Raw genomic sequence first — 71,238 nt, 5'->3', positions numbered from 1 at the left:
ATGGCAATAGTTTGCAGTTGCAGACAAAATTCATTAGAGGGATGGAATGAAGGAACTTCAGATGATTAACAGGCTTTTTGTGTTCAGAGACATGGAGTTCAATCAAGCTTCAAGGAAGCAGAGATATGGGAACAATGAGGCTCCGCAAAATGAATGGGGGACGGACTACCAAGTAATATAACAGAACTTCAGAGCCATGAGGTACATGAAGGTGCCATAAATTGTGTTTTTGAATTTTAGAGACTCCAAGGCGACACCAGTTCTGGGATGTGAGAGTGATCTGCAACCCATTACCGTAATGGAAAGAGCAATCTCTGGCGCTGAATGCAGCGAATCACTGTAGTTGATCAATTATACTTTATGTTTTTCATGTTAAAGCTGAAATTTTCTTTGTAGAATCAGAACAACGAACAACTAGTGTGTTTTTTCCTTTCCCTTTATCAATAAAATTTAGAAATCAGAGTTGTCAGTAACTTATTAATGCATTCCTTGGTGATAATACTGATTAATATATGTATAGCATTTACACCATGAAACGAAGTGAACATATTTGGTCATAAATCTGAGCTAGCTTTTCTTGTATAGCTTCTCGTTCAGATGAAATATTCGCTTCCGCATTCTTTATCTGAGCCTTCACCTCTGCAGTTTCTTTGTCAAGCTCTACTCTTCTTGCCCACAGACTAACATACTTCAGTTGTTCTGAATCCAATTCTTGTTCATGTCTCTCAATGTCTTTATCTAACCTCCAATATTTTTTAACTTTGTTAAATTTCTGACGAAGCCATTTTGTATTAAATTGCAAGGTTTCAGAAACTTTAATGTCTCCTTCCCAACTGTCCAGAAATAGTTCACTCAGTTCTGCAACTGGCATACTTTCTACTGCAGAGATGTTCTTCAATAGTCTAACCACAAGCATAAGCAGTATAGCATCGTTACACTTGATGACATTTCTAGTTGCCATATGCCCATACTTGTTGGAGATACTCTTATATAAATTTTCATACTCTTTTGGGATCTCGAAGTTCTCCACAAATTCAAATCCTTCAGTTTGGTACATAGTGGACGACGACGTGGCTTCAACAGATTCCTCGACAGGCTCAACAAACTCAAGGGATTCAACTGTCTCAGTTTGCACTTCAGAACAATATAACAATGTTTGTTTGTTGACAAATTTGTCTTGCGAGCACTTCATACTAGTCATGGGTATGGCATTCTCATTATCTTTTGTGGCGGGTTCCTGCACCGGGAAGACAGTGCAAGCAGGCATCACATTAGATCTACCTCCAGAAGACTTTACTGATAGAGGCTCAGACTTATAACGTTGAACTGCCTTTGCTTCCGAAGGAACAGATTCTCTAGGAATCATCTTCCTCTTTTTGGTTGGAGAGACAGGAGCCTGTAAAGTCTGGAAGGATTAAATAGAAAATACGAGAAGATATCTGATAATGTGTGTCTGTATGTGAGCGAGAGAGGGGAAGAGAATGTGAACTAAACAAGTTTCTGCAGTATTGTACAGAGAAAGCAACAGGTCTTATGCAATTATGTTATTTTGTAGAAAAGGGTCTATAAACTGAAACAAAATCGAACGAGACGAACACACCATCAAATCCTGAGAACCTGCCACGTTACCACCCATTCTGAACTTCAACTCCTCAAGCTCACAGTAGTAACGGTTTGCATCCTTCCAAAAGCGAGCTGCATCTTGTTGGTATTGAGCTAATTCTCCAACTATGTCCTTAATGACATCTTTCATACCCTGCACCATACCCAGCAACCCTTCATAATGGCCAGCTATCACCTGAACAAAGGCAAGGAAGGTTTAAAGAAATCACGCACCTGAGAAATTACAAACAGAAAAGAAGAAGCAACGAACAAGTTGTTACCTCAGGAACATGCAAACCAAGAGGAAGACCAATCACACGGTTACCCTCCGGATTTGGGATGTTGAAACTACGAGTCTGCCCACCAGCAACATTAACAGTAATCTGCCAGGGAGGAAAATCGCCTAGATCTAAAGGGCGGAAACTGTTGTTCACAAATCCATGATTCATTTTCTGAGAAGGAGGAAAGTAAGGCCAGATATCCTGGATTAAAAAAAAGCAAAAACGTTCAAAGGTCATAGTAAATTAGGATTGCAGTTAGGGTGTGAGCGTTGGCATGCTCATCACGTATCCTCAACAGTCATGGAATATGAAACAAGAGACCAAGACTCAGCCTAACGGAAGTACTAAAATGTTCAATAAATGATAAGAATAGCGGCATTGTTCCCTGTTCCAAGTGAGAATTAGCACCAATTGGCGGCTGCATCCGGAAACACACATGAATCATATACACCAAAAGATTCAATTACATTAACAAGGTGTAAGTACTAGAGATTGGTTACCTACTTGATATGTTGGTGGTGGTGGAAGTGGTGGTCTCATGGCTAACGGCATCATTTCCTGTTCAAATTGTGAAGTAGCAGCACCACCAGTTGGCGGCTGCATCTGACAACACGGTTCTACTTGATTTGGCTCCTTCATCATCATCTCATTATTCTGAATCAAAAACAACGAAATAAAATGATGAAAATTGAATTGAAATGGAAACCAAGAGAGTAAAAAGTTCTCACCTGAAAAGGGTCTACAGTAGAAATCTGCTTTGTCCCAGGGTACGGACCAAGTATACTAGGAAGCTGAGGGCTAAATGAAGAAAAACGGCGGTGAGACTGAAGTGGTGGAGGTGGTGGTCGTGGTGGAACCATGGTTGGACTTCCTTCTCTCTGCATTTGAAGGGAATTATAAAGGTTTATAAAAGAATTTGGGTTTTGAGGTGGTGGAGATGGTGAAGAAGGTGGAGTTTCAGGTGGTGGTATCGGTGGAACCCTGATTGAACTTCTCTCTTCTTTTCAAAGGAATTATAAAGGTTTATAAAAGAATTAGGGTTTTGAGGTGGTGGAGAGGTTGGAGTTTCAGGTGGTGGTGGTGGTGGAACCCTGATTGAACCTCTATCTCTCTTCATCTGAAAGGAACAACAGAGGTTTATAAAAGAATATGGGTTTTCAGTTGGCTGAGATGGTGCATAAGGTGAAGATTCAGGTGGTGAAGGCGACGGTGGTGAAGGAGGTGGGGGAATTCCAAATGATGGTGGTGGTTGTGCTAGTCTTCTTTGGCATCAATTTGGTAAAGTTGGCGGGCTGGTGAAGATCCCGTTGCCCTTTTTAGGTGTTTATACCGATATGGATCGACTGGAATGAACGGCATTTTTTTTGGGGCCTAATATTAAGAGAATCGTTAAGCCGGTGTGAACCATCTCTAGCCAAATGGTTTCGCTTTCACGGCTTGATCGGTTTATGTGCGGCTAGTTCGTCTGAATCCGATAACGGACGAGAATAATTGAGAAGTCACCGGACTCACCACCATTTTTTTTTCCCTGAAGTGGGAACCCTCTTTGTTGGAATGGGAACCTTATATTAGAATAAGAAAACTAGTGTCCCGCAAATGGAATGAAAGGAAGAATTCAGACTAATAGCCTTAGGAAATACTATTTACAAAGTTATTTCTAAATTTATGGCAAATAGAATAAAAGGAATGTTGTGTAAGATTCTTTCTCCGTTTCAATCGGCATTCATTCCAGGAAGATAAATTTCAGATAATATAATAATGGTGCATGAACTTATTCACACCATGAGAAGAAAAGAAGGGGAAAATGGTCTTATGGGTCTAAAAGTTGATATGTCGAAAGTCTTTCATAGAGTAGAATGGAAATTCCTCATTGCCATTATGAAAAAAATGGGTTTTTCTGAATTTTGGTGCAATTTAGTGTTTCAATGTATTTCTTCTACTACCCTGTAAGTTTTGCTTAAACCTTCTAGAGGTCTGCGGCAGGGAGATCTTGTATAGAAGCCTTATCAAGAACCATTATCCATGCTGAATCGATTGGTCTTCTAAAAGGAATAAAAATTTGTAGAAATGCTACGTCAGTTAGCCACCTTCTGTTTTTTGACGATTGTTCAATCTTTTGTGAGGCAAATAAAACTACGAGTACTAACTTAGTTAAAATGTTCTCCGATTTTGGTGAGGTTTCGAGGAAACTAATAAATCTTAGTAAGTTTGGTGTTTTCTTTAGTCCTACAACTGACCCTTCTTTGAAGTTAGAGATACAACAAATCTTAAGAGTGCAATCTATCCCCTTGCATGATATATATCTAGGAGCACCTTTATTTACGAATAAATCTAAGATAAAAAGTTTTGAACCATTTGTAGAAATAATGCTTAATAGACTGGTTGGGTGGAATGGTAAAGACCTTAACACAACAGGAAAATCTTTCATGATAAAAATGGTTACCTCTTCGGTAACTGTTTCCCAGATGAATTGTTTTAAAATTCCTAAGGAAATCTGTATAAAATTAAGCAATATCCAGAGAGATTTTTGGTGGGTAAAGAACGAAAAAGGAAAAAATGACAAGGAAAAAAATAGGTGTATTAAAAAGCTTTGGAGGCTATTTTCAAATCTCGAACTGAGAGAGGAATGGGGTTTGAAAATCTAGAAAATTTTAACCTGGCCATGTTAGCAAAGACGGGGTGGAGGTTGAAGGAAAATCCATATTTTCTTTGTGCTAAAGTATTAAAGGCTAATTACTACCCTGATACTCATATTCTCCGTATGAAAACTAAACCAAAACAGAGAGGCATCTGAGTTCGGAAAGGTATCTTAGATGGTGTGGAACAAATTCAAAAGTATTGCTTCTTGAAAGCAGGTAGAGGAACTAGGATTAATGCCTGAAATGATTACTGGATTCCAGAAATAAATCCTCCAATACAAAAGCCAAGTACGGGAGATGAAGATATAACTATAGTGAGCTAACTGATTACTGATAGGAAAACTTGGGACATGAACATTTTGAAAAAAATGTTTTTGATCAAAAAACTATAAACTGTATTCTCAAAATTAACCTTACTCTTCAAGATGAAGATACTTTTGAATGGGCTCTAAATTTTAAAGGTAAAATTACAATGAAATATTTGTAAAACAAAATTAATTTTATGGGTGATAATAGCAAGGATTGGAGTCAAATTTGGAATCTGAAAGTCCCCGTCTCTGTTAAACGTTTGTCTGGAAAGCAGCAAATGCTATTATACCAAATAGTGTGAGGGTAGTTGTAGTCATTCCTCCTCATATAAATACTACCTGTACTCTTTGCAATAGTAGTGAGGAATCTCTAACTCAACTTTTTCTGACCTGCAACTTTTCAAAACAGGTTTGGATGCACTTAAATTTTAGTATGGATTAGGTGGTTGAAAATAGTATTATTTTTCATGATTGCTAAATACTTGGTTCTCAACTACTAATAGAAATGGTTTTGTGTTGAGCTGGCCTGAATTTTGCAGCATCATTACCTAGCACATCTGGAAATCAAGATGTGATTGGAATTTTAGAAAGAAAAAACAAAATAGTGCGTCTACAGCGAATAAGCTAGTAAAATTCATAAATAGAATTTCTAGTATAGTTGCTCCAAATTACAACATAACTCAAGCTTTGTACTACAATCCTATGAAAGACGACTGTCTTAACATTTGTACTCCTGATACTAGAACGAATGAAACAAAACTGGTTTACAAATTCAATATTGCCTTGACAATGATGAATCTTACTTCCTCTTCTGGTATTGGCATAACACGTATTGATTTTGCAGGTTTCACCATTGAAGTCAGGGGATCTACCTTCAAATACAGTACTAGAGAGGAGTTAGAAAAGAGGAGCAGAAACAACTTTCCACCGGGCAACATAATGGAGTGTTCATGAAGTATCTTTCCATAGTGATTCCTTGCTTACTTTGATGCTGCTCAAAGGAATGTATGTTGAAGCTAGGAATCTTAGATATTCCACTAGTAACGACTTCCAAAGAAACAACTTAGATCTTATTAACTAAAATTTCAGAACTTATGTGAACTTCTAGATTTGGTGTAATGTGGGCAGCTAACACGGCAGCCTATTGTAATATTTACATGTTCCCAGTAACTTATGTGAACTTCATGATAGTGATGCCTTGATCGCCCTGAGTCATCGCCTGATTGTTCGGCATACGATACAATCTTAGAACGAGTTGACCTTGAGGTATCCCCTCGTTTGGGGTTTGGGACTGCGAGGTTCTCGGCTTCACAGTTGGTTTTAACTTCTTGGATCTGGTCTTTATCTCGCCGATGTTTGGGATCAATATCCGACGATCCCTCGGATGAGCTATCCTCGCGGTCGAGTACACCTCTGCTTCCCTTGGGGAGGCAATCCGATGTTTCCTTGTTGGAGGTGTCAGGGATGTTAATTCGTTCGTCATCTTGTAAATGTTCAAAGGGGTTTTCCTCCTCTGGGACCTCCTTGACAGCAGCGAGTAGAGCCTTCTTTTTTGCTTTTCTCTTAATTTTGCGGTTTCTCCGCTCAAGCCTTCTGTTTCGCCTTTCTAGTTTCTCCATTCTCTCACCCTGATCTTCTTGATCTTTCAGGATGGCCGCGATGGTAGCGTTGGCATCGCCGAGGTCTGAAGGGTTTCCCTTCTTGGCCTCATTATTCGTTGTTTGCCTTGGCAAACGATTCAACCCTCCCGGTTGAGTCATATGGACATCATCATGCATCTCCAAGGGGCTTCCCTCGCCTTCGGAGCTAGAATTATCAGTTAGTCCTTCCCGATACTGGTCATCGGGTTGTCCCTCTCCCGGGACTTCGCCATTCTTCAGGGCCTTTCCTGGCTCCATATCGTCGAGTCCTTCTGATTGGACTCCGCCGTTTTCTCCTTGGATCCTGCAAGTAGATCATCGCGTCACCATTACCTTCCCTGCAATATATGCAATAACACTTAATTTGCCTTTTCTTCAGAAAAGTGGGACCCTAGGTTTGCAGGTCACGTGCAATTACTAAGTCATAGTTCAGACTGGTCAGTTTAGTACAGGAAGACTTTGCAGTATACTTTGGAGACATGTGAAAACGTCAAAACATTCCCTCTTTGCACGAGATGTTAATAATGAAGAAAAGGTGTTTTATCAGTTCTCTCTTTTCGAGAGAGATACCTCTTTCAACACGTTATACCTCTTTAGGGAAAAATCAAATTATGACGATTAAGCATATTTTCCCATTCTAGGAATTATTTCTCATCATCTTTTAGCTTTTGATTTTGAACAAACTTTGGGTTTGATGAATGATTATGTACTCGTTAATCCTTACCCTTGGCTTAGATTTAGGTTCTTAAGAAGGAGATATTGGACTTTGTTGAGTTTGATGAAAAACATCATGAAATTTGTCTTTTCAACTCTCATAAGGTGATATCTTCCTTATATAGTTTACTGACTAGTATTTCTTCCCGGCTCTCTCATGGAGGAGATCGTATGAACACCGAAGTCTTTGAAACTTCATTTTTACTCCGATCTACAACTCTCCTGAGCTCCTTGAGGAAGGTATAAAAAATATTTGAAATAACAAGAAATCTTAAAGAAAATCAGTAAAAAACGCAGATCTGTTAATCTTGAGGTTCTTCTGGACTTCTCAGATCGTGAAGATCATGTTTGAGTCCGATCTCTACTCATTCATCTCAAAAGAAATCTACTTTGTAGTGTGAAAAACACTTTTGTCATGGATATTATGAAAACAATATAGGGTTGTTATTAGGGAGGTAGATCAGATCTTCATACCTCCCTGTTTCTAGCGCCAAAATGTAGTTGAATCTTTTCTGATGACTACATCCAAGTGAAATGAAATACTCAAAACTACTAAAACATACAAGATTCAACTATGAACAATATGTAAATAGCATGAAATGTAAAGATTGACACAAGCATATAACGTGGTTCGGCCATGAAGACCTACGTCCACGGGAAAGAAAATGTTTTCTTATTAATTATAAGGTCTTACCCTTGAAAGAGTTACAAATCTCTTCTAGATTTCTCACTTTCTCTCTATCTAGATCTCTCTCAGGAATTCTCTGTAGAAAGACCATCTAAGATTACATAAGTTGTCCATCTCCTTCTACATGGACTGGTATTTATAGGTAAAATAAACTCGTGGTGGTCTGATCGTCCGAGTTCGATGAGCTGTCTTCCATCGTCCTGGCTGCCTCGGACGGGCTCTATACTATCCTTCGTGATGGCTAGTCTGGTTCTTCCTCCGAGTAGTCTCACTCTCCTTCACCTCGTGTTGCTCTTATAAGGAGAACCTCACGCTCTGTCACCTCTGGGTAGTAGTATAGATCGTCCGAGTCTTCCGTCACGATGCAGGTCTTTCCATGTCTTGTTCTTATCCTTCATTAAATGCGGTCCTGCTTTTTAGACTTGACCGTCTGAGAAGATTATACCTTTCCTTACACGCGTCGTTCATGCGGCGCTGGTGCAGTTGTCTCGATTCAGACAAACCCTCCTTTTTAGAGGATGATTCGATGCTCTCATCTCATCGTATTATCATGTAATCATCCATTGAGATGCTGACACGTGGCCGTCGAGTATTTTACCCACACAATCAAATTTCATGGCTACCAAAGGTTGCTGCAGTCATGTCATTTACTTATTTTGGGATCGGAATGGGTCTCGGAATCGCTAAAGTGGCAGGTTAGCCAATATATAGTTCCTTTTTGTGATTCTTTTTCTTTTTCTAGTTATTGGTTTCATATTTATATTAAAATTGCTGAAATCTGCATACTTTATTCTTTTGTTTAGAAAACGGGAAATTCAAAGGAAGTCTGAACGGAATTAACATTGGTACGGCAACTCAAGCCCAAAAGATATGGAGGAAATCCCAAGCACTTGGAAATATTGCTTTTGCTTACTCGTATTCGACGATCCTAATCGAAATTCAGGTACAAATTATTTTTTTACTTATGCTAACTGCACCTCTTTAGTCTTTATTACTAGGAAAAATAAATCACTGCTTTATTTTGTATGTTGTCCATCTAAAAAATACCTTCCAACTGTGTTTATTTGGCACAAACAGGACACATTAAAAGCACCACCATCAGAAGCTAAAACTATGAAGAAAGCAAGTTTATTCAGTGTTTCAACTACAACGATCTTCTACATGCTTTGTGGATGTATGGGCTATGCGGCATTCGGTGACATGGCACCAGGAAACCTTCTAACCGGGTGTGGGTTCTACAATCCATATTGGTTGGTCGATATTGCCAACGTTGCAATTGTAATTCACCTTGTTGGAGGTTACCAAGTCTATTGCCAGCCCTTATTTGCCTTCATCGAGAAATGTGCAGCAACTAAATGGCCAAAGAGTGATTTCGTCAACGAAAACTTTCAAGTACCTATCCCAGGATGCCGCCCTTACAATCTCAACCTATTCAGAGTTGTTTGGAGAACATTATTTGTAGTGCTAACTACACTTATATCGATGCTTCTTCCGTTCTTCAATGATGTTATTGGGATTATTGACGCATTTTCGTTCTGGCCGTTAACTGTTTATTTCCCGGTGGAGATGTACATATCACAGAAAAAGATACCCAAGTGGAGACCCAAATGGCTTTTCCTTCAACAACTTAGCGCCATTTGTTTAGTAATCCCAATTGCAGCTACAGCCGGCGCAGTGGCAGGTGTCGTCGCTGATCTTAAGGTTTATCATCCCTTCAAATCTAACTATTGATGATCGGCGTTCATCATTGGCTCAAGAAAAGGAACCGTCCGCTGACTGAGAGAAATCGGCCACCGAGTCTAGGCACTCACCAAGTTGTAGTTCCCTGTTCATAACAATATTAAAAGTTCCTACGGTTGGTATTTCGCATCAAATGTTGCATTTTACTCTTTTTGTTGCAGTAGTCCGTGTGTATTAATTAATTTGTGTAGGTATTTATGTGGAAATCAAGTACTATATGGTTCTCTTAACCAATCTGTTCCCTTGTTCAATATTAACACAGGACTTGCACCATAAAATCCCTTCAAATCTAATTATTAAACCACACTCTTTCTTGAGGAAGAAAGCTGATAGGGTGAGGAGATTTTGAACGAAGCCAATGGTAACAGTCTTTAACAGTGAAAGAACCTGAAGAAGAAGCACCCAACCACACTCTATAATCAGCTTCAGAAACGTCAGAAACTGGGCATTCCTCAAGGAGAAGCAATAAGTCGGGTAATTCGAGAATGACGTGGTCTTGAATTCGACGGGTAATTCCCAAATTCCAGACCACGCCACTATCGTCCACAATTCTAACATCAGCTACCGTTGCATCTTGATTTCCGACCACTTCAAACACTGTTGGGAACCTGATCTTTAGAGGAATTTGGAGCACCCAATTGTCATGCCAAAAACTCGTATGAGTCCCGTCTCCCACCTGCAGTTTGTAGTTAGTTTTGTAAAGATCAAGAAATTTGATTATCCCTTTCCAGACGCAACATCCATAAGGATCTTTGACATTCTTTGAGCACCAACCAAGAGGATCCTCTCCATACTTCTCGGAAATGATGATACGCCAAAGAGCCGTTTTTTCGCTACCAAATCTCCACAACCATTTCATAATTAGAGAAGTATTTAGAGTTTGTAGATCTTTCACACCGAGACCACCATACTCCTCCTCACAAATCACAACCTCTCATAAAACCAAATGAGTTTTGTGGTTGTCCTCCTTATCATTCCAAAGGAAGTTCCTGAAGAGTCTTTTCAACTTCTTAATGACAGACATAGGAGAAACAAACAGAGACATCATATACACTGCTAAGGCTTGAAGACCGCATGAATAAGAATCAGTTTTCCTCTCCTCGAAAGAAAACAAGCTGATCAAGAGGCTAATCTGTACTGAACTCTTTCAATCACTAAATCCCACTTAGCTTTCGTTAAGTATTTGTCTCCCAAAGGCAAGCCAAGGTAAGTTATCGGAAATTTATCTACTTTACAACCAAAGGTCAGAGCCAACGTATCAAGTTGCGACACCTCCCCTACTGGTATGATTGAAGTCTTTTTAATGTTTACCTTCAAGCCAGATATAATCTCAAACCACAAAAGTAAAATTCATAAGTGTTTTACTTGCACAATATTAGCTTGAGTAAAAACGAGTGTGTCGTCTGACTTACAGGCGTCCCTCCATGAACGACTTCAAATCCCTGTAAGCAACCAATGTCAGTGGCTCTATTAAACAGCAAATTCAGAGATTACGCCACTAACAGGAATAAAAAAAAGAGATAAAGGGTCTCCTTGGCGTAATCCCTTCGAACTCGCGAATCTACCATTTGAGGAGCCATTTATCAATATTGAAAAATTGACGTAACGGGTGTAAGCTTTAATCCATTTCCTCCACTGGCTGCCAAATCCCATCCACATTAGAGTGTAGTCAAGAAAATCCCACGACACATTATCATAAGCCTTTTGGAAATCTATTTTGCAGAGGATCCCATTTTTCTTCCTTTTCTGATAAAAATCAATCAGTTCATTAGCTATTAAAGAACTATCCAAAATTTGCCTTCCGCTTATAAAAGCACTTTGGTGATTGCTAACCAGACAATCCATAACACACTTGAGTCTCGAGGCTAAAATTTTGGCAATAATCTTGTTCACACTTCCCATCAAGCTGATTTTAAAATCCGTGACTTCTACCACTGCCTCATGTTAAGGGATCAAGAAGAGAAAGGTTGATTTTAATCTCCAATCTATGTGCGAATTGAGAAATAAATCATGGGGATTTTAATAAAGTGCCACACTTCCAATTTCATGTTTAAGAAAATGCCACTGTTTTTTTCAATATTTATAAAGTGCCACAGTTTTGATCTTTTCCATCCCGTTTTTTTGAGAAAACGGTTAACTGCCGTTAGTGCCTTCGTGGCAGTAAATCAGCCCTAGTAAAAGACATTTAAGCCCCCAAAACATCTAACTAGGACTGATTCAAGTCGACTTAATAGTGTGAGTCATTGGGAGTTTGGTTGCGAGTAAGTGCCCAGTGAACCATAACTCAACCTCTGTTTGTCTTCTACCCCAAACCAGTGGAGACCCAGCTGTTGCAGACACTCCCAAGCACAGTAAGAACACCACTGTTCTTCCCTAAAAGCAAATGGCACTGACTAAGCACTTTGATGTAGTAAGCAAGTATATCCTTCTATGTGTATTCCTTCTATTGTACAATGAGTTTGTAGGAAGTATAGTACTGCAACAACACTTCTAGCAATAAAAATATATAAGACAACATGTACGAACTGTTTTAATTCAATATTCAGTTGTACTCTGCCTACACCAAGTAGTGCACCATCAACAACAACCAATGAAGTATAACAATAATAAGACTGCAATTAGCACCAACAATAGGATCTTACCTCTGAACTTGTGCATCAAAACTAATGTAGCTAGGGTGCAGTCAGCTTCACTTCAACAATTAGTTGTGTAAACTGAAAACTGAACAAGGAATGGTGGTGACGATATGCAGTTGAAGACGACTCAGGCATTCTGTCGAGCACTAAATGTGTGTCTAGCAAACTAACAATCGCTGTGTCCTAATTGCATATTGGAGCCAACAAAAATCAATTCCTTCCCTGCAAATTCGAAGTCAATAAGAACGCAACAATTCAAATGTCATTCAGAACTCTAACTCACTATAAACCTTAACCAATTACTTCCCAAAGATCAGTGGAGACAAACAAGATTCTTCTCCCCTGTATTTCCATCCTTAAGCTCAAGCTCTTCTCTGCATTTTCGAATCTGAATGAAACCCAACTCTCCTTGATTATCTTCACTTCTCAATGAAAACCCATCTTTTCTCTTCCTGACACTGCCTCCAATCGTCTCCATTAGTCCTTGAAACCAACGGCAATAAGCCAGTACCAAGTTCATGTGCATGTGAAATTGAAATCAGAGGACCCTAAATAAGCAAAAAGAGTTCAAATCTAAGACATCCAAATTTGAGAAATTGAACCCTAAAAGAGAAAAACTAGTGACAGGCCTGAAGACCGATTTTCGATCAAGATTAAAGATAGAAAAATTTCAAGATTTTGATCTCAAAAGTAAGACTGAGATGATATTTTACAGATCTAAGCTCTGATCATAATTTGATTGAGAACTTTTATATGAAATCGATGATTTTAGTTTTCAAAACCCCAAAGATTTATTTTTCTGGTGTAGTTGCAAATCAGAAAAATGGTGTGGTGAAGAATCACTTGTTTAGTGGTGATGGTGGTAGTGATGCACGAGAATAAGAAGCAGATGTAGATACATTGATTCGATTAAAGAAGAATAAAATTAGAAAAAAGTTGAAGCTCTTCTCTGTTTGTGCAGTTTCGATTTAGTTGGAGGAGAAAGAAGAAAACCTATTTGAGAAGACTACGAGGACAAATAAGTAATTGCATAATGAAAAATGGACCAGGTCAGCTATACATGACCAATCATGTGGGCCTTGACGGAATAGATAACATCAGTGGTATTTTATAAATTTTGAAAAAAACAGTGGCACTTTGTTAAACCAGAAAACCAAAGTATGGCATTTTGTTAAAATTCCCATAAATCATTAACGACCCCCATAATGTCGTCCATCATGAATTCCCATCATTTCTCGAAAAACATGATAGGAAATGTTGGAAATTTGGGCTAAAAACAGAGGATGAAGAAAACAGAGAACGGAAAAGAATGTTGTATCGCTGGAACTTGAAGGCTTTGCGATTCTTTTCAGCAATTATTTCGACCATTCCCAAATAATTGACGAGTACAACCGGTCAGTGAAATATTGCTTTCAGGATACAATGAAGCCCTAACAACGTAATTGGATTTAAGAGTTGTACTTCCCTTGACCCAACCAAAAACACACAGTATTTAGATTCTGATGATGCTTAGAAAGAAAAGAAATCAAATTCAGAGATTACGCCACTAACAGGAATAAAAAAAAAGAGATAAAGGGTCTCCTTGGCGTAATCCCTTCGAAATCGCGAATCTACCATTTGAGGAGCCATTTATCAATACTGAAAAATTGACGTAACGGGCGCAAGCTTCAATCCATTTCCTCCACTGGCTGTCAAATCCCATCCACATTAGAGTGTGGTCAAGAAAATCCCATGACACATTATCATAAGCCTTTTGGAAATCTATTTGGCAGAGGGTCCCATTTTTCTTCCTTTTCTGATAAGAATCAATCAGTTCATTAGCTATTAAAGAACTATCCAAAATTTGCCTTCCGCTTATAAAGCACTTTGGTAATTGCTGACAGACAATCCATAACACACTTGAGTCTCGAGGCTAAAATTTTGGCAATAATCTTGTTGACACTTCCCATCAAGATGATTTTAAAATCCGTGACGTCTACCACTGCCTCATGTTAAGGGATCAAGACGAGAAAGGTTGATTTTAATCTCCATCTATGTGCAAATTGAGAAATAAATCATTAACGACCCCCATAATGTCGTCCTTCATGAATTCCCATCATTTCTCGAAAAACATGATAGGAAATGTTGGAAATTTTGGCTAAAAACAGAGGATGAAGAAAACAGAGAGCGGAAAAGAATATTGTATCACTGGAACTTCAAGGCCTTGCGATTCTTTTCAGCAATTATTTCGACCATTCCCAAATAATTGGCGAGTACAACCGGTCAGCGAAATATTGCTTTCAGGATACAACGAAGCCCTAACAACGTAATTGGATTCAAGAGTTGTACTTCCCTTGACCCAACCAAGAACACACAGTATTTAAATTCTGATGATGCTTAGAGAGAAAAGAAATCAGATGTTTTAGATATATTTTTCCATTGTGTGAATGAAAACAAACCATCACTACTTATAGGGAACTCATGCCTATTGGATATGCCTCTTCACTTCCAAAAGACACATAAGGTGTCTATTGGGAATGGTTGTGTCTTTTATGAACCATCACACCTATTAGAGGTGTCTCTTCATACCCAACTAACATTCATTGTGTTTATTCAACACAGGACACTCCCCAGTCGTAGCGGCAAACCAAAAAACCGCTTTATCTTCTATGTTATTCAAAATATCCAACAGGAAAGTCGTCGGGGCCTGGGGCACTCTCACTCTCCAAGTCTTGAAGAGCACTAACAACTTCATCCAAATTGCAACACCTTTCAAGACACTCTGCTCTATCCCGACCAATATTCGGAAATTCTAACCCATCTAATTTAGTTCTAGAAGTCGGCTTATCCGCAGTTAAACTACCATTGACATTAAGCTGAGAGAACGAATTACCTCTCTGTCTCGAGGAAGCTTTCTTATGGAAGAATTTAGTGTTTCTTTCATTACCCTCCAACTAGTCGATTCTAATGTTAGAATACGGGCAACCAAGTCAAAACCAATTGGCAATGAGTGGAGAGACCCTTAGAATTATAAACCGCAGGATCTTAGATAACCCAACAATGTGGGACTAATAATCTCAACATCTAGCCCTTTGTTTCCAGAATATGTGTTTCATCTTTGATAACTTGTGAAATTCTTCTTTAGCTCTCAATTTTTGTCTTGTAGGATCTTCAGAAACACCATTAGTTTGCTCCATTATGTCTTAGTTTTTAATTTGAACTAGATTTTCCTCGACATTTCGATCCAAATTACCAAAGACCATTTTATTCCATTCTTTCAGTTTGCGCTTTAACAGTTGAAGTTTCTTCGCCATCACAAAACCCGGGTTTCCCTGAAAATTGCAAGACTCCCACCAAGTCTTCATCATCCCTATGATTTGAGGATCTTCAAACCAAATCGCTTCAAGACGAAAAGGAGTAGCTCCCCACCCCTCCCCCTCGGAGAGGAAGGTCAATAAGAGCCAACCAAAGGAAGGTCAATAAGAGCAAAATCATCTATGAACTTGTTGAACTTCGCCATTGTAGTAGTCACATGAGCCTCCCCTGTACGCTCATGACTGTACCTGATGACGTTAAAGTCATCACATAAACACCAAGGCAAGCCCCAAAACAATCCCACATCAATCAGCTCCAACCAGAATTGTTGTCTAAATACGTCGAGAGTAGGACCATACACAGAAGTCAAGACCCACTAGAAATCTTCATCTTTCAGTCTACATCGAATTGATATAGAATAGAAAAAGCACCAATTAAAGAGTCGTCAACCTCAAGTTTTCTGGAATACCACACAATCAGAATTCCACCGGACCTTCCGATTGATTGGGGTCCCCCACAATTCTTGAACTTTCCTTGGATCCCAATTTTGAATTTTAGTTTACTGAAAACAAGCAATATCTGGTTTCCAAATTCTAAGTAAAGTTTTAAGTTCAGCTCTTCTATCCGACTGAGACAGACCGTTAACATTCCAAGAAATAAGTTTTATCTTCATTGATCACTAATGGGGATTCTCTCTTAAAACAACAATCAAACACTTATAGGTCATCAAGACCTACAAACTGCCTATCACGGGTAGCATTATCCATCAATCTCTGCAACTCCATCTCAGTTTGCTTGAATGTTACTCCTACATTAGGACCGGCACTCTTAAAATCATCGACCAACACCTGTAACCTTCTCACACCCTCTTCTTAAGAGATACCACCACTATCCCCACACTGAAAATTAGGATGTTGAGATGAAGCATCGCTTACCTCATTTAGCCCTTCCTTATCATAAGTATCTGAGACATGAGATGGAATCTCAACCTCGTCATCATCTTCATCAATTTCTCTGTTCACTTCGTCATTTCCAATCCCATGAACAGGACAGGCGTTCTCAGCTTCCTTTCTTGCTGATTCCTTGTAACTCGACGATTTTCTTTGAATGATTTTTTCGAGACCGTGATTTTTTTTTTTTTTTGAGGGGACCATGATTTTATTAAGCCACCTTCCCTATAATGATAAGGGGTGTCCTAAAACGTTGAAATGACTAACATATCCTTAACCTAATTTAATTTAAAACCAACCTAATAACCACCTATATATATAACCACCACCTCGTCCCACCATCACCGCCACCTTCGATTACCACCACCACCAACTTCCGATTACCACCGGTCCACCACCACCAACCTCCGATTACAACCACCAAAAAATCGTTCTCTCATAAACTCTCCTGTTGTCTTCCAACATAAAATTGGTTTATCAGTCTCACAAATTAAAGCCCTATTTCATCTGTTTGATTCTTTGTCTGAATTAAGGCAAGGAAATTCTCTGGCATTGATCATTACCTCCACTTGAGTTTTCCCAGGAACCTCAACTGTAACATCAGACCCTAAAAGAGAGATCGAAGAGATTGAGCTATCTTAACCCAACCGCCCCTATTATTCCCCGCGGGAAAGAAGCATACCCTAGCTGGATTTACTCCACTTCCCACAAAGGAAAATTTCATGACCTCTCCGTTTTTGTTACAGAACCGATCCACGCATACCCAATCAACTTCATTACGGTATCTCCAAAGACTCCTTTTTGACCCCTGCCATGAAGCTTCTCTTTCTAAGCTCTTGATCACCCACTCAAGTGTTTTTCTACGGATAGAGATCTCCATAAAACTTGGATTTCTCTCTTTCATTCGAAACTCTCCCACTCCGTTGAAAATAAGTTTAGAGAACTCAAAACCTATACCTCCCACAAACACCACCTTATCATTCTTGTTACGATTTCCTCTTTGGCTTCTTCGAACCTCTGTCCAATTCTGAGACGGTTGCCTTGCAGCTCCGAGATAATTCATCCTCCGGTAAATTTCTGATTTCGGAAAAACTCTTTTCCTTTTTTTCTCTCTCCTCACCAGTTTGATTTGGGTAATACTTAGTTCTTCATTAAACCTCTGAAGAAGCCATTTAATGTTGAACTCCAATGTCTCAGCCATGGTTCTAGTAACGATGCAGTCAGTTCTGCGACTGGCATAGTTTCCATTGCAGAATAGATCTTCAGCAGTTTAATCACATTGTGTATGACGTAGGTCTGTAATCAATTAGGACGTAATTCAATTATTCAAACCGTCCACATTCGAATCAAATTAGGTGACTCTGTCAAACAACCAACCCTTGGGAAACAAAGAGCAATACGCGTTTGGGGACAAATTATCATAGCTCAATTTGAGTATTGGCAGGACTCCACTATTCTGGTTTGGTTGGTGTTTCTGAGCTATCGTTTGTCTCTAATTGACAACCAATCGTTTTTATTGCTTTTTTCGCTTGTAGATACTACTTGGACTCTAGGAAGGATTGAATGCGTAAAATTTAAAAATGATGAGTCCATGTTTATCGCATGTTTATCTACAAGTTCCAAATCTTTCAGGGTTTACCCCTTCAAGAATTCCTCCAACGTTATTTTTCAGGGTTTTTCACATAATTACCATTATGTAAGTAAGAAGAGTTCTAATGAGAAGAGAGCCTAATGACACAACCCTGTCAGGCTCTTGGTAAACTTGGTATCTCTACCATTAGCTCCTTTTCACTTCTCGCATTTACAAAGACACCATAAGAATCTTTATAGTATTTGATAGTCATTGTTTGCAAGTGTTTTGTGTCCCTCAATATCAATCTCACCCACTTCATTTCCCTTGGATTTCCCATCGCCCTCAGTGTTGTCACCGTCATCTTCATCACTGTAATTCTCATCAGTCTCGTGATGTGAGACTATTTGTACCTTCCCTCACGTGTAAGGCCAGTCACTCGGCCTAACACGTGGACCTACGCACGTGTGGGTCTTGGGTATGCATGTGACATCGGTCACGGTCCACCCCACGTACAAGTCATACGAGTGACCAGTCATTCGGTCACGGGTGTACATGTGCCCATTCGGATCACGACGGCTACTAATTCGGCCTACACCCCGTGAATGGGACCTAGCTCTGATATCATGTTAGAATACGGACATCCAATATCATGTTAGAATACGGACATCCAACTCAATTGGCAATGAGTGGAGCGGTCCTTTCTTCCATATTATATTTTAAGTTCATTACGCAGAAATTAGGGATGTGGGACTATTTGTCCTTTCGCATACTGGAATTGAAATTGAAACAATAGAAAGATGTCAAAGTGATAATAAATATATACATGCATTTTAATGGCGACATGGAGAATCATTAGGTCTAAGCACTTGCCATCTGAAATACGAGCGACTCCAGATTAGGTAGCGCTTTTAGCAAAGCAATTAGTTCTTGATCAGTGGCAAATAAGTTGTCATATATTTTCAGCATTTTGACACCACGAAGTTTCAGCGAATTGTTGGACAGATCGTCTGCTGAGTAGATAGACTATTTATCACAAGGCAATGAGTCAGTTTCAACGAGTTGGATAGAACCATAAAATTAGAAAGAAACCAAGTACTCTGAAGATAGATGCAAGCAACAATACCTGTACAGCTCGATCATAAACTGTTAGACATTTTACATGTGCAAGGGCTTGAAGTAAAAGACTTAAATCTGCACAACCTATTTTAATGAATAAGCAAAGGACTGCTTCCTCCGGTGTTGGGAAGCTAGACAAAATATATTCTTTTTCCTTGTAGGTAAACTTAACAAGACTTGGTGCATGAATTTTGAGAGCACATTGTCCTAAACCAGTTGCCTCCATTGCCCAAGTATTAATTTCCAAGAGTTTCAGTGTAGGAATTGAGATAGAAAAATATTTCATACGAATGGTGCAGTAGTTCAGAATCAATTCTTCAAGGACAGGGGAATTTGAAAAGAGTTCCTGATTCCAGCATTCATCGGTGAATTTAAAAGAATGGAGTTTAAGGCACTTGAGTTTTGGAAAACAGATATACTTAGGAAATTTGAAATCACAGTGTAGACTTAGCTCCAACGATGTCAGTGATTCACAAGTAAAAAGAGATGGGGGAATCAACAAGGGGTACTTGTCATCATCTCCGTATAAGCATAGATATAGATCTTTAACGTTACCCTTTATTAAAGTAGAAATCCAAGAATGAAACCGATTCCCATCCAACTTGTGGTTGCTGACGAGAGAGAACTTTTCTACGTTAGACGTATTACGACGATCCAATGTTCCATCAACAAAATTCATGAATTTTCGGTCTCAGAATAAGTGGGCTCGATCTCTGTGATAGGATTCCATTCCACAAAATGAAGGATCTGTACAGTAGTCCAGATGTGGTTCCATCTTTTTGATAATACGCTAGTACGAGCACCATCCTTGATTTCAAGGGAAGAGTGGATATGATGAAGAACGTCTTCTGGTAAATTACTGATCCTATCCTCTGCTGCTGCCTCGCTCATATTGATATGTTATTTGTCCCCCTAATCATGCAAAGATGTTAAATTGATAACGTATGATTTCCTTTAATTTTTTGAAACACATGATTAGGGTTTTATCAAACAAACAAAAAAAAAATTCAAAGTTAATGAAAATGAAGTAATAAGAACAAGGAATTACTATAGATTGGAGTCATGTGTTAGCAGAAGAGAGTACCTTACTTAAATCGTCAACTGCAACAAGCCACCAACAACACGGATTTGTGGGAATTAGTTGGGAAGAAAGGGAAAAACCCTAATTTAGAGATTCGGTGGTCAGGATTGTCCCGTCTAAAAGAGTTTATGTATGGGTCTCATCTCATCAAATGCAGGCTAGTGTCACGACTCAATGGGTCGGATTCAAATGTGTATCCACTACCAACTCCCTCCATACCCATTATGGACCAGCTGACTATTACACTACAAAATAGAAGGCCTCTTGGGACGGCCAAAAAGCGTCCCAAAAAGCCCTAAACCGTCCCAAGAAGCATTTGTGGCGATTTTGTGTCTATCCCCTATTCTACCGTCACTAACACTTTTTTGTCATACTTTCTTTTAGGGACGGCCTAAAAATAGCCTTAAATTAATTATCCCGTGACCTATAGGGACGGTCAGAACTCCCAAATAACCTCTAGGGACGGTTTTGAAAAAATGGCCGTCCCTAGAAGCCACCTGTTTTGTAGTGTTATAATTTACACAGATGGTGATGATGATGTTGCTGACGATATGCTCATCGTCGTTAACATCCTGACTATCCTTGATCTTGATTTATCGCTTTCTCTTCCTACAATTTTGAAATCATCTATTAAAAAAAAAGGAATGAGTAAGCATAGCATTTTCTCTTCTGATTTTACTAGCAATCTTAAAACGAAATACAAGTGCGTTCGAGGATGAAAGAAAGTCTCTCAAGCTGTTTTTTTTCAGAATAACGCATAGATTCGTGCGGGAGTTCGTCTGTAACATAACCAACGTCATAGGCAGCTTCCTTCTCGACCGAAGTTTCACGGAGGCATCGTTAACCTGCTTCCTCTCAGCATCAGATGTTACAGCAAAGATCGTCTCCAAGGTACTTTTAAGACTTTTCAGCTAATATAAAGAATAAGAGATTTATTAAGGATACAGAAACCCGGAAAATTTAAACAAAAACGGGCAAAGCATTCCAATGCGGTTTTAAACGACGTCTAACCAAAAAAATACATTCGGCTTGTCTCAAATTCTTCGTGTATAAGGAAAAACAAAAAATACAGCTAAAGCTCCATTCTTCTAAATTTTAATTCAAGCTATCAAATAAACTAACCGCACAAACATTTTTAATTCAAGCTATCAAATAAACTAACCGCACAAACATAAATAAGTTGATTAATAACTACACTGATAATTAAAATGGGGTTGTGTATCATAAACATCCCATTGTTGTTACTAACTGCATCTCCAAATAAGAAAATAGTTATAGTAGCTCATGCTCAGACATTAATTACTAGCAGATTCCAAAATTCTTCAGGGAATTCTTCTGGTGTAAGCTTTCTTTCCTCCCCAGGGGCGCGCACCAACTTAGCAAGGAAATCAGCAGGCTTGTTCCATTCTTTGCCAGAACAATCCATGAAACCACAGGTGTGATAAAAGCGTTCTCCCTTTGTCACTATTTTTCTCACGATGTCACAAATTAGAGCAAGTGGTTCATCCTTGCTCAACCGATACTTTAAACAAATACGACAGACCACATCAAATGTGGCATCAGGGTGACTGCGACAATGACCCTTGTCGTTGAAGATGAAACACTGCGAGAGTGTCTCTGAAAGCCTATATGAATTGCATACGCAGGAAAGACTGTCAATATCTGCAGCGATAGCAAGGTCTAGACCACTTAGAAACCCCTCCAGGGTATGATAATAAAATGAAATCCAACGTTGAGATCCGCCAGCAACAGCAGCAATAGGAACACCATTGCCAGACCGCAAGAGTGCCCGGTAACCTCCATTCTTTCCTTTCTTTCTGTGATATCCATCAAAAGTGAGTATGAAATCATCTTTGGTGTCAGGAGGAGGCATTTGTATGTGAGATGGTTTGACAATCTTCATCGTGGCCAAAGATAGCTTTTTCTTGCTCACATGTTCACCTTCATTAGATTCTTCGGATACCTCGTGTTGATCAATAGTATCACTATCAACACATACTGACCACCCATCTCTATCAACAAATTTACTGTTTCCCCACATCCCTTGATGTATTTGAGGGATGCAGCTACCAGCACTCACCATCATATCATCAGTGTCATTGAAAAGAAGAAATTAAACTTAATATATCAGGAACTGTGGTATAAATACTCATTCTATGTATGCCATTTTTGAGGGTTAGATAATCACCTGTCAAGACTGCTGCAGCTACTACCAACCTCCATATCATCAGTGTCACTGAAAATAAGAATTAAACTCAATATATCAGGAACTGTGGTATAAAGTCTCATTCTAGTGTATGCCATTTTTGGGGGTTAGATAATCACCTGTCAGTTTCAATTTCATTCCTCGATTCCCCCCTTTTGGATCCTGCCCTGCTCAAATATTTGGCCGCCCCGCAATCAAGGAGGCATCGATTACGATCACAATGACTATGATCACATCTAGAGCTACCACCCTCATTAGGAGTGCCACTGAAAAGAAGAAAGAAAGAAAAAGCAAAATATACATCACAAATTTTTGAACAAACATAATTGTCTAATTACTCAGTCTCTTGTATGATATCTCATTTTTGAAGGTTAGATCATCACCTAATATCTTCACTTTTTGATGCACCTATTTCGGGTGCTGCTCTGCCCTTATCTTGGATGCTGCCATGAGTTTTTAGAGACTTTTTACCCTTGCTATCACCCGGCATATCAGTTTCACTGAAAAGAAGAAAAATTGCAAAATACATCAATCCAGTTAAGTAAAATATCAGTACTTGTAACGGGATGGGTTTCTGTTTCAACTCTATTTATGACAGATAAATGTTTTTCAACCCATTACCATTCTTGAATATGTCTTAGAGCGTGGCGCTCAGTTAATTGAAGGCGGAAACCAGGCCTAATTTCCGCATAGTCAATATCGGCGTGGTCAATAAAACTATAATCAATGTTGTGTATGAATTCTATGACCAATCTGGAATTAGGTATGAGCTTCTATAAGTAATCTGAAGTTATAAATTTTTTATATTCGGTTTGATTTTGTGCATCTAACTTTTATAGTCAACTTTTGGGTACGAGTTATAAGCATTCTTCCATCCGAGTTATATGCGTTTTTTTACGGGAACATTATTTAAATACCCCTCGGAATCAAAAAGAAAAAAAAAAAAAAAAAACTCGTCCTACTTAAATGAGTAGATCGTCCCGGCAAAAACCACAACATGTAGATGCCATCATGTCGAGAAGCACTCTTCTTCTGTTTTGCCAATCCTGGTCCAACATCCTCTATTTATACACAACCCTTGCCCTCTACGCCATTATTAAAATTAGGAAACCAATTAAAGTTTGGGAATTTGCATCAGTCACCATTTGGATTAGGAAACCAATTACTGTTTGGAAATTTACGTCATCTGAATATTCTATATTGTTGTTTGCATCATTAGTCCTCTGGATTTTTAATTGTCTCTGATAGGTCTTGGTTTCCCTAAAGCGAAAAAGAAGAAAACATGTTCTTTTATACCAAGTGTGAATGAAAAATCGAACTACATATAACAATTCAGAGCTTCTTTTTCATCATTCCTACTGATCCTAAGTAAACCAACCAAGAAATATACGTTTATCTTTAATGGAAGTTATTCATTTTCGTGTTTGAGGTGATGTGTTTTTTAAATGCAGCCATTTGGATGACAATATATACGTGGAAATGATGTCCGATAAAATTACTGATAAATTCACAGGGAGCATATCAACATTTTGTGGGTTAAGTGGGAGTTGAATGCCCATTTAATTTCTGGCTAGGTATGTACTCTTATTGGACCCTTAATGTAATTGTAGAGTCTACCACTGGGCATAGAAGTGGAGTGGAAACGGGGATGATACTTTATTAGAGGTGAAAGGATATTTTTCAGCAATGATCATCAGCATGATCGATAGAGGGATTCTTAAGTTCAGGTTTAAACGTGGCGAATCAGTTGATTATATATTTGAGAGAAGATACGCTTTACAAGAGGAACATCAGTTAAGTAACAGTACTATAAGAGTTATGTTTTCCCTGAAAATCAGTTAGTTATATAGCGAAAGAAGTGTCTGCTTAAATACGATTAGTTAATAACCGTAGTACTTTACGTTTCACTCCAGTCAAGAAGAGAAATCAGTTGTTTGTGATGTGAATTTGGAAGACGAGTCTTTCTATATCGTTGTCCAGTTCAGTGCTAAAAATGTCCTTGATAATTAAAAAAAGTACAGTTGGTAAGTCAGATACTACAATCAAAGAGTGAGGAGATTTGCATTATCGTTTGTGGTGTTGAATCTGTCTGTAATGTGCGAGTGAGACCAGGTCCGACCCTTAGGTTGGTGATGCCTGAACCAAGCTTCGAAAATATTGCCCCAAATCTAATTTTGATTTCTAGCCTCTTGACCAAGTCAACATAAGTTGACAATGGGTGAGACGTTATTAGCTTGACATAGGCGAATGAAAAGAGAAAACATTCTTCTTATGCTTGATTAACAAGAATGTTATTTGGTCGTATGTCAGGCAGGGCCTGCACACCATGTGAGGATAAAATAGGATTTTCCAAATAAAAATACATACACGATACACATTTGTATTTCGCACGAACACAGTAAGGATATTGCAACTTATTAGGAAATAATATAGGAGTCTATATTTAGGACCGAGATGTCCTAAAACTACGAAGATGGGACCGAAATGTCCTTAAACTACGAATGGGACCGAAACGTCCTTAAACTACGATCTGAAGATTTTTTTTTTTTCACAAAAGTATTGAAAAAAAAAAAAAGAAAGAAAACCGAAGTTAAATTTCTTTGGTCCAAGATGGGCATTCGTGATCTACATGCTCCATCTTGAGGGAGGGTATTAGGAAATAATATAGGAGTCTATATTTAGGAGATATACACTTTAAGGAGTTTGAGTTATATTAGGAAAGTGTCTATGTTTAGAGTTTGATCTTAGGTAGGAAAGTGCCTTGAGTGGTCGTCAAGTTTGTGAACAATATAAATAGGCTGTTAAGCCATAAGAATGATATACCAAGAATTATTATCAATGTAGTCTTTTATGCTTCCGCGTTTATGCTCTCTTCTCTCTTGCTCGATCCTTTAACATGGTATCAGAGCAAGGTGAGAGGAAGGGAGAGGAGAAGGAGAAAGTTAGAGAAGTTTCAAAGTTTTTTCTTTAAATTTCAAAGAGAAGTAGTGTGCGAAGTTCTGATGGTTTTAAAAAAAATAAAATAAAAAAAAAAAATTGGAGTTTGTCAAGCTGCGTTAGGGTTTGAGAAGAGTAAAAAAAAAAAAAAAAAAGAGAAGAAAGAATTGTTTAAAGGTCTGTGTTAGATGAAAAGTTGTGTTGGTGTGTGTTTTTCATTAGGGTTGGAGAGTTTAAAAAAAAAAAAAAAGAGTTGCTGCTGTTTTGAAGAAGAAAGAAGTTACGGCTGCTGTTTAGAGAAGCTAAGAAGAACTGATGATGTGGTAGTTTGAACAGTGATCGTTGTGGTTTGCTCAGTTATTGTCACAGATGTGGCTTGGCTGCGAAGATTGACTAATAACGGCTGCATCAATCTGATGGTGAAAATAATGACAAAAAAAAGAAAAAAAAGGAGATGAATATGGGTACGTGAGATTGAAACACGAAATCAGTTGAGAACCGGCAGGTGGTGGAAATTGAGCTTGTTGTGATTGAAGCTGTAGTTTGTGAGAAGGTTTGGTTCGATCCATGAGTAGTACTATATTGTTGTTGCTCGTGTTATTTGTTGTGGTTAGAGGCTTCTAACAGCAACGTTGGAGATTTAGGGTTTCACAACCCTACAATCAGAGTTGCTATGGAATTCTTGAGTATCCATGAGCTTGCTGCTGATGGTGATCGTGATAGTGATTACAAAGAAAGAGTTCGAGCTGGTGATGAAACTCGATGGAAGAGAAGAGAAGTTGCTGGTGTTGTGATGGCGTTGACGAGTTGAGTAACTTGCTTAACTATCTGTTAATGGAAGAACTAGAGAAACCAGGGACGTACCATACTGTTGCCCTAGATTTGTTGGGGTTTCACGACCTAGAACAAGTACTTAAAAAAAAAAAAAAAAAAAAAAAAAAAAAAAAAAAAAAAAAAAAAAAAAAAAAAAGAAAGAAAGTGTTATTGAAAATTTGTAACAGTTTGGGTGTTACAAAGAAGAATCGTAACAGAAGCAAGTGTGACAGTTCTGTCAGAGGTATTGCAGAAAGCTGTTAAACATGTTGGAAGAAGTGAAGTGTGGTTGAAGAGTTTGTGGCAGAAACTTGGAGATCCTACAAAGTGTGGCAGACTTTGTAAAGACGACAAGATTGTGAGAGAATCTTGAAGAACAAAGAAGTGTGAAGGTTTCGCAAAAATAGCGTGACTGGAACAAGAAAAGAAGAAACAACATTCATGTTGTGAAGAAAGAAAAAAAAAGAGAGAGAGAAGAAAACAATCACCAAGAGGTGATGAGAAAAGAACAACAATAATAGGTTGAAATCCTATGAGTTGTCGAGAGAGTACAAAAAGTATTCTATCGAAGAAACCAAGAAACCAAGAGTACAAGAAGTACTCTTCAGAAGATGGGACCGAAATGTCCCTAAACTACAACAATGGAACCTGTACGTTCTAAAACTACTATTGGGACCGAAATCGTAATGTCCTTAAACTATGAAGGGGACCGAAACGTCCTAAAACTACGAGGGGACCGTAATGTCCTTAAACTACGAAGGGGACCGAAATCGTCCTAAAACTATGAAGGGGACCGTAATGTCCTTAAACTACGAAGAGGACCGTAATGTCCCTAAACTACGACGGGGACCGAGATGTCCTAAAACTAAGAAGATGGGACCGTAATGTCCTAAAACTTCCGAAGGGGACCGAGATGTCCTAAAACTACGAAGATGGGACCGAAATGTCCTTAAACTACGAATGGGACCGAAACGTCCTTAAACTACGATCTGAAGATTTTTTTTTTTTCACAAAAGTATTGAAAAAAAAAAAAGAAAGAAAACCGAAGTTAAATTTCTTTGGTCCAAGATGGGCATTCGTGATCTACATGCTCCATCTTGAGGGAGGGTATTAGGAAATAATATAGGAGTCTATATTTAGGAGATATACACTTTAAGGAGTTTGAGTTATATTAGGAAAGTGTCTATGTTTAGAGTTTGATCTTAGGTAGGAAAGTGCCTTGAGTGGTCGTCAAGTTTGTGAACAATATAAATAGGCTGTTAAGCCATAAGAATGATATACCAAGAATTATTATCAATGTAGTCTTTTATGCTTCCGCGTTTATGCTCTCTTCTCTCTTACTCGATCCTTTAACACAACTTCTTTTCTTCGATCTGTGGCTCTCTATACTCGATCCCAAACTCTCTGTTCCTTTCTCTTCGTCCCAAGCAACCTATTTATACTCAATAGGAGCATCAAATCTCTGTAATCACTCCCCAAATCCTCTTGCAGTTAATACTTTATCTCGGGTATATTTTCTTTCCCAGTACGGGATTTCTTCCGTTTTTCTTCTCTTTCCCGTGTTTAACTGAAGCTTGCACGCTGACTCATCCTCCAAACATGTACCAGAATGCGTAAAACTCTCTCGGGACACAAGAAATACACAAACAACTCGTGAATATATCCTCTTTCCTGATTTCTTCTACGCGATTATCCAACCAAATTTATTCGCTCCAAACAACCATACTCGGACTGTTTACCTCTAACAGGCCTACAAGCATCTCCAACAGTGGGTGGTACAAATCGTACATGGAATTTTTATTCAGATCCTTATTCATGGGATTATATATATGTAGCAAAAAGAGTAATGGTTTTCTCATGAACCGTCTCCAGTGGTGTGGGGTGTTAATTTTAGGATTTTTTTTTTGATCAAGATAAAAGTGATTCTTTTTTTCCTATTGGGTTAGAAAAATTTATTTGAAAATAATAATTAAAAAAATAGTCCAAAAGATGACATGGAGGTCATTCCCAAGGTCTAAATAAGACTTTCTCTAAGACCTTCATATTTATTTTGACACAATGACACCCTTCATATTTTATAGGACCTACTGTTGGAGATGGATTTAATCTAAATGAGGGTCTAAAATCCTATGTGTCAAAAGAAAATAAAACTCTCACCCTCTGTTGGAGATGCTCTAAATAAACCCAAATCCATGCTTACTTCTCACCAATATCCCAATACATCTTAACAAAATCCCGGGAAAACTCTTATGCTCTGTTTTCTCCAATCCATGATTCCAGCCAATTTTAAACGAAACAAAACCCGTTACCGTCCCTGTTTAGCCAAATAGAGGATACCCAATCAATTCCATCGATTTAATCTCCCTTAAACACCTTCAGAAGTCGAACCTTAATTTTCCCGGTGACTGAAACAATGTTTCACGATTATCCAGCCAAAAATAGATGAATCAAACACTTGTGACGTCCCCGGTTAGTTCAAATTAACAACCCCAATAGATTTCAACACTTTAGTCTCACTCAAACCTCTCGAATTTTCCGACCCTAATTTTGTTTCCATTAAAACCATTTTCCCGCCAAATAATCAAATTCAAAAGCTTGAAGATGACTGCCCCTTAGTCAATTCTGGTCTCCCTTTAGAAATTTGGGGTACATTTAGCAAATCTTGGGGTGCGAATAGCAACTTTTGGAGTACAAGGAGAATTCTTGGGCGGTAAATAGTGAAAAACTCCTTGGGTGCCTTTATCAACTTTTCTGGGACATTTATGGGGTCCAAAAACTACTTTTTGAGCCGATTTCTCCAAAAGAAGTTATTTTCTTGCAAAGACTTAAAACAAGTTTATTAGCAATAAAATGAGTCCTAGCTAATGTAATTATGGGTGAAAACGACAAATTCTTTTTCGTTAAAAATAGCTCAACTTCAGTTTCTTTTTCGTTAAAAGACAAATTCAAGACTATGCTATGCAGGTGATGTAAAGAGAATATTGAGCTATTTTTAACCGAAGTTGAACTTCAGTTACTTTGGCTCAAGGCCATCCCTTGAGCTATTTTACATCACCTGCATAGCATAGTCTTGAATTACATATAAAATAGATAATTTTTAATGCATCTGTAAGATGCAATTGCATGTAGCGGATTAGCTAACAAAATATTTACAAGAAAAAGAAAACACCTGCGCGTTTGCACAATTGGAAATCTACAACAAAATTTGAGTCGGGGAATACGGTAGTTAAAGAAATGTCAAACAGAGATATGGACATAGAAAAAAGATGTATTCCAGGTATATGAAGTGAAGAGTTACTAAAAGCTTTGCTACGACAAACCAGCGGCCATTATCTTTTTCACTATTATCATGAGATGATAGGTTGATGCTTTCAGATTGAAAATTTCATGGATACGCATACAATTGATTAATTCCTACAGAAACTCTTTGTTAGAACATAGCTCGGTTGAACTTACCAAGCATTGGTATGTCAAGTTTGGTTGTCATATTTTAGTATCAAATCTCATCTAGAGTCGCTTGATTAAATACTAGAATCAACTTCGTTTTGGTTAGACTAGAAAGTCTAGGAATGTTGAGACGTACAAGTATTACTCTGAAGACCTGAAGAATGAGAAGAAGTAGCGACTACAATGACGACATCAACCTTCCACTTGAGGTTAGTAATATTGACTTGATCTTGTTTCCATTCCTAATGTATCTTTCAAGTCGTGTTATATTGAAAACATAACATGCGAATTAAGAAGCTGTATATATTGTATATAATACTCTAGTGATGAGACTTTGTCATAATAGTATGATCAGAGTATCAAAGAAACATATTACGAAGTATAAACTCTTATCTTTTGGAACTTCGTAAATACGACTTCGACATAATCAATTGTATATAGTTATTTGATTATGTGTGCATTATATAGGTATGATTTCATCCTAGAAAACTATGTATCTTTACATTATTTTTAAGAAGTAGATGTATGAGCTAGTTTTCATAATCGAAAGGGAAATAATGATTGGTATTGTTATTATATTCATTGAATGTCTTTTGGATGACGAATGCAAGATGACTACGATAGAACCTATCTTAAATTTGTTGAGACTTGAGGTATAACCGGTCATAGCGTATAACATATAGCTAGTTGGAATTGGTCACAAGTAACTTTGGAATTCAAGGTGTAACCGATCACAAGTTATATTGGAATGCAAGTTGTAACATGTCACAAGTTAATTTGGGAACCAAGGTATAGTCGGTCACAAGATGAATTGGTAAGTTAGTTGTAATCGGTCACAAGTTACCTATGGGACGCAAGGTGTAACCGATTACAGACTATATTTGGGATCATGTTATAACCGGTCACAACATATATTTGAGTGATGGTTTAATCGGTTCCATGTACGAAACCAATATCCATGGTTCACATATTTCTTCATGGTGTGTGTGAATTAAGGTTTTGGGTTTGTCAAGATGAGAAGCTTCCAGATGTCGACATGTTTGAACATGTACATAACTCTTATCATTTATTGTTCAAAAATATTCCTTGATGCTCAAGGTGATCCTGGTCTGAAATATTGAAGGGCATTTAATTGTTTTCATCATATATGTTTTAATTATCAACAATTAAAGCATATCCTCTAGAAAATAGTATTACTTAATGTGCTAGACTAATAATAGAAGTTTTATCACGAGAGTTTTCGGAAAACATTGGTTAACATTAATTGGAAATAGGAAAACCGAATTTAGGTACTTTAATGCATATCTTGAGAATATTTTCGGTTTTGGAATTTCCTTGTTGTCCAACAACCTTAGTCTATAAATACTTGAGTTTGCATTTCTTGCAAACTATCATAAAAGCCAGGCAAACTTCATTTCTTGTTGTTTCTGGTGGAGTCATCTATAAGGAGAGAAAGTACCCTAATTAGGCGAAATATTTTACGACCTCTCGTTTAACGACTTATGTGGGATCAAGAAGCTCTACGAGTACCGTTGGTGGGAAACTAGATAATTGCAATGTTATTAGTTTTCGATCATTGATTTGATGGATTAACGGTTTTTAAAACTTTGATTGCATCTAGTTTGTTTATTCTTTAGAACCTTCTCTTCTGATATAAATCTCACTCAAACTAGATCAAAGTATTGACAGGATCTTTAGAACCATGCATCTTCAGGTCTAAAGACATCTTGGGATAATCCATTTTTAAAAGACTATATTATGTGCGTGATTGATCACAAGAGGATTCAAGCATTGTTGTGCATGTTATTGAACGAAATAGAAGATTTGAAGACGAAAAAGAATTCTTATTAGTTTTTGTATCTTGTGGATTTAGTGCACAAACCATGATCGGTTGGGATCTAACTAGAATCGGATTATCTTTGATAGGTCTGATTGACTAGTTGCGCGAGATCGACGTCGCTTTATAGTTTCTCTTTGAGATCTATATTGATTGATTGTGAATCTAGAGTTTGATTATTTCGATAATCAAAAGATAGATTGATCTAACCAGACAAAGAAGTTTATTAGATTAAACATAAGAGCCTTTTTCAACGACTCATTAATATATTCTAGAAAGATTGATTAGAGTGGTTACCAAACAGATTCTTCCTTTGCTGTTTCGAATACGATCCAAAGGACTTGCTATCACGTGTGTGATTCTAGAAGTCGAATGCGCAGGGATATTGACGAAACTAAGTATCTAAGGGTAGTCTGCTTGGTTTCAACTATACAAAGTTGGTATTAGATTTTGTATAGCGGCTTAATTCAGAGAGTATTCAAAATTGGACAAGGTCCCGAAGTTTTTCTGCATTTGCGGTTTCCTCGTTAACAGAATCCTCTTGTGCCATTTACTTTTCTATTCCGCATTTATATTTGTTTTATATAATTTAAAGCAAACTGCACTTGTACATTAATTTCGTAGAACTTGATATTGATCCTATAGAGTTTTGCTTTAATACCGTACTTATTATCAAGTGCACACTTTGTTTTCATATCGTCTCGATCTTGCATCCATAGTAAATCACATAAGCGATCTTGTTGTTGTGTTTTCTCGATCTCGTATCCATAGATGATCACACAAAGTGTGAACCGAATTTGTTGTATTGTCTGGACTCTGTCCATAGATGATCACATTCTGCATATGTGGATAATTAAAAGATTGTGGGGTATTTGGGTGCCCTTGTCTTTTGACTCTTAAAAAGTAAGAGAGATACATATGGGTGTAAAAGTAACGGAAGTACTAAAAAAAAAAACTAGAGAAAATCAGGCATATATATGCAAGTAGATTTTTTACTCGAATAGAATGCATCAATGGAATAGAGGAAGAATCTAATTTCTAAAATAACAAATCAACAAGGCCAAGACATAATGTTCGTTGACAAAATGTTAACGATATATTCTTGTACTTCCAGTTTTGGTTAATTACATATAACATGAATGATCTTCGGTCTTGATAACTTGATTGTGGAACTTTTGACAGAGGATCAAAATTAAAAAATAATTTCAGAAGACTATATCTGGATCCATGGGCGAAAAATATAAGAATGGTATGTATTTTTCATGGAAACTTCGAAATTGGAGAACCTTTAGATTTCAACGACCCGACACGAATGCATAGATGATGTTTAGGAGATGGGATACAGATGGCCGATATTCAAACACGTAGCTGATGTGTTTGTTTTCTTTAATGGATTTTTGTGGAAATATGAACTTATATGCTGCAATACACTACTTGGGAACACATTAATTTTATAGGCATGGACGGTTAACTGGACGTTAAACCATGAATCCCAAGTTTCGGCATTTGTCAGATTTCAAGCGTATAAGATTTAATGAAGAGAAAGACTAACTCATTATGAACCACTTTATTTATTTATTTTTTAATTACATTTACAAAATATCTGGTGCATATGCAGTGGGTTAGATGCTTGTGTTTAATAATAGGATTGGGCATACAGTTCGTCTGAATCCGATATCGGAAACAAACTATATTCGGTAAGTCACCATGAAACGAATAAATTATGCACCAAAAAAAGAAGACTATTCATACATTTTACTAAAACCATTACATATTAGATTCACCCCGGAAGTAGTTAAATCTTCAGTGCTCAAAAACTCAATTTGTCATGCAAGAGATCGGAGGAGTTAATGTATTGTTAAAAAAGTGTATTAAGGAACGGTGTTCAAATATAGTGAAGCATGTGTCAAAAATATGAAGTAGGAATATAAGTCTACTGATAAAGATGAGAAAAAGGATTACTCTGAAGGCATTATTAAACTTTCTAGGGAAACAAGATCCTTGATCAATAAATATTTTACAGATAAAAAATACAAACAGAAATGTGCACTTGTCGAATTCTCTTTCCCCAGAACGAAATTATTCAGTCGACCACTTCTCAAAATCTTGGAAATAAAAAAAAGAGACAAATGATGATCATGGATATGATGATGTTAAAATAGAAGAAAATTTATTTACAACCAGCAAATATTTCAAAAAAAAGAAACAAAAATTCAAAGACTGAAAGGTCTATTAAATTCGTAAGAAATCAAAAAGAATTTGAATGGTATTAGGGTTTCCAATGACTCGTTTTTGGAACCATAAGTCATATTTTTTAAAATATATTACTAACAATGATGAGAAACGTATGGATAGATAAGTATAGAGAGTGTTTGGATACCACATAAATAAGAAGTTAGAGATTATAACTGAATTTTAAATTTAAAACAGTAAAAATACTAACTCTTTTACGAAGTACAAAAAAACATTGATTATAACTAAAATGACTTGGGCTTTTGTGGTGGTTGGTATTAAAGTTGCGGGTCCAATTAAATTTTATTTACCTATGGAATTATAGTTAAATCAAATACTTGTTTATCAGAATTTCATTTACATATATTTCTTACACAAATGTGTTAATTAACCATTTATTTTATCTAAATAAAGCTTTATATAAGAATAACTTTTATACAAGAATATTTTTATGGAGCCTCATTGTGGCTTCAATATTTTTATTTTCTCGAAAATACAAGTTTTTCTTAAATTTTGAATTTTATAAGTTTCTTTCACTCTCTATCTTTTTTTCCCCTCTGCTATTTCAATAATGATCTTATTAGTATATTAGATTATTTTATTGAAAAGTAAAATGTCTTCAAAGTAAAACCTTGTTCATCATCTTCTTCCCATGTTCTCTGCTGAAAAAAACCAGTAATGGAAATTCCAAATTCAGAAAGTTTTACACCTGGTAGAGAGCATCCAAGGATTCAACATTTAGAAAACTCAGGGTTTGATTACTTGATTTTATCTGGTAATCCAAAACATGTTGATACATTTCCCATACCCATTTTGAAAAACTCAAGATGTGAATTCCCCCAATCACAAATCGACGATGTTTATTATTATCAACGCGGAAAACGAGGTATGACTACAAACTCAATATTATACAGGAGTTTGTGGTTATCACCACTTGAAGAAGATGATATCCATCACGATGTTGGTTATGCAGTTCGATTTCCATAAGTAATTAGGTTTTGTGATGGAGGAATCAATGTCTTGATAAAAGTTTGTATCCAGGAAAAATGTTTCAGAGTGTGGGTTTACATGTGTCAAATATATGAGAAAGAATTATAAGTTTGCTCCTGAAGATGAGAAGCAGGAGCATGGTGCAGAGATTGTTCAGCTTACTAGAGAAACAAAAACTTTGAAAAGAAATATTTTACTGAGAAAGATAGAGAAAAAAAAGGGGGGGGAGGGAGGGAAATGTGCACTTGTAAGGTTCTCTTTCCGTGAAGGAACATATCCTGCAGACCACTGTTCTAAATGTTGGAAGAGAAAAAGAGAAACAGATGATGATTTTGGATATGAGGTTAAAAGAGGAGAACAATTATCTGTAACAAGCAGATATTTCCAGAAAAGAAGCAAAAATCCAAAGACGAAAGGATTTATCAAATTCGTAGACAGACAAAAAGAATTTGATTGGTATTAGGATTTTTTTCATTTAAAATATGGTATTAGGGTTTCATAGCATTGTGGAAGAACTACTAATTATCCTTTTGTTTTCAGCTAGTAGTAATTTAGCTAGGTAGACTTTTTAATTAATTTCCTCTTTTATTATGCATCTTTAAATCCCGTTTACGTGGAACTCTTAATTATTAATTTATGTTGAACAATTACTCTTATTAGTTTATATTGAAGCTTTGTTAATTTATAATTACTAATGCAGCAATGAAAATATCAAGGGATCAACTTGAGAAAATTTTCAGTGAAGATAATGAGACGTGGTATATTAATTAAGGTCGTATTTGAAAAAAGATAAAATTGCATTGTACAACTATTATTTGAATCCTTCCATATTCGACAAGATCCCAGCTCTTGAGATGGACAGTAATCCAAAGTACATAGAAATCAAAAGGAGATTTTATGATGTAATGGAAGTCTTATGCCCAATGAATATGAACTTGATCTAGCTAGAAGTGAATTGATAGGATATACCGATGCTATCAGGGTCTTGGGAAGTCCATATTTCGTAAGAAGAAGAGACAAAGATCAACCTCATAAGTTCATTGCCTTTTGTAAATCTAAAGTTTAATTATAATTGTGTTAGATATATTTGTATTGAGTATTGACTAACTACTTTGTTTGTAATTACTAATTATGATGGATGATTTGTGGATTACAAATGAAGGAACCGATGTCACAAACCTATAAAAATTCACAGTCAAAAATATTAAGTCTAACTTGTATTTCTTGCCCATTTGAGCAAAATTGATTGTACTTTCCAAAATGTAAGTACTCTTGTCTTTACTACTCTGAATTTCATAAATAGATAATAAATTTCATGAATAGATAATAATAATAATAATATATAGAATTTGAGCAAGTTTCAACCTTCTTTCGATTTTTTATTTCAATTAAGAAGTCTGACATTTAATATTTCAAGTTTCAACTGTTAGAGATTTTTGTAGGTTTTTCGGTGAATGCAACTTTTAAATTGTCTCATAATGCAACAATAAGACTTCTAATAGTCGTTTCCATGTTATGGCAAAAATATTTTGAGGAAATTTCAGTTAGCCTTTGATCGTAAGTTATTAACATATGTCTAGCATTTTCAACTTGGGTCTGTTTTGCTGATATTTTTAACCCTTCCTATTACCAGACTCCTATTAATGCTTGGAAAACTTGCAATTTGTTGTGCGCAATTTATTCGGTGCATATAAATTCTATATTTGTTATGAAAAGAACTTAAGATAACACACAATAGTTCAACGATTCTTCCGATTTTTTATTTTTGTTGAGAATCCTGACATTTGATGTTTCAAATTTCAATTGTTTGGTTTTTCGCTTGACCGTTTTCCTGTTGATCTCAAAGGAACACGCTTGAGAAAACACACAAGAGAAATAAATTGTCATAGAGAATTAATATATTTTGATATATTACACTACCGTAGCTTTCGTATTTCAGTTGCACTGTACGAAATGAAATTGTGTACAACAACGGAAACGGCATGACAACGTCTTTATCCAATCTAAAAAGAAACTGCAGTGTCGATACAAGGTCATCCAAGAATATAGATCGTGATATTTCTGGATGAACATGATGAAAATGATGAATACTCGATCCACAAAATTTGGAGGACTTGGACGTGGAAAGTGATCATACTGTAACTTTGGATGATTTCCAAGAGAATGTTGGCGAAAGAAATGCGCCAGTTTTTCGGAGTGGTGACTCTGGTTCTCAAAGTAAATCTAACTATCCAACTAAGACCAAGTATGATGGATATGATACTGATCAATTAACGTGCGACACTGAAGGAGGACTAGTTGATGATGTCTGGAAATATACAATTACTCTAGATAATGATATATATATATATATATAGTGAGTCTAATGATTTTGATTAGAATCGTAGTGTTTAGTTAGCATTTTAGATGGTGAACTTGTAATTTATTGCAGTTTATTTCTCTCGTGTTTCCCGTTTGAAATTTGTACGAATCTTGTGTGTTTTACTATATTGGACGAAGACTTGTCTCTTTTTTCAAAAATTTGTGGTATTTTATTATATCAATGTGTGAAGAATATTTGATATAATATTATAGTTATATAATTCGAAAAACAAAATTTCGGTAGTTCCTTCGGATTTCACCGAGAATCACCTCGAGGAAAAGTTGCCCTATTGTGTCAGTCCCAAAGGAGACGAACCGAAATCCAGAATTGACTCCACGTGCACAGAATCGACATGGTCAGTGAAGTTATACTCAAAAACTGTATATGAATTTCATAGCTAATCTAAGAATTAGGTATGAGCTTTTACAATCGTTCTGAATAATTATATCTGATTTTAATTTGGGTAAGAACTTTTATGATTGAATTATACGTATTCTTTATTTATTTTTCCATCTGAATCATTTGAATTCTTCATCTTGTTCTTTGTATAAGAGTGCTACAAATTCACATGAAATTGTTAAACAACAAATAAAATTGTAGGCCCAAAAAACTAGGCGAATACCATCGGGCGGATACCATATTGCAGTACTACATCATGTGTAGTTATGGTGATCCATGACGTAACTTTTCTTTTTTTAGATAAACAGAAAGATTTTATTAAGAAATAACAGGAACTAAAAGCCTGGATAACAAAGTTTCAAGATGTAAAACATCATGACTGAATTCTTCAATGAGAAGTTTATCTCTTCTAACTACCTTTGAAATAGAATCTGCTATAGAGTTTAAATTCCTAATGACATGATAAATTTTAAAAGAATTAAAAGTTTTAAGCATAAGATTAATCTCTTGTATGATCCTCCTATTCTCCCATCTCACAGAAAGAGCTCCATTAATGATAGAGTTGACCACTGTCTTTGCATCAGCTACTAGATGAATCATGTCTAGTTCCATTGCCTTAGCCCATCTCAGCCCCTTAAGAACAGCTCTACATTCTCCCGCTTTTGCATCAATTATTCCAGCTGCATGGGATCCTTTGAATCCAACTCGTGCACCTGCAGTGTTATACATGACAATGCCAGAACCACACTCATTAGTATTATGATCAAAAGAAGTGTCTACAAAGAATTTAAATACAGCAGGTTCATCTAAGATATCCTGCAGGCAAACAGAATTTCTAGGGTAAAGCTCAGTGATGTGGTTTTTATGTTGTTGTAGAAAATGGTAAAAGGTTGTCGTTCACTCAGACTTGTGAAGATTCGTTTTAGACTCAAAGTAAAATAGAAAACTCAATCAAAGTTGTTATCAAGATTATAAAATGTGCTGAGACTCAGGATTCCACCATTAACCAATTATCAGTGATTCAATCTAATTAATATCATGCAATTCTTTTCCGTTTAAAGTGATTCTAATATTGCAAAAGTAGATTTTCAAAGTAACAATTGTATATATGAAGCATAGAACATCAAGAACCCTAGGCTAAGCATGCTCTATCAAAATAAACCACAATTGCTCAATTATTAGTCCTTAAAACTATTTTTATTCAAGGCACAAAATCATATAAGAAATTGAAAAAATAATTAAAAATAGAAATTACCACATAATAAGTGGAAAAACGGCTTCCTCCTTTGTCCCAGTATTGGGGTTTATCTCCTCATATTATTCACGTTCTCAAAATAGGTGTTCATAGCTCAAATAGGTGAAAAATAAGAGAAAACTTATAAAGCAGACAGTTTGCAACGCTGTATTGGCGTTACAAACAGTTGTTACAACGGGTGTTGAACTATTACAGAGAAAAGATGACAGCTTATGATATATGTGATCTATTGAACAGCGATACTTCTGATGTGTTGTTTGAATACGATAGCCTTTGCGACTGTTCTCGTCTGTCCAATGTTCTTCAGCTTCTCTTGTTCACCAGCAGCAGGTGAATATTCCTGCAACTTCACCTGCGCTTCTCTGCTCCGATTCTATCGACCCCCAAACTCTCGACCTCCTTCCTTGACCTCCCAGAAACTTATATATAACAAACAGAGCGATTTAATCTCCCCAAAACTCCTCGAAATCTCTTATTTCCTTCCTTGGCAGTTACGGCAATAATCTCTTCCCAAAATTGTTTCACGCGTTTCGGAGCTTTCCAACTTATCTCAAACTCTTCCTTAGATAGATATGTATCTTTGGGAAATATATCCCTCTTTTAATCTCCCTAGAACTCCCAAAAATAGCTCCAACAGCAAACCGTGTATAACTTGACTTATATTTCTTTTTCCGGCTATTCTAGCCAATTTGGGTTCAAACAAAAGACTTTACCAGGCATGTTTAGGCCTAGGAAGTAAACCCAATAAATTTCAGCCATTCAATCGCTCTGGAACTCGATCGAATCAACACCCAAAAATCATGCAGACGTGATGAATATTTTCCCGCCAAAATTTTTTATTTGAATTTGGGAAGAAAGTGACCTCCCCCTTATCTGTGGCTGGTCTCCCTTTAGCAGATGCCTGGAAATTGGTCACCCCTTATCCAAAGTGAGAGTCCGTATAGTAATTTTCTCCCACGAGCGCAAAAACCACTTTTTTAGCCAATTTCGCTGCAAAAGCTTATTTCTCCAAAAATACCTATAGGGACATAAAAAGCCATAATAAATATAAAATCGATCACTAATAATATATACAATTGAGATTATATAAGACACAAAAATTGCCTATCACTCAGCAGGTGTAGAAACAACTGATAAATTATTATTTGAACTATCCTGAGTGATGACAGTGAAGCTAGTCAACTGATGTTGTATTCTTATGACAGTATTCACTGGATTCAGCATTTTATTCTGAAAAACACAATCACATCTTCCCTTCCGTATTATCCAGCTCCCAACCATTAACAAACTTCTCCAATTATTGATATCATCCCTTCCCACATTCTGAACATCATTAAACCAAGATATAATCCATTCCTTGACAGACTGACACTGAGTGATCAATATTGATATTAAGAGCACGCCATACTGCCTTAGCATGTGAACAACAAATAAGAATATGAAAAAGTGTCTCATCGTCTTGCTTGCAAACCTCACAATGCGTTTCAATATCCTGCATTGCCTGAGATAATTTAACTCTTGTAGGAACTATATTCTTCAAGCACTTCCATATGAATAATTTAACACGATGGGGTAACCTCATTTTCCAGAGAGCTTTCCAGACTGAAGTTGGTATGTCATTTAAAGCAACTTGATTTTGAACTTTAGATTCTGTGAGTTTATTGTATGCAGTTTTGACAGAAAAAATACCATCTTTTGAAGGATTCCATCTAACTATATCTTGTTCATCATGAGAGAGCTGCATATTTTTTGTTCTATACACAATATCTGGATTGAAAAGGTTACTGAGAAGAGGAATATTCCAGGAATTAGACTCAGGGTACAATCAGTTCACTGACAAACACATATTGCAGGTGAGAAGGATGAAGTGCCTCAACTTTGATATCAAGACCTATGATCCACCTGTCAATCCATATTTTAGTGTTTTTTCCATTGTTAACTTCCATGTTGTAGTGATGTTGAAGTATAGAAATACCAAGTTCAATCTCTTTCCAAGTCCATGAAGAGTTGCTTCTTTATCCTTCAAGATATAGAAACTCTTCTTTCTTGAAATATTTTGCTTTGAGAATTCTAGTTAAAAGATGATCTGAGTTTTGACATATTCTCCATGCAATTTTTGTGAGAAGAGCATGGTTTAACATCTCCAGATCCCTGAAGGATAAACTTCCTAAATCTTTAGATAAACTTATATTCTGCCAAGCAATTAAGTTTAAACCTTTATTAGATTTGTAACCCCACCAGAATTTCTTTTGCAATGAATCAAGATTCTTAATAAGTGTCTTAGGCATCTTGAAAGTACTCATCTGGTACATTGGTACAGCATTAAGCACAGGTTTAACCATTGTGGTTCTACCAGCTTGGTGTAGATTAATTCCCTGCCAGTTACCAAGTCTTCTCTCAAAAGCAAGTTGAATGTCTTCAAAAGCTTTCACCTTGGATTTACCAATAAGCAGAGGGGACCCTAGACTCATTTTGCTCCATACATTGAACTCCCAAAATGTTACTGAGAGTATTAGATACAGATGGATTCATATTGTTACTATAGAAAACAGAAGACTTGTCAAAATTAATGACCTGACCAGATTGTGAACTAAAATTCTGCAACACTTGAAGAAGATTATTCACACTGGTTAAATTGGCTTGAGTAAAAATGAGATAATCATCTGCAAAAAGAAGATGATTTATAGGTGGTGCTCCTCTTGCTACTGAAATACCTTTGATTGCTTTACAATCATGAGCTTCTAAAAGAGTTCTAGAAAACCATTCCATTGCAACAATGAAGAGATAGGAAGAAAGCGGATCTCCCTGTCTTATACCTCTAGTAGGTGAAAATTTTTCACATGGTGAACCATTAAGCATAACAGATAATGAATTAGTGCTGATACATTGTTTGATTAGTTGACACCAATCTTCACATAATCCAAAACTTTGAAGAACTTTAAGAAGAAATGGCCATTCCAATCTATCAAAAGCTTTTGACATGTCAAGCTTTAAAGCTAGCCAACCACTTTCCCCTTCTTTTCTCTTCATAGAATGAATCAATTCATGGGCTATAATTGTAGTATCATCAATAAGTCTGCCTGAAACATATGTTGATTGATAAGGAGAGATGATTCTTTCCATCAGAGGCCTCATTCTAGAAACAAGGATCTTAGAGATGATTTTGTAAGAGGTGTTACAAAGTCCAATAGGTCTACAATCAGAAGGAGAACAAGGTTTATTCTTCTTTGGGATTAAGGATATGTAGGTTTTGTTAATCTGTTTAGGTAAGAACTTTGTTGCAAAAAAATTCTAAACCATTTCACAAACATCATTACCAACTATATTCCATTGTGACTTGTAGAAACCAGCTTGAAATCCCTCAGATCCTGGAGCATACCAGCTTTCCATACTTTTGAGAATTTTATGTATTTCTTCATCAAAAGGAGGTATGAGAAGTAGCATGTTATCCTCTTCTGTAATCAGAGTAGGGATATGGATATACTGTTGTTCTTCGATAGTGGATCCATGACGTAACTAACCGTCACAATCCAGCTAATTCCACTATAGTAGTTTCCCATTGAAAAATTTCGCTAATGAAGCAACTGCATGACAGTGTATGTTAAAAACGCAAGTCCGTTTCACAACCCATTAACTAGAGGGAGAAGACGCAAACGAATTATGTCTATCAAATACAAAACAAAAAAAAACTTACATGAATGAATCGGCAGGACAAAAACCACATCAACTACATATAGATCTCATGTCGAGGAGCACTCTTCTTCTGGTGTGTCCTGGTTAGACAACCGACATCCTCTATATATACACAACCCTTTCCCAATACACGGTGGCGGAACCCTAGTTAGCAATTCGGGGTACGGGTAATAGTTCGGGTCGACATACGTACGGGAATTATACGGATTCGGTCAAAAATCCGGTCAACGGTTCGTTGTTCGGACAGTAGTTCGGAACGACATACGTACGTGAATATTCGTTTTATAAATGTGAGTTCGGCACTTAAAATTCTTCTTACATATATGATAAATTAATAAGTATTATGACCTTATTACGAGACTAATTTTATGTGTATATGATTTATAAGTGGAAAAAAATATTTGCGTGATTATTTCACAAGAAGTAAACAATTTAATTGCATAAATGTATTTAAAACGAGTTTATAGACTTTTAAACAAAAAACAACATATAAAACACTGGTTAAACAATTATCAATAAAAAAAATTAACTGAATAATTATATTTAAATATAAAGTATATACAAAATCAAACAAAAACCAATCAACATAATTCTGGTTGGAGAGTTATCTATGGGAGTTCTAGTTTGGAAATATCATTCGGATTCGGTAAGTTCGCATACGTTCGCGAATCATTCGTGAGGTCCATATAATCCGCGAACTAGGTTCGGAGTTCAAATAGTTTGAAAATATCATTCGGATTCGGACAGTTCGGATACATTCGCGAATCATTCGGGAATGATTCGCAGAATTACTAACTAGGGGCGGAACTGGCTTGACAATTTTTCTATACCCTGGCTTTATCTTATAATCAGGACACTAAACTTGGGCTCATCAAAATTGGGGAGTCAAAAATTGGATTTTTGTGGGCTGGCTTCGGCCAGGGGAAGCCCGGCTGTACCTCCGCACACCATTATTAAAAATAGGAATCCAATTAAGGTTTGGGAATTTGCATCAGTCACCTTTTGGATTAGGCTACCTATTACAGTCTGGGAGATTTGTACACGTACTTGTGTCTCAATCCGAATGTACACGTACTAGATCTGTTGAAGAGAACCATTATGGTGGCTTGCAATAACTCCGTCAGAAGAGTCCCAAGCAAATAATTGTATCCCAGCAGCAGCCCTACGACAATGATAGCACTGCACTGTTGGCTAATCTTCATACTTCAAAATTTTAAGAAACACGGACGGGGAAACGAGAAAAGTTAGGGTTTCGAAGTAATGTTTTAGAATTGAGAAATTACCATGAAAGGAACAAATTACACAGCAAAAAAGAAAAACTATTCATACATTTTACTGAAACCATTCCATGCATATTTGATGTACACAATTTTTTATACCCAGCCAGGAAGTACATTTTTTCAACTTAGAAATTTTCCTAGAACAAGTTCATCGTAAAAAATGAATTTCCGAGCTAGATTATCATGAATAGCTTCCCGTTCAGATGAAATCATCGCTTCAGCTTTCTTTATCTGAATCCTTACGTCGGAAAATTCAACATCCAGTTTGTCTTTTCTTGTCCAGAGGCCAACATAATTAACCTGCATTGCATCCAATACTTGTACATGGCTTTCAACATCTTTATCTATCACGAATGAAGATTTCCAATGGTTCTCAAGTAGATTAAATCTTTCACGAAGCCATTTAACATTGAACTGCAAGGCCTCTGCATCTTTGATATGTCCATCCCATGTCTCCAGCAATGCTTCACTCAACTCCACACCCCGCACAGTTTCCATCGACGAGATGATCTTCAATAAGCTAGTCACGCATGTGAGTAAGATATCATCATTGAACTTGACGACTTTTTTAGTCGCCATATGCCCATACTTTTCATGTATCTGCTTATACAAATTTGCATACTCTACTGGGAGCTTGCAGTTGACCAATAATTCAAACCCTTCCATCGTATCAACAGTTAACGCAGTGGAGTCAGGAGTCAGGCAGTCAGACGAGGACGTCTTACTTGTAACCTCCATAGGTTCATCAGTAATTTCACCCGATTCAAGTGAGTCAATTAACGTAGTTTCCACTTCAGGAGATGATGACAGATTTCTTATGTCCACAACACCCTTGCCTTGTGAGGCCTTCCCAATATCTAGGGGTCTGTCGTTCTCATTCTCTTTTGTATAGGATTCCTGGGCCAGTAGGGTAGCGGCAGACACAGTCTTGGGTCCTGATGAAAGCACATCTTCAAGTTTACCACCACCCACCGCAGACAACAATTTGCTATATTCTCGACGGTAGTAGTTCACTTCGCCCGAACGGAGAGCAGCAACGTTCTTGTATCGGGCTGTTTCTTGAATTGTGTCAGTAATGATATTTCTCATGCCACTCACCATACGCAACAAGCCTTTGTAGTTGTCAGCAATCACCTGAAAAATGACAAGAAAGTTGAGCTTCCAGAGAGAAACCAAGTACTGTACCGTGGAAATGCAAAAAACAATAAGTAAAATTCTTACTTTAGGAACATCCAATCCAAGGGGTAGACCAATAACGTGCTTATCATCCGGACTATGGATATCAACATAACGAATTTTTTTGCCGCCAACAGTAACAGGGAAATCCCAGGAAGGAAATTTGCCCAAGTCTAAAGGATGAGACCTATGCCGGACACCCTGAAATCAAGAAAAACGGAAGTATGAAAATGGGTCAAATTAAGAGCATGAAGCAAAGATTTCTGAAGAGTGAACTATATGAGACAGCTTAAACATGCTGAAACCAACACATGGCTGAGAGACACCGCCTAGTCAATCTTTTGCCAGCACAAATACAAGCCGAGTATGAACATAACCCGACTATGAGCTAGAACTAAATTCAAGTATGATATCAACATATGAAAAACACTTTAGTCTACCAGAAGTATTTATTGGCAATAGATAGAAGAAATAGTAGAAAACAAGTTGTACAACAATGTAGGAAATAAATTCAAGGTACTGCAGACCCCACAAATATAAGACCGAAACTGAATAACTTTCCGCAGTATGATATCTGAAATCTAAACAGTACTGCAAGATGTATTGCAGCTTGTAGAACCCCAACATTTTGCGTATTTCATGCCTCACACATCCAAGTATTTAGGCTTCAGCCCTTAGTACGATACTTAGAATCTAAGCAGTACCGACGCGCGAGAGGTACTGCAACTTGTAGGCCCCCAGAATTTTGAGTTTTTCTTGCCCCATACATCCAAGTGTTTCGGGCTTCAGCCCTTATTTATTATGCTTTGTGTGGTGTTATGTACTAGCAAAGTTGGAACTCAACAGTTTTATGTGACCGGCTCTAGTGTAGTATCTAAAGGTTAGTTATGAAGTGGAGCAGCTAATACCCTAACACAAATTCTGTGATTGATAACTAAATTGAGAAATTAGCCTGATACATAACCTTAAGGAGAAGGCAACACTCCGTTGCATTTGCAGTTCCACCCTACATAACCTTAAGGAGAAGGCAACACTTTGTTCCACCCTACACGTTTAAGATGTCACCCTGAAAACTAACCAATGTCACCCTAAAACTGAACAAACTTTCGATAGTTCCACCCTACACCTTTAGGATGTTACCCTGAGATGTCACCCTAAAACTAAATAAACTTTCGACAATCCTGCTCAAACTTTAAAGCTAATGATGCAAAACCTTCCTGCTCAAAGTTTAAAGGTAATGATGCAACGTCTAACACTACGAATACCTTCAAAAAATTAATCTCAGCTAAAAACTAAACAATGAAAGAAAACCCCACAATTCACAAATTTCAAATTCATACAAAAAACTACATAATGTAGGAAATAAATTCAAGGTACTGCAGAACCAAAAATATGAGACTGAAACAAAAAACTTTCTGCAGTATGATATCTGAAATCTAAACAGTACGGCAAGTAAGATGCTTCCCAAAATTTTGTGTTTTTCATGCCTCATACATCAAGTGTTTTAGGCTTCAGCCCTTAGTACAATATTTGGAATCTAAGCAGTACCTCAAGAGGTACTGCAGCCTGTAGGGTCCCAGATTTTAGAGTTTTTCTTGCCCTGTACATCCAAGTATTTGGGGTTTCAGCCCTTATTATGCCTTGTGTGGTACTAGCAAAGTTGGAAGTCGGAATTTTTATGTGTCGGCCCTTATTATGCCTCGTGTGGTACTAGCAAAGTTGGAAGTCAGAATTTTTATGTGACTGGCTGAAGTGTGAAGCAGCTCATATCCTAAGATTAATTCTGTGTTTGGTAACAAAATTGAGCTATTAGCCCGATATATAACCTTCAGGAGCAACACTCCGTTGCCTTTGCAGGTCCATCCTACACGTTTAGGATGTCACCCTACACCTTTAGGATGTTACCCTGAAAACTCACCAATATCACCCTAAACTAAATAAACTAATTTCGACAATTCTGCTCAAACTTTAAAGCTAATGATGCAAAACCTTCCTGCTCAAAGTTTAAAGGTCATGATGCAACGTTTAACACTACGAATACCTTCAAAAAAAAAATCTCAACTAAAAACTAAACAATGAAACAAAGCCCCACAATTCACAAATTTCAAATTCAAACAAAAAACTGCATACCTCATCTCTTGAATCTCTACGCCGATAATTAGACTTGCTAGTTTCAGACCTCCTAGGGTTTGCATAAGTAGAACACAAACGGACTGGATTTTCTTCACGTCGTAATTTCTTGGGTTCCATTGGAATTGGAACAGACGCGGGAGGTTTTTTCTCTTTTCCTGACAGAGGGATATGAATATATATAATAAAGGAATGATAAAATAGAGTTGTTACAGAAGTAGAATAGAACCTTTCCTAATCTGAGACGGTTTAGGACCTTCAGGCCTGGATTATTGCCCTGAATGGGCTTTCCAGAACAAGTTAATCTAGAGATACCAAAAATAGGCAACCAGTATTCAGTCGGACACCCCCTCCCTACACTACAGAAGCTACCTATTCATGCACACCAAAACAGTTCAAATCAGTTACATTCAACTGAGCAGCTTCCCTAAAATAGGTTCATTCAAGAAATTGCATTCTGGAGCCAATTTTTCTTGAATAGTTTTTTTCTCTGATGAAATCTCCGCTTCAGTTCTTCTTATCTCAATAATGACCTTTGATGTTTCTCGCAGAAGTTCTTCTTTTCTTGCCAAGAGACTTGCATGTTTAACCTGCTTTGCGTCCAAATTTTTTTCATTGATTTCAACTTCTTTACGTAACCCAGATGAAGACTTCCAATTGTTCTTAACTTCATCAAACTTATTTCGAAGCCATTTAATATTAAATCCCAAGTTCTCAACATCTTCGATGTCTCCATCCCAACTTTCCAGCAGCGCGTCACTTAAATCCGAACCCCGCGCAGTTTCTATTGTAGAGATAATCTTCAACAAGCTAGTAACACATGCTACTAATACAGTATCATTTGACTTGATGACTTTCTTTGTCGCCATATGCCCATACTTATCAAAGATCTTCTTGTACAAAACTGCATATTCTTTTGGGATTTTGAAGTTGTCAATCAGCTCAAATTCTTCATCACTCCCTCGACCAGAAACACTTGTGGACCCAACAAAGGGTGCAGAGATATCCTTAGGAGGAGAAATAGACACCAAATTGGAGACAGCAGTCATAGCGTAGGATGTCGTCTTTGTAGCTTCAACAGGTTCGGTAGAGGATGTCGTCCTTGCAGCTTCAACAGGTTCCCCAACAGACCCAAAACCTTCCCCGGTTTCATTTGAATCTGCTTGCATGTTATCCTCGTTGTCTTGGAATTCATCTGACTCTGCTTGCATGTTATCCTCGATGTCTTCAGATTCATCTGACTTGGCCTGCGCATAATCCTCGTCATCTTCTGTAACACATTCCTGGATCAGGGGAACAGGACTAGTCGAAATAGAGTTATATCTTGATAGAGGCAGGTGCACAGGTTTATTTCCAGAAACTGCATTTATTTCCCAAGAGCCAGAAGCTTGTGCACTAGCTTGTGCACTCAGCTTCATCTTTTTCGAAGAAACAGGAGACTGTAAAATGAACGCAAAGAATCAGATCTCATTGAACTCAATGAGAGAGGCATAGACCAATATGCTATAGTACTGTGCAGAATCAGTAACCACTCCCAGTAGATAGGTACTTTAGTAGGAAAGGACACATAGAACCAGCAACCAAGGAAACATGGACGACAACTAGGCAAAGACGGGAAACGACTACCCTATACACTACTACCACCGCCTGCCACTTGAACCTAGCAATTTGGTTTTGGCGTTCCAAAACTGCCATGTAAAGCTAACATCTAACAATTGTTAAGGTTGTCGAATATCCCTAATTGAAACATGGAATATTTGGCAGAATAGAAGTGTGAATTGATCAATATACGAGAACATTAGTTCTACAAAAATCCATGAGTATAACTCCAGTACAACTTACACCAGGTGCAGGTATTGTGATTATAAAGACTCAGCAATCAAGGAAATGAAAATCCGAACGGAAGAACATATCATAAAATCCTGTTCCATAAGTTGCGAGATTGCAACATTTTGTCTGGAAGAAGAGTTTTCAGAGCAATGTTGGCCTGGCTTGTATTCTAAGGCCTTCATTTGCCTCGACACATATATCACTTTCGTAATTGAGCAAAGTTTGAGCTGATATTTGAAAATTGAGAACCGGTCCATTATTACCTTTCGTTTCGCATGGGTAGCATCGTATATCTCCTGAGCTGTAGGGGGTCTTTTTAGCTTAGCTTCTAACTGTAAACGAGGGTTCATGCTATCAGTTGCCAGTTGTGTATAACATACGAAAACCTTACCAAATTGATGGATTACACATAGAACTTACCTCTGCTGCATATTTCACATGTGACTTGGAGCCGGTCCTTTGGTGCACCGTTTGTTTAGCCTTGATTGCTCTCATCATAGCACTTAACGCCTAAACAATTGAATACAATTTATATTAACCTTTTCATTCACACATACAAGCTTTTAGGAATGCTCAATTATTTTACAGCTTACTTCTTGCTTAGGATTTTGCCAATACTCAACCAACGGTCCCCACTGGCTCTCAACAACATCCTTGGGTCGATTAGCAAGACGTTCTTCCTGGGTAGTGTACTTATAGAATCCTTCTTTTTTTACAGCATGTTTGTGATACTTCCACCTATCTTGCAGCTTAGCTCTAATCCAATCATTCAGATCATCCGGGCAGTCAAATACTTTCTGACAAGACAAAAAAAAAACATAAAAATAAAAAACATAACAATCAAGTAATAATAATCCGGGAGCACTCAAATGCTAAACAATCTTAACAAAATACCATTTACCTTAACTTCCAACATAGCTTTCAGAACGGACACAGCCGGCATCTGAGTCCAATGTCGTATTGTCAATGGTAAGTTGTTGCCATCTTTAGCTAGGTGGCTAATGTATGTAGCCAAGGAAGTAGAATTTGGTCCAACAGGTGAATTAAGCCAAGATTGAACCTGAAGTCTCTGTCCTGGTCGTAGAGCATCCAAAAACTTCAATCCTCTAACTTTTCTTGCTCGTTGGTCTCCATCAGCCATCCTGAAATGGATAAAATCAATTGTACACGTTAATCTATAGCACAATGTAATACACCAAGGTGATCGTGCAGTCAAAAACATTACTATTAACACAGACATAACCTGAAATGTGATTGGATCACTTACTAAATTATTTAAAGTTCAATTCACTATAAAAATAAAATCCTCAAATCTAGAGGGGCTGAGGGGGGAGTATACCTTGACGGTTTTGTGATAGGAGTACTATCAGATCTAAAACCTTCAAGGGATTCATCTGACTCAGCTTGCATGCTATAATCACTGTCTTCTGTAACATATTCCTGGACCAGAGGAACAGGACTGGTTGGAATAGATTTAGATCTTGAGCGAAGCCGGTACTCATGTTTATTTGTAGAAACTGTGTTTCTTTCCCGAGAACCAGATAGTTTTGCACTCATCTTCATTTCCTTTGATGAAGAAACAGGAGACTGTGTAAAATGTACAAAAAGAATCAAATCTCATAGAACTCAAAGTGCTACGAGAGAGACATAGACGACAGGAGACGACTACCAAATATGAAGTAGTAGTGTGCAGAGTTAGCAAGCATTCCCAGACGAATAGGTTCTTTTGTAGGAAAGGACACATAGAAACAGCAATCAAAGAAATGAAAAACAAAATCCAAAGGGAAGAAGATACCATAAAATCCTGTCCCGCATGTTGCACGATTGCATCATTTTGTCCGTTTGAAGAGTTCTCAGAGGTTTGTTGGCTTGGTTTTTGTTCAAAGGCCACCATTTTCTTCTACGGATATATCATGTTTGTAATTAAACGAAGTGCAAACTGATATATATAAAACTTCCAAAATTTGAAATATAAAAAGGGAAAAAACAGATTCAAAAATAATTAATCTGTCACCAAACAGGCCCCATCAGACATCTCAACAGGTGCATTTGTTACCTTTCGTTTCGCATGGGTAGCATCGTATATCTCCTGAGCTGTAGGGGGTCTTTTAAGCTTAGCTTCTAACTGTAAACAAGTGTTCATGCTATCAGCTGACAGTTGTATATAACATATGAAAACCTTACCAATTGATGGATTACACATAGAACTTACCTCTGCTGCATATTTCACATGTGATTTGGAGCCGGTACTTTGGTGAACTGTTTGTTTAGACTTGATTGCTCTCATCTTAGCACTTAATGCCTAAACAATTGAGTGCAATTTATATTAACCTTTTTTTCACTCACACATACAAGCTTTAAAGAATGCTAAATAATTTTAAATCTTACTTCTTGTTTAGGATTTTGCCAATACTCAACCAACGGTCCCCACTGGCTCTCAACAACATCCTTGGGTCGATTAGCAAGACGTTCTTCTTGGGTAGTGTACTTATAGAATCCTTCTTTTTTTACAAAATGTTTGTGATTCCTCCACCTATCTTGCAGCTTAGCCCTAATCCAATCATTCAGATCATCCGGGTAGTCAAATACTTTCTGCCAACAAAAACAGAAAAAAACATAACTATCAAGTAATAATAATCTGGGAACACTCAAACGCTAAACAATCTTTACAAATTCCAATTTACCTTAACTTCCAACATAGCTTTCAGAACGGACTCAGCCGGCATCTGAGTCCAATGTTGTATCGTCAATGGTAAGTTGTTGCCGTCTTTAGCTAGGTGGCTAATGTAAGTAGACATGTAACTAGAGTTTGGCCCAACAGGTGCATTAAGCCAAGATTCAACTTGAAACCTCTCTCCTGGCCTTAAATTATCCAGAAACCTCAATCCCCTAACTTTCCTAGTTAATTCGCCTTCTTCACCGCCATCCCCCATCCTACCATACATAAAATCAATCAATTGACCTACAATGATTCAATATACGACACGGAGGTCGCCGTCCTGCAATGAAGAACAGTATTGACTGACGTAGACATAACCTGAAATGTTAAGTGTATGAAACCCTAACATTTAAGGGCAACAGACTTGAGCTATTGGAAAATCACATATCAAATACTACTAAGTTCAATTCACATATGAAACCCTAACTATTAAGAAATGGGGATACCTCCTGAACTGCAAATCTAACAAATATTTCACTGAAGGATAACAGATTGGAACTATTTAACAATCACATTTTAAATACTAACTTATCATAAGTTCAATTCACGGATGAAACCCAAAGTTTTAAGAAATAAATGGGGGTTTCTGAAAATCCTCCAAAAGAAAAAAAAAAAAAAAAAGGTTAGAGAATCTTGAAATGGAGAGGGGAAGCTTACCTGAACAGTTATGTGATAGAAGGTTTAGTGTGAAATTTGATGTAGCAGAACCACTGTAAGAACTTCTTCACTTTGGTGTTAGTGAGGAGAGTGAAAGTGAAGGGAGAAAGTTAGGGGGAAATGAAGATTTATTGAAAATACTTTCCGCCCGTGAATATTTCCTTGGAGGATTGGGGAATTTTCGAGGTGGTAAACATATTTTAGCAAATATTTTCGGTCGCATCTTCCCAAAGATTTTTAATGGGCAGTTTTGTTTGGATACCACGGGTAAAAGTGTTTTCGCTTCTTCAGAAACAGACCTAGTAAATTCTATAAGTCAAAAATAAGAATATTTCATTTCTTGAAAAAGAGGAAGACGTTTGGATATTAGAAACCGAAAGCAATCTCAGACGTTATGAGTAGTAAAGAGCTTTGAATACACTCTCAGAAATTTCTTTTCAACTTTTAGAAACAAAAAAGAAGAAAAAAATTAGGTTGGCTATTAATAAGCTTTGGTTATGACTTCTAATTCAAAAAATGAGAATTAACTTTTTTGTTTCTCAAAGCAGACTAATTTTAGCGCAAAATCAAAAAACAATTTTCCGTGTCTTACATGCACCAGAGCAAGATTCCTATTGTTGCATGATTTCTATGGTTGTACCACCTCTGTTCCAGGAAAAGTGACACTTTTCCTTTTTCTGAAATAGAGTAAAGCCTAGTACTGATCTATAACAATAACGACTTAGATCAAGCTGTAGTGCGTCTCCTAAAAGATTTTCACCTGAGAAACTTAAAGTTTCCTTTTGGTTTTCTCAAACAATTTAGTAACTTCAGGACTGAATTAGGCAGTTGATGGGCTTTCCAGATATAAAAATAGCCACCTAACCAGTCCTTAAGAGTTGAGACGGTGCTAAACTACAGAAACTACTACTCATTCAAATACAGTTCAAATTAGTTACATTCAACTAAAACACCTTCCCTAGAACAGGTTCACTCAAGAAATTGCTTTCTGGAGCCAATATTTCTTGAATAGCTTTTTTCTCGGATGAAATCTTGGCTTCAGCTTTCCTGATCTCACTAACTACCTTCGAAGTTTCTCGATGAAGTTCTTCTTTTCTTGCCAAAAGATCAGCGTATTTCACCTGTGTTGCCTCCAATTCTTTTTCATGGATTTCAACTTTTTGACGCATCCCAGATGAGGCCTTCCAACTGTTCTTGACTCCATCAAACGTGTCTCGGAGCCACTTAATATTGAATCCCAAATTCTCAGCATCTTCAATTTCTCCATCCCAACTTTCCAGCAGCGCTTCACTTAAATCCACACCCCGCACAGTTTCCATTGTAGAGATAATCTTCAATAAGCCAGTAACACATGCCACTAAGAGAGTATCATTTGTCTTGATGACTTTCTTTGTCGCCATATGCCCATACTTATCAAAGATCTTTTTATACAAAGCTGCATACTCTTCTGGGATTTTGAAGTTGTCAACAAACACAAATTCTTCATTGCTCCCTCGACCAGAAACACTTTTGGACCCAACAAAGGGAGCAGAGATATCCTTAGGAGAGGAAAGAGGTACCAATTTGGAAACAACAGTTGGACCCTCAGCATAGGATGTCGTCTTTGCAGCTTCAACAGGTTCAGAAGAGGATGCTGTCCTTGCAGCTTCAAAAGGTTCCCCAACAGACCCAAAACCTTCAAAGGAGTCATCTGACTCGGCTTGCATGTTATCCTCACAGTCTTCGGAATCATCTGATTTAGATGGCCTGTTATCCTCGTCATCTTCTGTAACACATTCCTGGACCAGAGGAACAGGACTGGCTGGGGTAGGATTAGATCTTGAGCGAAGCCGGTAATCATGTTTATTTGTAGAGACTGTGTTTATTTGCCGAGAGCCAGATGCTTCTGCACTCATCTTCATCTTTTTTGATGAAGAAACAGGAGACTGTAAAATGAACACGAAAAACCAGATCTCATGAAACTCAAAGGGATACGAGAAAGGCATAGACAGGAGACGATAGGTCCGTTTGTAGGAAAGGACACATAGAAACAGCAATCAAGGAATTGAAAAACAAAATCCAAAGGGGAGAACATACCATCAAATCCTGTCCTATAAGCTGCAAGATTGCATCATTTTCTCTGGTTGCAGAGCTTTCAGAGCTATGTTGGCTTGTCTTGTATTCTAAGGCCTCCATTTGCTTCTACAGATATATCAATTTTGTGATCAAGTGAAGTGCAAGCTGATATATAAAAAACTTTCAAACTTTAAAATTTAAGAACGCAGTAAACAGATTCACAAACAAATTTTATCATTATACACAATCTGTCACCAACGAGGCCATCCCATTTCTCAACAGGTCCAACATTACCTTTCGCTTCCCATGGGTAGCATCGTATATCTCCTGAGCTGTAGGGGGTCTTTTAAGCTTAGCTTCTAACTGTAAACCAGGGTTCATGCTATTAGTTGTAAATATAAAATATGAAACCTTGCCAACTGTTGAACTACACATAAAATTTACCTCTGCTGCATATTTAACATGTGGTTTTGGGCCGCCACTGTGTCGAACAGTTTGTCTAGCATTTCTTTCTTTCATTTTAGCAGAATTTTCCTAACATAAATAAATACAATATATGTTACCGTTTCCATATCTCCTTGTGAGCTTTGCCAAAAAATAAAGTACAAAATTGTTACCAGTTTCGTTCAAAAGCTTACTTCTGTGCGAGGATCTTGCCAATACTCAATCAATGGCCCCCACTGGCTCTCAACAACATCCTTGGGTCGATGAGCAAGACGTTCTTCCTGAGTAGTGTACTTATAGAATCCTTCTTTTTTTACTAAATGTTTGTGACTTTTCCACCTATCGTGCAGCTTAGCTACGATCCAATCATCCAAATCATCCGGGCAATCAAATACTTTCTAAAAACAAAAACAAAAAAAACATAACAATCATCAAGCTATAATTCCAAAACACTTAGAAGCTAAATAGTAGATAAAAAATTTGATATACCTTTACTTCCAACACAGCGTTCAGAACTAACACAGACGGCATTTGATTCCATTTTGCTATTGTCAATGGTAATTTATTGCCATCTTTAGCTAGATGACTAATGAACGTAGTCATGTAAGCAGAATTTGGTCCCACAGCTGCATTAAGCCAAGATTCAACTTTAAGTTTCTGTCCTGGCTGTAGGGTATCCAAAAACTTTAAGGTTGATGGTCCTCTAACTTTTCTAGCTAGTTGGCCCTCTTCACCACCATTCGTGATCCTACCATATAAAAAATCAATCATATTTGTTAACAGAAAGCACAAATGACCTAAAATGCTCGAATATAAAACAATGAGGTGGCTGTTCGGCCCTGGCCCTGAAGTGAACAGTATTGGCATCTACATAACCTGAAATATTTAGTGTATAATTATAACTGCATATCTTACACATTTTCCATTGAAAGATAAAAGCTTGGATCGATCTAACATTCACATAATAATACTAACTCATCATAACTTCAGTTCACAAATAAAACCCTAATTGCTAGAAATAAATGAGGATTTCTGAAAATCCCGCCAAGGCGCCAACCCATCCCCAAAAAAAAAAAAAAAAGTTTGAGAATCTTGAAATGCAGAGGGGGGGAGTTTACCTAAAACCTTCAAGGGATTCATCTGAGTCAGCTTGCGTGTTATCCTCGTCATCTTCTGTAACACATTCCTGGACCAGGTTCTCATGTTTATTTCTGGAAACTGCGGTTATTTCCCGAGAGGCAGATGCTTCTCCATTCATCTTAATCTTTTTTGATGAAAAATAAGGAGACTGTAAAATGAACACAAAGAATCATATCTCATGAAACTCAAACCAAAGGGATCCGAGAGAGGCATAGACGGGAGACAACTACACAATATGCTATAGTGCTGTAGTATTATAAAATCTAGTTCCGTAGGTTGCATGAATGCATCATTTTGAATAGCTTGAAGAGCTTCGAGAGCTGTTTTGGCTTGGCTTGTTTTCTAAGGCCTCCATTTGGATCTACAGATATATCATTTTTGTAATGAATTGCAAGCTGATATATGAAAAAATTTCAAAATTTGAAATTTCAGAACGCTGAAAATAAATTCACAAATAAACTTTATCATTATATACAATCTGTCACCAACGAGGCCAACACATTTCTTAACAGGTCCAATGTTACCTCTCGCGTCGAATGGGTAGCATCATATATCTCCTGAGCTGTAGGGGGTCTTTTAAGTTTAGCTTCTAGCTGTAAATGATAGTTCATGTTATCAGTCGCATATATAACACATGAAAACCTTATCAATTGCTGAACTACACATCGAATGTTACCTCTGCTGCATATTTCACATGTGGTTTGGAGCCGCCCCTGTGTTTATCCTTTCGTTTAGCGTTGCTTGCTTTGCTCTTAGCGCTTCTTGCCTAAAACAAGTGAGTACAATGATTATTAACTTACTCACTGAGACATACAAGCTTTCAGAAATGCCGAATTATTTTAAAGCTTACTTCGTGGAGAGGATCTTGCCAATACTCAATTAATGGCTCCCACTGGCTCTCAACAACATCTTTGGGTCGATTAGCAAGACGGTCTTCCAGAGTATTGTACTTATAGAATCCTTCTTTTTTTACATTATGTTTGTGACTATTCCACCTATCGTGCAGCTTAGCTCTAATCCAATCATTCAAATCATCCGGGTAATCAAAAAAATTCTGACACCAAAAAACATTTACAAATCATTAACTAATAATCCCGAAACACTCAAAAGCTAAACAATCTTTAGAAATCTTATTTTACCTTAACTTCCGAAATAGCGTTCAGAATAGACGCAGCCGGCATCTGAGCCCATGGCAAAGTCAATGGTAAACTGTTGCCGTCTTTAGCTAGGTGGCTAATGAACATAGACATGTAATTAGAATTTGGTCCGACAGGTGAATTAAGCCAAGATTCAACTTGAAATTTCTGTCCTGGTAGTAGCGCATCCAGAAACTTCAAGGTAGTTGGTCCTCTAACTTTTCTAGCTAGTTGGATTTGACCCTCTTCACCACCATCCCCCATCCTACCATTACATAAAATCAATCATATATGTTAATTTCCAAGCACAAACGACCCACAATGCTCGAATTTACGACACTTAAGTGGCCGGGCTGCAATTAAGAACAGTAATGACTGACAGACAAAGTCACAAAACCTAAAATGTTTAAGGTATAACAATAAACTGCAAATCTTACAAAAGTTTTCAATTGAAGGCCAAAAGATTGGTTTGTAGTTCAACAAATCACATATCAAATAGTAAGTTATCAGAAGCTCAATTCAAATATGAAACCCTAACTTTTAAGTGATGGGGATTTCTGCAGAACAAATTCCTAAAAATGTTGAAATCTTTAGGGAGAGAGAGAGTTTACCTTAACAGGTTTGGGAGAGAACTGCCAACCCTTTGATTTGCCAGAAGAATTAGAGAAACTTCAATTTCTTGATGAGACTGAACTCTGAAGCCAAGTGAAGAGAGAAAGTTCGGGGGCGGGGAAAACGATTTCTAAACAAAGATGCGCTTTAAAATAAAAAAAGATATTTAGTGCCATAATATGATATATTATATCCGCTTCCAGTTAGGAAAAAAAATACAAAAGGAAAATATTATCAAATGGAAAAAAGTGATAATAACCTTTTCCTGAAATAGAGAGAGTATAAAAAGTAAATGAGACCTACCTTTTCTAACCCAAATGCCGAAAAACACAAATTTGAGTGGGTCTAGCACTACTGTTTATAAAAGATGTCCAAAAAATATTAGGTTCTTGGCTAAGGGTGCACAGAAACCGAGCCGGATCGATGGATCGTCCCGGAACCGGTGGAACCGTACCTGTTTTTGTACCGAACCGAGGAAGGGGGTACAGGTACCGGTCCAAAAAAAAGGAACCGAGGCTAGGGAGGTACAGGTACACGGTCCTATACCAGTCCCGTACCGTCCCGGACCGATTGTACCGAGTAGTAATAGCCGTTAGATTTAGGGATTAATATGAGTATCTGATGGTGCCGGTATATATAGAAAAATTACTAGGGTTTCTTCTTTTTTTTTTATCTGTTACCCATCACCGAGCATCGTTTGCTCAACCTCTTCTCAGAAACAAATAACTCGAGCTTCTTACGTAACTCACGACATCTTCTGTTCCTCAACTGTGTTCCAACATTCATTATCACTGCCAAGGTCCAATTCCAACAGTCTCAGAAACCAAGCTCAACTTCGAAAGTCAATGGCAGCAACACCACTGATACGTCACCCTCTTCATTGGCAGTAATCATCATTCTCTCAGTACCATGACGACTTATTGACGCAACAGCAAACAGCGAGAGTCCGGAATGGTAATCTCGTCAGAATACTTTCAATTATCAATTCATCTACATATCCAATCCTTGTCGTGCTGCTGTTCTCCTTGATCAGTTTTACGTGATCTGTTTTTCAAGATTGCCTTGTGTCCTCCAGTAATGCATGCAGTGAAAAATTTCAAAGAGGGGTGAGGCATGCTGCTACGTCAACAAACTTGTTTCTTTCTATGATGATTGGTTGCTCAGCATTATAGATATCAGGTTTATATATGAAAAAGTTAGGAGTTCTAGTTGTATAGGAGTTCGATAACCTTAGATTAGAATCAGTTTCAGATGGTACTATGAAATGAACACCTTTACGTAACAAGAAGAATCCATGTTTCATAGCATAGCAGAAACACTGAATACGTAATATAGGTTACTGTATAGACGAGTTTCGATCCCTGACCGGGTTTAACAACATAGGATGGACATCTGCAATCAATTTGTAAGCTCTAGATTAAACAAATTCCCCAGAACAGGCTCAAACAGAAATATGTTCTTCTCTGCCATCTTTACTTGGATAGCGTCGCGTTCAGATGAAATCTTACCTTCAAATTCCCTGATTTTCATTGTCACCTCCAGAAGTTCCGTCTCAAGTTCGTCTTTTCTTGAACGAAGGCCAGCATACTCCACCTGTGTTGCTTCCAAGACTTGTTCACGGCTTTCAACTTCTTTATCTATCATGAAAGACAACTTCCAAGACTTCTTAAGTTTATTGAATATCCCACGGAGCCACTTAATGTTAAATTGCAAGGTCTCAGCATCTCCAATGCCTCTCTGAAGTTAATTAGTACCGACTGGTACCGGTACCGTACCTGGTACCATACATGTACCGAATGGTACCGGAACCGAGGTACAAGGTACAGGTACCGGTCCAAAATTTTGGAACCGAGGCTAGGGAGGTACAGGTACTCGGCCTCGGCAAGAACCGAACCGAACTGTACCGTGTGCACCCTTATTCTTGGCTGCCGGGAATTTCTGGGTTGGTATCCCCACTAACCGTCCGGTTTAGTATCCCTTTATAAATCATGTAAAAAGTGGTATTTTAATTGTTTGATTTATTATATTTACGATTTACCACATGCTAGATAAGAAAGACGAATGTGAACTTTTATAAAATGAAGTCAATTTAAATCGTCTAAGGAGCAGGGAGAAGAATCCTTTTAATTGTTCTTCAACACGGGAAGCTATGATAAAGTGCAGGAAAAACATGAAAGAAGATTGTCATTGAGCACTACTGGGGATTTAAAAGGAGCAAATCAATATTTGGGCAAACTAAGATTACGTGAATGAGCTTTATTGGTAAAGATTTACGAATTCGCTTCGAGGTGTTTAATCAAAACAGAGAATCTTCCATCAAGAGCTCGAGGGAACAATTCTTGAATACAATAATAATTCAGCAAAATTAAGAGTTGAATGAGCATCATATCACTGCTACTGCAAAAGAATATATCCTCTACATCTTGAGATTTGTTATCTTTCCTAATGTTTCCAGTTCTAATGTCAACGCCAACTATATACAAGTAGTGGAACAAAAAAAAGTTTGTGACTATTCTTGAGGCAGTGTGTGCCTCTTGCGCACTTGTTCAACGAGATGGGAAAGTGTACTAAGGATGACAATAATCAACCTGGTCTTTTCTGCTGGCAATTCAAATTGTGTAGTTATTGTATTTTGTTCATCTTACTCGTCGATTTTGTCACCTATAATCCTATGTTAACACTGATGTGAATATATTTACGCTTCCCGCAACTTTCTAAAAAGGCACATTTGAACAAGCGGTGGTACGGTGCTTGTTTTGCAGACCGCTATTGTTCCAACAATAAGATGAAGATCTTGAGTATGGAGTTTCATAATTTGATAAAACAATTGGAGAATTCGATGATGAGAGATGTTTTCTTTAACCAATGTTATTGTGGACCTTTATTTCATCCTAAATGATATGTAGTGTTCATCCATCAGAGTTACTAGACAATATGATGGTGTGCAAGGAATCTCTCAAGAACCCTTATTTTTATGGCAATTGTACATTAAAAATAACCGCTTGCAAGTCCCTTGATAATGAAATTTTGGTTGTTCACGACCCTTTACCGGAATCTAAGAATGGAAATGCTAGAATGCATTCCATATCTGGCATGGGTAGGACGAGGAATACAAATGACGAGGGAACGCCATATTACATGTCGTGATACAAAAACTCTTTGCATATATACTCGTGTAATATGAATAAACGAGAGGCCCTTCATCAAGGACTGATATAGAGCTGTCGATGTTCTGGTACGTACGTATTATTAGTCTGTTATGGTTTGTTAAGGTTTTGGAGTTATTTATGGTACGTATTATCAGACTTACATAAACTGTTGATGCAGACATCCATATTGATCGATTTATGAATTTATTCCATAATCTTTAAAAGTCCTTTAGAATTGGATGATATGGACAACCATATCTACTGGTTATATGGGTCTGAAGATATATAAGTTTTTTGTTGTTCTTTAGGTCACAACCGGTCTTTATAAAGGTTCTTAGCGACCGATTTTAAATAACAACCAATTATTTCAATATTTTGTTAATATATAAAATTGGTGTTATGCACATTTTCTACTGCTATTGTGCTAAATTCTTTCACAAATAATTTACCTTTTTCGAAAAAACTAGTCGTTGGAATCTTCCTCTGTATAAGAAGGATATCTTCTCCAAACCCATTTTCCCCAAACTTGCATTTTTTATTTACTCCTACTCAATCATTAATCAGATGGCTAGATCTTTCAAAATGACATGGGAACATAAAGAAGACATGATCTTGTGGAATCATTCATTCTCGTCTCCCACGAATGCTTGGATGAGCATTCCCCAAACTTTTATTTTCTAGGCAAAATTTCCCCAAACTTACATCTTGTATTCGTTGCTACTCCCTCCTCCACTACTCAAACAAAACACACCTAATTTCATATACTCTACGATTTTCATTTTATTAACTATTTTATCAAAATCATTTCATACCTCTACAAGCATGGAATCATATGACTCGGGTGAAGATTGGACCATAATCAAAACATCGTACAATGAAACCCAACAGTCTGAAAAGACTATACCCGAAACCTTTTTGTGGGATGGTATGTATCTAATATGTGTTATATTATAGAAATACATGGGGAAGATCTCTACGACAAATACACGATACAATTAGGATTTTTTTCAAAGCAATTTAAGTTTGTAAATCCAAAAAATATTAAGTATTTTTCGAGTTTCTTTTATATAAGATAAGTTGTTTGATCTTTTACTTAAACAACACTGACAACGTAGGTTTGGTTGTGTTTTTGTTTGTGAATGAGGGAGTCGCAAAAAGGCATACTTTGACGATAAAGGAGAAAAATTCAAATTTGATGAAAGATATATGTTTGAAGCATGAGTAGAAAATCCACATATTGGGCCAGATTTCCAATTAAACCATTATTTGTCCCTCATTCAAGTATGTCATTCAGCCAACTAACACAGTATACATGCTAACCGAGTCTGCTTATCGATCAACCATCAAAGTCAACGACCGGTCAATCGTCAAAGTCAACGATCGGTCAACTGGCGAAGCCATGTTGCCAGTCGCGTTTCCAGCCAAGTTTCCAGCTACGTTGCCAGTCACGTTTCCAGACAAGTTTCCAGCCATGCTGCCAGCCTGTTTCCATCCATGTTGCCAACCGCGTTGCCATTGAGATTTCAGCCATGTTGCCAATCGTGCTGTCAGGCAGCCCCCGCCCATGTTGCCAGCCATCCAGTCTCCAGTCATGTTTCCAGTCAAGGAAACATGTCAGTCAAAGATCGACAGTCGCAGTCAACATCAAAAAGTCAACCCTGTCAGTCAAAGTCAAGGTCGTTGCCCAAACCCACTGATCCATGACAGTTTAGCCCGTATCCACTGATCAAGTGCCAGAATCTGCCAGGAAGGTTTTACAAGTTTCTGGATTGATTGTTGACCAAGTCGTTGTAGAAAAAGTTCTAGAACATTCAAGATGTCTTCCTGGCCAAGTTACTTGCAGAAGAAGTTTATCTTGAAATTAGGGTTTAACCCATGTATTCAACTGTAAAAATAAAGGGGAATCCCAACCCTAAAAGGGGAGGCTCTGATACACGAAAATTCACCAGCAAACCCTAAAAGGGATCAGAAAACCATTGTAATCCATTCATCAATAAAATATCTCTCCCTCTAGGGATTCGTCTGTGGATGTAGCCAAAACTTTCCGAACCACGTAAAACTCGTATCTCTCATCTTTATACTTGTTTTGTGTAAAACCCTACTTTTCATCATCATCACCAAATCCATTCTGTTATGTACCTGGAAATATTTCTGGTACAAACATTGCATTGGCGCCGACTAAGGGGACTACGAGAAAAGAAATCGTGTTTTTTTGTTGAGAGTAGTACAGAAAACTTCAAAATCTTGTTAGTCAGAAAACAGGTTGGACGCCGTCAAAAACAATTATTGCAGTCCAGGTGATTGTAACTGTTGCGGTCCAGTTTTGATCGCAATTGTTGTAGTCCAGCTGATCGCAGCTACTGCATACCAGATAATTGCAGTAATTCCAGTCCAGTTGATCACAACTGATGCAGTGCAGCTTCGCAGTTCGAAGTTTGCTAAAACTATTACCTTCGGAAGCCACCGAAACTTCATCACTACAAAGTTCGATGAAATCGTTGCCTGGACGTTCGTTCCGCGGAAAAAGATGGAGTGAAAAAATTATGAAAATTTTTACCAGGATGTCCGATCTATAGCTTGTACAATCCAAAGTTCGAAGAAATCTGTTCCCTGATAACGAAGCGAGACAGAAGGAGAAAGCCATAGAAAAACCTCCAGAAAAGCATCGCAAAAAAAATTCATAAAAGGTCACAAAAGTGTAACAAAACTGTGGTGAAAAAGTTCGTGAGAAAAGACAAGGGTTTTTTAAACTATTATGAAAGGGCAGATAGAAAAGATAACAGTTCTGATAACTGTTGTAGAAACTTCAAGACTAAAGGCAACAGTTCAGACAAACCGTGGTGAAAACTGACTTATTCTAACAGGGAATGGCCTAAAGAAGAAGGGGTTTGCACTCTTTCAGATATGAATCTCTCTGATTCAGACATAAAACTCTCTAGATCTCACCAGATGCAAAAAGTATTTGAACTTTCATTTTTCACCTATAATTTGGCTCTAGACTACATGCATATACGATAACTAGGTCCTATGAGAAGTTCACTCCGATAAAGGATTTTTTTGGGTGCTTCAAAGAAAGGAGCTAGGACTTCATCAACAGACCTACGAGCTACACGTCATCCATACCTACAAAACTGGTCAAGCACATCATTTAGTGCTATCCAATAGAACCACTTTCTCCCTTTAAAAGAATGCTAAGTCTCGTTCTCAAATTTTTATCAAATTTGATGCTTTTGAAGATTTGACATTATCGCTCGACCGGAAATTAGAGCGGCCTGGAGGGAGTGAGCAGCGACATTAGCCTTTTTCTCCTCCTTGCGCCTACGTTTTTCATCATCTTCTTCTGCTTGATCATCCAGGATTTAGACGAAGGATTTTACATGGAAGAGTTAAAAAGAGAAGGTTTCCCTAGATTTTTCAGTATCAATTACATCATCAACTTCAGAATCAGGATTTGCAGTCCAAGGACGGGCTCAAACCGTCATTCCAGGATTTGCAGTCCAATACATTTCCATTATGTTACCTAGCCAACTCATTGTGTCTCATAAACTCATTTTTTATTATATTAAGTTAACTGGGAGAGGTAGGATTCGAACCTATGTAGGAAAAACTCCAACAGATTTACAGTCTGTCGCTTTTAACTGCTTGGATACTCTCCTTAAATTGAACTCTCCTCAAGTAGGAATTGAACCAGGATCATCAAAATAGCAAACCCGAACTGGCCTTCCAAACAATATAACTAATCAACTGATATGACTTCACTTTCTTCACTACCAACAACTCCTGCCTAATAATGAAGACCGAGATCACCTACTTATGTCGAGCGACCAGGTAACCAAGCAGAAGCTATGATTCCACTTCCAGCTGAACCACCTGACATAGCTACTGTAGTAGCACTTGATCTAGTTTCACTTTCTTAATCTTTGGATTTAGACCAACTGATATAACAAAGCATCCCACCTAAACCCAAGCCCCTCTCTTTTTAAACCAAGAGTACTTGCACTTGTGATAAAGTGATCAACGAATCTTGCATCTCTCGATCCAAAGGCCTAAAAAAACAGAATTCCACCATTAAATGTTGCATAAACAAGGCCACTCACTAAGTTATCCAAAGCAAGAGTTTACAAGTTTCAAACAAAAAATTAAAAAAAAATCAGGAAAGTCGGCGGCCAAATCAAGCCGCGGAGCCAAGCGACCCAAACCGAGCCGAGCCGCCAATAGCATCCTAGCCGCCCGCTAAGCCTAGCCGCCAGGTATTTTCACCCAACTCTGTTATACACCCGAATGTTTGCGCCCAAGTCGAGCTATTCCCGAACAAGCCATCCACCGAAGCCAAGTTGTAAGCCCAAGCCTCCGTCAGAGCCAATCTGCTTTCTAGCAGAGCCATCCCCTACCGAGCCAGCCACCAATCCACTGCTTCTTAGGCAAGCCATAAAGGTGAGCCTCTCAACTAGCCAAGTCGAGCCGTCGGTCAAACTGGTCCACCCGTTCTGGTTCAATGTCCGGACCAACTTGGTCCAGCAACTGGTTTACCCAAACCGGACTGGTCCACCTAGTAAAGTCAAAAACCACGCCAACGACTAGTCAGCACGACATTCAGCACCGGTATAGTACCACATTAGCAATAACGAAGCCTTATTAGCAGATAGCTATTGGCCACGTCAGCAAACTGATGTCACGCCATCGATACGAGTCAAGTGCCACGTCAGTAATAAGATGCCATGTCAGCTTCCACGTCATTGAAACGGATCCATGTGATCATGACATCAGCAGTGATGCTCACCCATGGTTTCACTCACATTAGCGTTATCTTTCACCCCCGTTAATTAAATTTCTTTTACCCACATCATGGTTTTGTCACCCACTTTAGCGGTTCGTTTACCCCGTTCAGCCTTTTGTTAACCCACGTCAGGGTTTTATTCACCCACTTCAGGGTGTTGTTCACCTTCGTCAGGCAACGGTTCAACTTTTTCGGCCATGTCCGACGGCCATTTTTGAAATTTCCGGGTTTTTCAACCTAACCCAACTTATACTCAACATATTTACGCCCCATCCGATCTTTACGCCCAACTCCTTTGGTTTCTAGTATGTTTCCAACCCATTGTTGGGTTTGGGATTTTCCACTCATGACTTTGGGTTTGGGAAGTTAGGTTCTTCATCATCGTACGTCCGAATTGGGCGATTTTTGGCTCGTTGTGACTGTATTTCAATTTCCTACGTCATGAAGGTAAAAAAATTTATATTTGGGGAAAAATATTTTCGGAGCAATGAAATTAAAAATGGTTGTGTTCCCTCACCGAGTGAAGCCATTGAAAAATGGATCACGTCATCAACATGCCGGGTGCTAAGTCAGCTAGCACCTTGTCATTTCAGTTGCCACACTAGAAACTTGCCACCATGTCATGTGCCATGTCAGTAGAAGTTGCGCCACATCATCTGCTCCTGCCCATCAGCAGTCCATTCACCCGACTTACTCCACATGCAATTTTGCTTGTTCGATAACTTCTTCGTCGCACGTCCGAATTGAGTGATTTTTGGCTCGTTGCGACCGTATTTCATTTTCCAACATCATGGAGGTAGAATTTTATGTATGGAGAAAAATTATTTTTTGAGTTTGCAGCGACGACGACGACGAAAAAAGACGCATTTAATCACCAAATGAAGCCATTGTGAAATCCTCAAAGTTTGTAAATGTTGTTGTGTTGATTTGTATTCATAACAATGCCCATGTGCACCGTTCATGATTGCTGATTTGATTCTTAAACCTCAACAAGCTCATGTTCAGTGTCGGTCAAAGCTATTACAATCCAGTTGATCGAACTGCTATGAGTCCAATTTCGCAACAACTGTTGCAGTCCAGTTGATCGAAACTGCTGCAATCCAGTTTTCCTCACGACTGCTACATACCAGTTGATCGAACTGTTGTAGTCCAGTTTCGCAAAAACAGTTGCAGTCCAGTTTCAATGTAACTGCAGCAGACCAGTTTTGTTTCAACTAGAACAGTCCAGTATGGAGAAAAGTCCAGTGGCTAAGTCGAGCCAAGTCGGGATATTGAGCCAACTGCACCAGGAAAAAGCCACTGATACAAAGCTGAGTTGTTCGAGTAGTTTTTGTTTCAGCAGGACGTCATCATGAAGTCACCAAAAGACGACGGTACCCAAATACACCATAATCTTTTTGTTTCAACCTATAAGTCCTCTACCGAATGCGATCGTCTATGGTCAGAGTCGAGACAATACGACAATTCGGTTCACACTTCGTGTGATCGTCTATGGATACGAGATCGAGACAATACGACAACAAGATAACTTGTGTGATTGACTATGGACACAAGATCGAGACAATACAACAACGAAGTATGTTAGTTGATAATAGGTTCGGTAATAAACAAACTCTACAAGATCACTATCAAGTAATGCGGAGTTAATGTATATGTGTATTTTACTTTATTATAACAAACAATTATAATGCATAAATCAAAGTAAAAGACACAACAAGTTTTTGTTAACGAGGAAACCGCAAATGCAGAAAAACCCCGAGACCTAGTCCAGTTTTGAATACTCTCAGCTTTAAGCTGATATACAAAATATAAACCAACTTCGTATAGTTGAGACCAAGCATACTACCCCTAGATACTTAGTTCCCTCAGTATCCCTGCGCCTTCGACTTCTAGAGTCACGCACGTGAATAGCAAGTCCTTTGGATCGTATTTCATACAACAAAGGAAAAATGTGTTTGGTAACCACTCTAATAAATCTTTTCTATAAGATATAGATGAGTTTTTGACAAAGGCTCTTGCGTTTAATCTAATAAACTCCTTTGTCTTGTTAGATCAATCTAACTTTAACTACCGAAATAGTCAAGTATAGATTCGCACTCAATCAAAATAGATCTCAAATAGATATATTGAGAATGCCGATCTCACGCAACTAATCAATCGAATAAATCCGATTCTATTTGGATCCCAGCCGATCAAGGTTTGTGCATACAAATTTTACAAGATACGAAAACCAATAAGAAATCTTCTTCGTCTTCAAATATTCTTTAATCTTCAACAATATAATGCACAGAACGGAGTCTGTTAAAAATGGATTATTATAAGATGTCTTTAGATATACAAATAGTTCTAAAGATCCCTTCCAATCTTCGATCTAGTTTGAGTGAATCTTATATCAGAAGATAAGATTCTCAAGAATAAACAAACTAGGTACAATCAAAGTTTCAACAACCGTTAGTCAATCAAATCAATCGAAAAATAATAACACTGCAATTATCTAGTTTCCCACCAACGGTACTCGTAGAGCTTCTTGATCCTACAGAAGTCTTTAAACGAGTGTTCGTAAGAGATTTGACCTAATTAGGATACTTTCCTCTCTGAATAGACGGCTCCACCAGAAAAAACAAGAAATGAAGTTTGCTTGGCTTTTAGGATAGTTTGATAGAAATGAAAACTTAGGTATTTATAGACCAAGGATGTTTTGACACCAAGGAATTTCCAAAACCGAAAATATTCTCAAGATATGGAATGAATGGAAAAATTCGGTTTTCATAATTCCAATAAATGCTTGTCCAATATTTCCGAAATCTCTCAATAGAAAATCTCCAACTAGTAAATGCACATTACTAAATTTTATTTTATATAGCTACATATTAACTGCTGGTAGTTAATGTATATAAAATCAAAAACCTTAATTAAAAGATTCTTAATTTATTTCGGCACAGGATCACCTTGAGTACTAAGGAATATCTTTGAACAATAAATGATATTGCTCGTGTTCAAAGTATGTTGACATCTTTTCACTGCAAGTCCTTATTTCATATTTACATGGATTTGCATTCTTGGAATAGGTTATACCACACTTCCAAATAAGTTTACAATTGGTTAACTTATATTCCAACTACTATGTGATTGATCAAATACCAAATCACATACATGGGTTCAATCGTTTATACCAATCACTAGGATCGGTTATATCGACATATGGAAACACTTGTGATCGATCACACCAGTCACTAGGATTGGTTACACTAGTTACAAGGATCTATTCCATCTACACATGGTATTGATTTTGATCGGTCACACCAGTTACTAGGACCAGTTACCAATTGAAAAAGCTGGGGTCTAACAACCACACCCAATATTTCGCTTAGCAATATGTATGAACAAACTCCAATATACTTTCAACAGAATCAACTAGACAGTTAGACTCAATCTTTAGAAAATTATATCCAAGAGTTTATATCTCAATTTCTCAATTCAATCCGCAATCAAACAAAGAGAAATTTACGGGCCCGATTGAATAAGAGAAATAACTTGGACGGTATCACAAACCAATATCCAAGCGTCAATCAATTCAATAAACAACCCAAAGGCCAGATTCAAGAAATGATTGAACTTAACGCACAACCTGTGATATTTAAATTATATAAACAAATATAATGTAGAAAAAAATAACACAGACACTAGAAATTTTGTTAACGAGGAAACCACAAATGTAGAAAACCCCGGGACCTGGTCCAGCTTTGAACACCACACTGTATTAATCCGATACAGACACTAGCCTACTACCAATGAACTTCGGACTGGAATGTAGTTGAGCCCTAATCAATCTCACGCTGATCAAGGTACAGTTGCGCTCCTTACATCTCTGAACCCCAGCAGGATTCTACGCACTTGATTCCCTTAGCCTATCTCACTCACAACTAAGAGTTGCTACGACCCAAAGTCGAAGACTTGATAAACAAATATGTCTCATACAAAAAAGTCTATTGAGACACATAAATATGTCTCCCACAGAAATACATATAAGTTTTGTTCCGTATTTTGATAAACCAAGGTGCACATGAACCAATTGATAAACCATACTTATATTCCCGAAGAACAGCCTAGTATTATCAATCACCTCATAATAATCTTAATCGTATGGAAACGAAACAAGATATTAAGAAATCACAAATGATGGGACGAAGATGTTTGTGGTTACTTTTTATCTTTCCTATCGGGGATTAAATCTCGAGCAAATCTTAGAGAAGATAGTACTCAATACGATATGAACCGGAAAGATCAGAACACGCAACTACAGAGAAAATAGTTGGACTAGCTTCATAATCCCAATGAAGTCTTCAAGTCGTTAACCTACAAGGTTTTGGAAAAAAATTTAAGGTTAAAGGAGAATCGACTCTAGTCGCAACTAGTTTCACACATGAGGTGTGGGGATTAGGTTTCCCAGTTGCTAGAGTTCTTGAAAAGACGAGGGTACCCAAATATACCTCAATCTGAAACTTTCCACCTATAAGTCCTTTCTCCGAAAGTGATTGTCTATGGACTGAGTCGAGACAATACAACGAATCGGTTTACACTTCGTGTGATCTTCTTACGAAGTATGATTGCTTGATAATAGGTTCGGACTTAACCAAACACTATACGATTGCTATCAAGTAATTAGATTAACGTTTGTGTATTTTACTTCTAATTATATTAAAAACAATTATAATTGCGGAAATAGAAAAGTAAAAGACACAACAATATTTTGTTAACGAGGAAACCGCAAATGCAGAAAAACCCAGGGACCTTGTCCATAATTGAATACTCTCATAATTAAACCGCTATACAAAATATAAACCAACTTCGTAAAGTTGATACCAAGCAACTAAACCTATAGTTCACCTAGTTCCCTCAGTATCCCTGCGCCTCCAACTTGTAATAAGTCACGCACTTGGAACAATTCCTTTGGTTCGTATTCCAAACAGCAAAGGAACAACAAATCTGTTCGGTAACAACTGTTTTCAAACAAAGTACGTGATATGAGTTTGACAAAAGGCTCTCCGTTTATCCCAATAAACTCCTTTTTCGGGTTCTTAGATCAATATATTCAACAAATACCAAAGTAATTGTTTAGACTATGCAATCAACACTATGAATCACAAAGAAATGTATTGATGCCGATCTACTCAACTAATCAATCCAATATATCAAAAGATAAATCGATTATAGTTGGATCACTAGTCGATCAAGTTTTATGCACACCAAAGATTATAAAATCAAATAAGAAATCTTGTTTGTCTTCAAATCTTCTTAGATCTTCAATAAACACCTGCACACAAACAACTTGATTCTCTTGTGATCAATCACACACAGAACGGAGTCTGTTAATGATGGATTATCACAAGACGTCTTTAGATCTACAAACAGTCTAAAGACCCCCGTCGATTCTTTGATCTAGTTTCAGTGAATCTTATATCAGAAGAGAAGATTCTCAAGCATAAACAAACTAGGTGCAATCAAAGTTCTACAACCGTTAGTCAATCAAATCAATCGAAAACTAATAATAAACGACAATTATCTAGTTTCCCACCAACGGCACTCGTAGAGCTTCTCAATCCCAAAAGAAGTCTTTAAAACGAGCGGTCGTAAGAGATTTCTCATAATTAGGTTACTTTCCTCTCTGAATAGACGGTTGCACCAGTAACAACACAACTA

General features: G+C 37.5%; 6 protein-coding genes across 7 annotated transcripts; 1 reads left to right on the top strand and 5 right to left on the bottom strand.

The window, feature by feature from the left end:
- Positions 1–8,440: 8,440 nt before the first annotated feature.
- On the top strand, positions 8,441–9,603 carry LOC113311521 (amino acid permease 3-like). Its single transcript, XM_026560353.1, has 3 exons — positions 8,441–8,567; positions 8,676–8,815; positions 8,950–9,603. Exons 1-3 carry the CDS (start codon positions 8,441–8,443, stop codon positions 9,601–9,603), a joined length of 921 nt encoding a protein of 306 aa, XP_026416138.1.
- A 1,479-nt stretch (positions 9,604–11,082) lies between these two features.
- Positions 11,083–12,726, bottom strand: LOC113311520. Its single transcript, XM_026560352.1, has 2 exons — positions 12,577–12,726; positions 11,083–11,358 (listed from the first exon to the last, which is right to left on the bottom strand). The coding sequence occupies exons 1-2, from the start codon at positions 12,724–12,726 to the stop codon at positions 11,083–11,085; spliced, it is 426 nt and encodes a 141-aa protein (XP_026416137.1).
- A 6,197-nt stretch (positions 12,727–18,923) lies between these two features.
- On the bottom strand, positions 18,924–19,860 carry LOC113311519 (FBD-associated F-box protein At4g10400-like). Its single transcript, XM_026560351.1, has 2 exons — positions 19,189–19,860; positions 18,924–19,088 (listed from the first exon to the last, which is right to left on the bottom strand). The coding sequence occupies exons 1-2, from the start codon at positions 19,858–19,860 to the stop codon at positions 18,924–18,926; spliced, it is 837 nt and encodes a 278-aa protein (XP_026416136.1).
- Positions 19,861–43,712: 23,852 nt separating this feature from the next.
- On the bottom strand, positions 43,713–47,164 carry LOC113311011. The gene is made up of 3 exons (XM_026559843.1): positions 47,020–47,164; positions 44,935–45,090; positions 43,713–44,847 (listed from the first exon to the last, which is right to left on the bottom strand). Exons 1-3 carry the CDS (start codon positions 47,137–47,139, stop codon positions 43,834–43,836), a joined length of 1,290 nt encoding a protein of 429 aa, XP_026415628.1. The 5' UTR covers positions 47,140–47,164; the 3' UTR covers positions 43,713–43,833.
- Positions 47,165–47,178: 14 nt separating this feature from the next.
- Positions 47,179–52,369, bottom strand: LOC113311010. Of its 2 annotated transcripts, none has more exons than XM_026559842.1 (12): positions 52,226–52,369; positions 51,534–51,783; positions 51,238–51,441; positions 51,062–51,151; positions 50,906–50,974; positions 50,645–50,749; positions 50,189–50,436; positions 49,751–49,991; positions 49,443–49,646; positions 49,270–49,359; positions 49,113–49,181; positions 47,179–48,458 (listed from the first exon to the last, which is right to left on the bottom strand). In XM_026559842.1, the coding sequence occupies exons 2-12, from the start codon at positions 51,780–51,782 to the stop codon at positions 47,430–47,432; spliced, it is 2,598 nt and encodes an 865-aa protein (XP_026415627.1). In that variant the 5' UTR covers position 51,783; positions 52,226–52,369; the 3' UTR covers positions 47,179–47,429. The 2 variants fall into 2 exon arrangements, with proteins under 2 accessions (XP_026415627.1, XP_026415626.1); XM_026559841.1 differs by having other exon boundaries at positions 51,534–51,848; positions 52,226–52,368.
- A 599-nt stretch (positions 52,370–52,968) lies between these two features.
- On the bottom strand, positions 52,969–57,752 carry LOC113311060. The gene is made up of 12 exons (XM_026559908.1): positions 57,612–57,752; positions 57,004–57,265; positions 56,715–56,918; positions 56,541–56,630; positions 56,389–56,457; positions 55,843–56,012; positions 55,214–55,472; positions 54,919–55,122; positions 54,725–54,814; positions 54,575–54,643; positions 54,302–54,406; positions 52,969–54,150 (listed from the first exon to the last, which is right to left on the bottom strand). Exons 2-12 carry the CDS (start codon positions 57,262–57,264, stop codon positions 53,170–53,172), a joined length of 2,502 nt encoding a protein of 833 aa, XP_026415693.1. The 5' UTR covers position 57,265; positions 57,612–57,752; the 3' UTR covers positions 52,969–53,169.
- Between the last annotated feature and the right edge of the window lie 13,486 nt (positions 57,753–71,238).

The sequence above is a fragment of the Papaver somniferum genome, chromosome 9 (assembly GCF_003573695.1).
Source record: "Papaver somniferum cultivar HN1 chromosome 9, ASM357369v1, whole genome shotgun sequence".
In the NCBI taxonomy this organism is placed as follows: Eukaryota; Viridiplantae; Streptophyta; class Magnoliopsida; order Ranunculales; family Papaveraceae; genus Papaver; species Papaver somniferum.
Note: the sequence above shows the minus strand (reverse complement) of the source record. Positions and strands in the feature narration are given on the sequence as shown.

Bases quoted from the DNA above. Each gene is read 5' to 3' on its own strand.
- LOC113311521 (XM_026560353.1), top strand. From the start codon at position 8,441: ATGCTGACACGTGGCCGTCGAGTATTTTACCCACACAATCAAATTTCA. The intron at 8,568-8,675 runs GTTAGCCAATAT...TCTTTTGTTTAG, and splicing joins CGGAATCGCTAAAGTGGCAG to AAAACGGGAAATTCAAAGGA. The intron at 8,816-8,949 runs GTACAAATTATT...TGGCACAAACAG, and splicing joins CGATCCTAATCGAAATTCAG to GACACATTAAAAGCACCACC.
- LOC113311520 (XM_026560352.1), bottom strand. From the start codon at position 12,726: ATGGAGACGATTGGAGGCAGTGTCAGGAAGAGAAAAGATGGGTTTTCA. The intron at 11,359-12,576 runs GTTTGTCTCCAC...GATTTTTATCAG, and splicing joins ATACAGGGGAGAAGAATCTT to AAAAGGAAGAAAAATGGGAT.
- LOC113311519 (XM_026560351.1), bottom strand. From the start codon at position 19,860: ATGAATTTTGTTGATGGAACATTGGATCGTCGTAATACGTCTAACGTA. The intron at 19,089-19,188 runs GTATTGTTGCTT...TGTGATAAATAG, and splicing joins TTTATGATCGAGCTGTACAG to TCTATCTACTCAGCAGACGA.
- LOC113311011 (XM_026559843.1), bottom strand. From the start codon at position 47,139: ATGGAACCCAAGAAATTACGACGTGAAGAAAATCCAGTCCGTTTGTGT. The intron at 45,091-47,019 runs GTATGCAGTTTT...TCTTGATTTCAG, and splicing joins GTAGAGATTCAAGAGATGAG to GGTGTCCGGCATAGGTCTCA. The intron at 44,848-44,934 runs GTAAGAATTTTA...GTCATTTTTCAG, and splicing joins TTGGATTGGATGTTCCTAAA to GTGATTGCTGACAACTACAA.
- LOC113311010 (XM_026559841.1), bottom strand. From the start codon at position 51,794: ATGTATGGTAGGATGGGGGATGGCGGTGAAGAAGGCGAATTAACTAGG. The intron at 49,647-49,750 runs GTAAATGGTATT...TTGTCTTGTCAG, and splicing joins AAGCTATGTTGGAAGTTAAG to AAAGTATTTGACTGCCCGGA. The intron at 49,182-49,269 runs GTAAGTTCTATG...CCTCGTTTACAG, and splicing joins ATGTGAAATATGCAGCAGAG to TTAGAAGCTAAGCTAAAAAG.
- LOC113311060 (XM_026559908.1), bottom strand. From the start codon at position 57,264: ATGGGGGATGGTGGTGAAGAGGGTCAAATCCAACTAGCTAGAAAAGTT. The intron at 56,631-56,714 runs GTAAGCTTTAAA...CACTTGTTTTAG, and splicing joins GGCAAGATCCTCTCCACGAA to GCAAGAAGCGCTAAGAGCAA. The intron at 56,013-56,388 runs GTAACATTGGAC...TTCATTTTACAG, and splicing joins CTACCCATTCGACGCGAGAG to TCTCCTTATTTTTCATCAAA.